The sequence below is a fragment of the Mesoplodon mirus genome (assembly GCF_964341445.2).
Source record: "Mesoplodon mirus genome assembly, chromosome: 3".
NCBI classification, from domain to species: Eukaryota; Metazoa; Chordata; class Mammalia; order Artiodactyla; family Ziphiidae; genus Mesoplodon; species Mesoplodon mirus.
This window is the reverse complement of record NC_138978.1, coordinates 29,445,043-29,516,287: the sequence shown is the minus strand read 5'-3', so window position 1 is coordinate 29,516,287 and position 71,245 is coordinate 29,445,043. Positions and strand designations below refer to the sequence as shown.

Genomic DNA, 71,245 nt, shown 5'->3' with positions numbered 1-71,245 from the left:
ACAGATGATATTTATTATAAGGGATTTATTTATTTATTTATTTATTTATTTATTTATTTATTTATTATGGGATTATGGAGGCTGAGAAATTCCCCAGTAGGCTGAAGACCCAGGAAAGCTGATGGTGCATTTCCAGTCCAACCCCAAAGGCCCAAGATCCAGGAGAGCCAATCACATCAGTCCTAGCCTGAGTGCAGGAGAAGACCACAGTTCCAGCTCAAGCATTCAGGCTGAGAGCAAATTTGCTTCTTCCTCTGCCTTTTTTGTGTTTTTTTATCAGGTCCTCCTCAGATTGGGTGATGTCCACCCACATTGGGGAGGGTAATCTGCTTTACTCAGTCTACTGATTCAAATGTTAATCTCTTCTGGAAACACCCTCACAGGCACACTCAGAAATATTGTCTAAATATATACCTGGGCACCTCTAGTCAAGCTGACACAAAACACCATCACAACTGCTCCATTCATTCATTTAACAAATACCTGATGAATATCTGGTAGGTGCCAAGTGCTTTGAGTACAGAGGTAATGAAAATAGACAAGATTTATTGGGAACTTGCTATGTGCCCGGCACTGTTCTAAGTATTTTACGTGAATGAACTCATTGAATCCTCACAATTGTGCAAGGTAGAATCTATTAAATATCCCCATCTTATGGGGAATGAAATTAAGGCATAGAGAGATGAAGGGATGTACCAGAGTCCCATAACTAGGAAGTGATGGAGCTGGCAGTCATACTCAGGTGCCAAAGTCAGTGCTCATGACAATTGCACAGCACTGCCCTGTTAAGCCTCTAGAAGCTCACAGTCTCATGGGAAGACAAACATGACTCCAGGCCATTCTATAAAGTGTGAGGAGAGGGCAGAGAAAGGGCAGGCCAAAGCCAGTTCAGGGGGTCAAGAAGGGCTTCTGACAGCAAAACTAATGCCCAAAGAGTAAAGAATCATGCAGAAAGGAAATAGATTATCCTGGGCAGATGGAGCAACATGGGCAAAGGGCACACCAGCGAAACTGAAGGATGTTCGGCTTGCTAGAGTTTGGAGTGAGGTGGGGAGTGCAGAATAGTGAGACTTGAAGCTGATGAGGGTGGAGGGACCAAGGATCCTGACGGGCACTGAATGCCAGGGTAAGAAGTTTGTGTTTTATCCCATGGGCAGTAGGGAGCCTGGCTGTGTGGTCCTGGACAAGTCATTTTACCAGACAGCAGTTCAGTTTCCTTGTCAGTAAGTTAGAAGTAAAAGAATCTACTTTGCAATGGAATAAATGAGACAATGCATTTGTCGTAGGAACCTCAAAAATGTTAGTTTCCACCCCCTAAATGAGGACTCAATGTGCAGACATGCAGCTGAACAACTAGGCAAATGCCACAGGAGCCAGAGGCTCCCTGAGTGCCAATCAGGAGACTTTGAACAGCAAGGAACAGAATCTCCAACTAAATATGATTTAAGCCATAGGAGTTCATTTTCTTACATAAAAAGGGAGAGATATTCTAGAGTTTGGAAATTCAGTGGCTCAGTGATGCCTTCAAAGGTGCATCAGCCTCCTTCCCCTGTTGGCAATGGCTTGCCTCATGGTTGCAAAATGGATACAGAAGTGCCTGTCATCATCTGCAGACATGACAGTGTTAGATGAACAAGGTGTTTCCTCCTATGCATTTTTAAAAGAAGAAAACCTTTATTTGAAGCCCCCCATTAGACTTCCCCTCAGTTCCCATTGGCCAGGATTAGATCACATAATTTTCATTAAGCCAATACTGGCAAAGGGAATATAATCACCACGACTGGCTTAGGCCAATCATGATTCATGCCCCAGGGCTGAGGAGGGGCCTGTCTCCTGAGTGCTTGGCCTCAAGAGGGTGGCACCCAAACAAAACAGACCTTTCCAGCAAGAAAGAAGTAGGGATGGTTTTGGCTAGGCCATGAGCATTAACATGACTCCAAGGACCTGGGTCCAAGCTCTGGGCCAAAAAGTAATTCCAGGCCACACTTGCTGGTGGGCTCAGGTGCTGAGATCATTTTATGACTCCTGAAGTCAGGACAGGCTGAGCCCAATGCCCTGAGTCTTAGAAACAGCCTCAGTGGGTCTGTGTCCCCTGCATCCAGCTCAGTGCCTCTTCCAGAATCCATCACTTATTCATTCAATACACAAATATTAACTGGGCACCTGCTTTGTGGTGGGACAAATAATGAGCAAAACTCAATACAGACCCTCCCCTTGCAGAGCTTACCCTCTAGATGGGGAGACAATCATATAACCACACAGGTGTGTGTAAAATGACAACCACGATCCAGTTGTGAGCTGTTTCAGGCACATGATGCTAGAGAGGAAATAGCAGGAGGACCTGACCCAGGCAGGGAGGTCAAGGGCTTTGGATTCAGCGGGTGTCATTTTGAGCCCAGGCTCAGCCACTTACTGGCAGTGTGACTTTCAAAGGCAATTCGCTTGACATCCCTAGGCCTTGGTCTTCATTGGGAAACAGCAGAGATAATGGCCATCCCCTGGGATGGGTAGGAAAACTAAATGGGATGCTGTGGCCTCTTTCGACCATCAAGCAGTAATGCAGAAACCTCACGCTCTCAACTATCCGGCAGTACAGCAGCGGTTGAAGCTTCCAGCTCCATTCAGACCGCACGTGTTTGAAACCCGGCTCTGCCTCCGTCTTCTAGTCGTGTGACGTTGAGCAACTGCCACGTCTCTCTGTGCCTCAGTTTCCCCATCTGGAAAATAGCAATAACAAATAGAGTTGTTGTAAAGATTAAATAGATCATGTATATAAAGCTCGTAGCACAGGGCCTGGCACATAGTAAGCTCAAGAAGTGTTGATGGGGCTTCCCTGGTGGCGCAGTGGTTGAGAGTCCGCCTGCCGATGTAGGGGACACGGGTTCGTGCCCCGGTCCGGGAGGATCCCACATGCCGCGGAGCAGCTGGGCCCGTGAGCCATGGCCGCTGGGCCTGCGCGTCCGGAGCGTGTGCTCCGCAACGGGAGAGGCCACAACAGTGAGAGGCCCGCGTACTGCAAAAAAAAAAAAAAAAAAAAAAAATGTTGATGAAGGTTATTATTATCATTATTATTATTGTGTTGTTGTTTTGAAATTACTCATAAAAACGAATGTGAAAACATGGACAGATTAGAGATTTTCAGTCTAGCAATGCAAAGTCATTTTTCTTACTGATATTTTAATGATAAAGGTGTTTGTCCTAGCAGTATGTGTACGGCTGTGAATGTTAAACATCCCTGAGCATCTGTGGGTTTGATTACATCTCGATATTCCTCCTGAGCACTGGCCTTCCTATTTCTATCACCTCCAGCACCATCAGTAACATACCTTGAGAAGCAACCATTGTTAGGATAAACAAAGCAAGACCCAGCCAGCAGCCAGACGCAGCTGCAGCTTCCGGGCTGCTTCCAGCTTGCAGTGGTGTGCAACCAATCGCAAGCCGCGGGATGCAAATTGTGTTCCCTAATTGATCCACCAAGCTATGCGCAGCTCAGGTTATGAAAACCAGCGCTGTGGAGGGATGCTTGCTCATGCAAACACTTAGCACTGGGCCCAATGGACGTTAACTGTTCAGGGAACGCCAGCTATTGTTTTTGATATTACATACCCTCCAGACGGTGGGAGCATCAGACTTTCCTGTAAGCTGGAGAGAGCCCTCACCATCTTTGCTTTCCCTTCCCTTTGTGAAGCCACTGAAGCCTCTTTAGTTAATTGTGTTATGTTATAACCACACCTACTTCATAGGGTGAGAGTAAGGATTATATGAGTTTGTGCCTGCAGCATGTTTGGAAAGGTGCCTGGTCCAGCATAAGCACTCAGAAACAACAACAATAATAAGAGCTAATGCTTACTGAGCACTTGCCAGTTTCACTTTCCAGATTTAATCCTCACAACCCACCAAGAAGGTAGGTATTAACATCATTCCCATTTTACAGGTGAGGAAACTGAGGCACAGAAAGGTGAAATAACATGCTTAAAGTTACACAATAGGGCTTCCTTGGTGGCACAGTGGTTAGGAATCCACCTGCCAATGCAGGGGACATGGGTTCAATCACTGGTCCGGGAAGATCCCACATGCCGTGGAGCAACTAAGCCTGTGTGCCACAGCTACTGAGCCTGCACTCTAGAGCCGCAAGGCACAACTACTGAGCCCATATGCCACAACTACTGAAGTCCACGTGCCTAGAGCCCATGCTCCTCAACAAGAGAAGCCACCGCAATGAGAAGCCTGCACACCTCAACGAACAGTAGCCCCCCACTGGACGCAACTAGAGAAAGCCAGCGCAGAGCAACAAAGACCCAACACAGCCAAAAACAAATAAATAAATTAATTTTTTTTAAAAAAGTTACGCAATAAATTTAAATTAGCTGCCATGATGATAGGTTTTTTCAAAGTAGAGCATTCATCTGAAGAATCAGCAGAAGCACAGCTATATGTCCAAAATGTAATCGCTTGTGCACACCAAAAAAGACTGGCAGGAAAACACTTCAAAATGTAAATAGTGCTTATCTCTAAATGGTAGGGATATGGGTGGGGTTTTTTCCCCTCTTTTTTCATTGATCTGGGTTTTCTAAGTTTTCCATTGGCAACATGTATTATTTTTATACTGGGGGAAAATAATCAAAATTAATGTTTTAAGCGGCTGCAGCAAGAGCCTAAATGGATGGGGAGCAGAGGGAGGGACACTGGTTAATAGACAGTTGCAATTGTTGACGGGGGAGAACCAGGGCATTGACTCGGGGGTGTGAAGGAAACGGTGGGTCCAGGAGAATAGAAACGACTTTGTGGCTGACTGGATATGGGTGACGGAGCTGGTGGGATCATTCCTTCATCCCACAGATGACTATTAAGGCGCCTACTAGTGATCTAGGAGCTGTTCTAGGAACCAGCTTGCACAGGACAGATAAAACCCTAAGCTCATGGAGCTTCCGTTCAACTGTGAGAAGGAAGGTAATAAACAAGCAGGGCCTGAGAAGTCAGGTGTTAAGTGTTACAGAGAAAAGCAAAGCCAGGCAAGGGGGACAGAGAGTGCCAAGGTGGGGTGTGGGGCAGCTAGGGAAGGATTCTCTTTTAGAAACAGTTGAGCAGAAATGAAAGAAAAACGAGAGAAGAAGCCTTACACATATCTTGAGGAAACCCATTCTTTCACAGGGAGCAGCAGTCACAAAGACTTGGTGACAAGAGCGTCTTGGGTGTCGTGGAAAAGCAAGGAGGCCAGGGTGGCTGGAAAGAGGGAGGAAAACAGCAGTAGGCGATGGGAGGGAGAGATAAGGGGCCCAAATGATGTCAGCAATCGTCAGGACTTGGACTCTTATTCTGAGTGAGATGGGAAGCCAGTGGAGGTTTCCAGCAGAGGAGTGACAGGCTTGGCCTTCATCAGAAGGATGATGAGGCGGCTATGTGGGAAATGGATATCGGCAAAGTTGGAAACAGGGGACCTGTTAGGACACCTTTGCAATAATCCAGAGGAGAGATGACATTGGCTTCTAGGGTGGTAGAGTCACACTGAGCGGCGTTGGATTCTGAATATACTTTGATTAGAGCCAACAGCATTTCCTGACTTACTGGATGTGTGGTGCAGAAGAGGAGTCAAGGGTAAGTCCAAATTTGTGGCCCATGCAATTGGGAGAATAGAGTTGACATTACCAGAGAACCCGATGCGTGGAAGGCAAACCAGGAGCAGCTGTTGGACACATTAAGTTTGTGATACCTTTCAGACATCCATGTGGAGATGTCGAGGAGACAGGTGAACATGCTGGAAAGAAGTTCAGAGGAGAGGTCAGGGCTGGAAGCAAAAATTTAGGAGTTGTCAATGTGCAGGTGATGTTTAAAGCCCAAGTACTGGATGAGAAGGTCCAAGAGTGAGTATAGAGAAGATGATTACTGGGTTTCAGGCTTGGGTTGCTGGATGGATGGTTTTCCTTTTTCAGAGATGGAGAACACGGGAGGAGGAACAGATTTTGAAGGGAAGACGATGTGTTCTCTATGGACACACTGAGTCTGAGTGGCTCTAGGACATCACGAGGAATGGGGAGTGGCCTGGCAGGCAGTCGGGTCTTGAGGTCATGAGCTCAGGAGAGAGGTCTGGGCAAGAGACAGAGACAGAGGGTAACTGAAGCCCGGCAAATTTACATTAAAATAATGCAAATCTGGGCTTCCCTGGTGGCGCAGTGGTTGAGAGTCCACCTGCTGATGCAGGGGACACGGGTTCGTGCCCCGGTCTGGGAAGATTCCACATGCCACGGAGCGGATGGGCCTGTGACCCATGGCCGCTGAGCCTGCGTGTCCGGAGCCTGTGCTCCACAACGGGAGAGGCCGCAACAGTGAGAGGCCTGCATAACGCAAAAAAAAATAAAAATAAAAAAAATAATACAAATCTATACAAACCTGAGCCCTTTTCCCAATTCCCAGAGCCAGGGCAAACAGGTGTCAATGCAGGTGTTCCGGGGATTAAAACAGGAATTTGAACCCACAGGTGAAGCCGTCAACCATACATAATGTGAGGGAAATGCTCTCAGAAAAGAACTGGGTGCGGGGAAAAGAAGGACCCTTGCCCTCCCCAGTTCTGAGCACCATCTGCTTCTCCAGGACACCTGAATGAGGGACTCTTGAGGGACCTAGAAGGAATCAGATGGGACAGAGATGGGGCTTGTAGAGTTGGGAGGAGGAAGGTGGCTCTCTGGTTTTCTATTGCTGCATAATAAACCACCCCAACTTGGTAGGATAAAACCACATGTTTATTACACTAATGGATTCCAGGGGCAGGAATTTGGACAGAGCAAGTGGGAAGGGTTTGTCCCTGCTCCAGGATGTCTGAGGCCTCAGCTGGGGAGACTCAGTGGCTGGGGACTGGAATCATTTGGAGGCTCCTCCACTCACATGTCTGGCTCCTGGCCTTGGATGGCTGAAGGCTGGGCTTAACTGGGAATGCCACCTGGAGGGCTTATATGTGGCCTCTCAATGTGACTTGGGCTTCTCACAGCATGGCAGTTGGGTTCTGAGAGGGAACATCTCAAGAACCAGTGTCTAGAGAGAGCCAGGTGGAAACTGCTACAAGGTGGAGCCTCAGAAGTCACGTGTTGTCATTTCCCTCGTACTCTATTGGTCAAAGCAGTCACAAGGGTAGGTGACATAGACCTCACCTTTCCATAGGAGGATTTTTCAAACAATTTGCAGCCAATTTCTTTAGTAACAGTTTGAGATAAAATTCACGTGTCATACAATTCACTCATTTAAAGTATAAAATTCATTGGCTTTGAGTATATGTTCAACCCATCACCACAACCAATTTTAGAACATTTTCATCACTGCAAAAATAAACCCTATATCCTTCAGTTTTCACTTTACTCAATATTCCCACCCCTCTACCCAGCCCCTGGCAACCACTAATCTACTTCCTGTCTCAGTGGATTTGCTTTTTCTGGACATTTCACATAAGTGAAATCCATACGTTGTGTTTTGTGACTTACCTCTTTTACTTAGCATAACGTTTTCAAGGTTCATCTGTGTCGCAGCATGTATCAGAACTTCATTTCTTTTTATGACCAAATGATATTTCATTATATGTATATACCATATTTTGTTTATCCATTTATCAGCTGATGGACATTTAGGTCGTTTCTACCTTTGACTCTTATGCATAATACTGCCATGAACATTCACTTATGAGTTTTGTGGCCAATTTTTTAAACCATCACAGACCCACAGACAGGACATCCATCTGTGGACCCCAAACAGGATCTTGACATGTCTTAGCTTTATGACCTTCAGCAAGTCACCCAACATCTCTGACCTTCATCTGCAAAATACAATGATAAAATACCCCTGGACCGGTGAGGATGAGTGAGCACAAGGATGTAAAGTGACTATTAAAATGATAATCTGAAAGATGCTATGTAAGGAATCCTATGGGTTGCCCATCCAACTGCACTCCCTTTCTTGGTGACAGAACCTTGATTTTCATCAGGTATCAAAGCAGCGATCTGCCTCATGAGTCTGGACCCCTCCTCCCATAGCAGACAAATCATGATCAGTCTAAGCCAATCACAATAATTCATTGTCCTTCACTGTAAATGGTTTTGGAATGGCCTAGTGATGCAGTCCTGGTCAATGAAACAGGAAAGAGGCCTGCTGGGAGTCCTGCAGAAGATGAGTTTCTTAGCCCTTAAAAAGAGATGGAGAAGAAGAAACTATCCCTCTTTAGCAAGATATTTTCATGTCTTCTTGTGAAACTGTAGCAACCAGCCTGCTGAATGTGATCAAATGTGAAAATGGAAAGCAAATTGATGTCAGTCTTGAACTAACACAGGAGAAGGCTGGCCTCTGGATGACTTCTTGTGTAAGATAATAAATATCCTTTTTCTTTAAGGTCACTTTAGCTAGGTTTCCTGTAACATGCAACTGAAAAACTCCATACTTAAACACCTATCAGTTTCTATCCATCTGTCTATCTATCTCTCCCATCTACTTCCAGAGAGGATTAGTCTTATCTTACAATAAAAGACACATGGAAAAATCAGAACAAGGGTAAACAAGCAATGAAGGGAGACTTCTGTTTCTGACATCATGACATACTAAATATCCTTAATGACCCTCCTGATTTTAAAAAAGCTGAAGTTGGGCTTCCCTGGTGGCACAGTGGTTGAGAGTCCGCCTGCCGATGCAGGGGACATGGGTTCGTGCCCCGGTCCAGGAAGATCCCACATGCCACGGAGCGACTGGGCCCATGAGCCATGGCCGCTGAGTCTGTGCGTCCGGAGCCTGTGCTCCGCAACGGGAGAGGCCACAACAGTGAGAGGCCTGTGTACTGCAAAAAAAAAAAAAAAAAAAAAAAAGCTGCAGTTATTTTAAATATATTTTTAAACAAATCAATTACATTTGTCAGCTTATATTTAAGTCAAGGGAGACAAAAAATCATAAATAAAATATATAATCTGTCAGAAGGTAATAATATATAGAGAAAATAATTCAGGAAAGAAAGATCAGGAATAAGTGGATTACAGTTTTAAATAAGGTGTTCAAGGTAGGCCTCATTGAAATGGTGATATTTGAGAAAAGACTTGAAAGTGATAAGGGCAATAGCCATATGAATATCTAATGGAAGAATGACTCAAGTAGAGGAAACAGCCAATGCAAAGAACCTATGGTGTGGACATGTTTGGAATATACAAGGAATAACAAAGAAGCCAGTATGACTGGAACTAAATAAGTATAGGGGAGAGTAGAAGATGAGGTCATAGTAGTAATGGATATAGAATTCTAGATTGGCAGTTTTTTCCTTCAGCAATTTGAGATTCTCATTCATTTCACTGTCTTCCAGCTTCCATAGTTTCTGTGTAGAAGTCTGCTATAAGTCTTATTGCATATTCTTTGAAGATAAAATATTTTTTCCTCTGGCTGTTTTTAACATTCTCTCTTTGTCTTTAGTTTTCAGAAGTTTTGCTATTATGTGTCTGAATTCAGTTTTCTTTGTATTAATTCTGTCTAGAGTTCATAGTGCTTCATGCATCCTATGACTTGATGTCTTTCTTTGGTTTTGGAAATTCTCAACCATCATTTCTTTGAATATTGCATCTGACCTATTTTCTCTTTCTTTTCATGAGATTTTAATTACACATAACTTAGACATTTTCACTGTGTTTCATATGTCTCTTACATTCTTTTCTGTATTTTTTCATCCTTTAGTCTCTCCTTACTTTAGTCTGGATGTTTTCTTTTTGCCTATTTCTGGCCTACTAATTCTCACTTCAGTTGCATCTAATCTGCTGTCAAACCCATCTGTTGAGTTCTCAATTTCAATTTTTATATTTTTAAGTTATAGGATTTATTTTTAATAATTTTCCATTTGTCTGCTGAATATCTCTATCTTTTCATTTAATTTGTTGATCATATTAATCACTGTTATTGAAAAGTCTGATAATGCTAATAACTGGGTCTCCTGTGGGTCTCTTTCTAATATACATTTTTTCTCTTGATTTTGTTGGTCAATTCATATCTCTTTGTATGTTTGGAAACTTTTTATTAAAATTGGTATCATGTATAAAAAATGTAGAGATAATTTGAAGCTCTGGCTCATGTTGCCTTTCTCAAGAAAGAATATACTTTCAATTTTGACAAGTAGTAGAGGCAGATCACCTTAATGCAATCAGGGATTGAGCTTACCCAAAGATAGTCTACAGTGCTTATGATGGCTAGTCTATTTCTTTTTTTTTTTTTTTCTTTTTGCGGTATGCGGGCCTCTCACTGTTGTGGCCTCTCCCGTTGCGGAGCACAGGCTCCGGATGCGCAGGCCCAGCGGCCATGGCTCACGGGCCCAGCCACTCCGCGGCATATGGGATCCTCCCAGACCGGGGCACGAACCCGTATCCCCTGCATCGGCAGGCGGACTCTCAACCACTGCGCCACCAGGGAGGCCCGGCTAGTCTATTTCTGATTCACTCAAAATTACATGAAAAATGCCATGAAGGAGGTAAACTGAATGATAGCAATTTGGGATTGGAGTGAGAGGTAGATGTTTCCTTAGCTAGGGTGCTCAAGGAAGGCCTCTGTGAAAGGTGATATTGGGGCCCAACCTGAATGATGAGAAGGAAACAGCCATGTGAAGACGTAGGTCCTTCCAGACGGAGTGAGAAGCAAATGCAAGTTCCCTGAGATAGAAATGAATTTGGCAGCTTTGTGAAATAGAAAGAAGACAGGATGACATTACAAGGTAGATAAGTGTCAGATATTAGCAGCCCTGGCAAAGAGCGTGGATTTCATTCCAAGTGCAATGGGAAATTATTGAAGAGTTTTACACAAGGGAGTGACATGATCATTCATATTTTTGAAAGATTACCCTGGCTGCTATATATGAGGGAACAAGAACTGAAGCAAAGAGACCACTGATAAGACTATTTGCAGTGATCCAAGTGACAGATGATGGTGGCCCGGACTAGGGTGTCAGTGCAAATAGAGAGAAATAGATGGACTTGAGATATATGTTGGAGGTAGGATTGACAGGGTTTGTTGCTGGGTTAGGTATGGGGTGGGAGGACAAGGGCTTGGGTGGATGGTGGTGCCATATACCAAGATGGGGAAGTACAGGTAAGGCATAGGTTTGTGGGATAAAAGTCGAGTTCCATTTTGAAGCCATTTACATGCTATACAACTGGCATTAAGTTGATGTCTTTTGGTTGCAAGTATCAAACTGGCTTAAGCAAAAATAGGAAATCGTTGTCTGACCCTCTTGGGGAAATATACCCTCATGAACAGTTGGATCCAGACACTCTGTCATCAACACACACACACACTTTCCATCTTTCTATTCCCTCCTCCTCCTCCTTCTCCTCTCCCTCTTCCTCCCCCTCCTTTTGAGGGATGATTTAAGCTTTGAGTGACTGCAGCCATGCCCCTCTCACTGAGGAAACTGTCTACAGCGGGAGAAAATGAAGCCATCACACTGCCTGTGCTCCTATCACTGTATTCTACTGCCCAATCGCTCACACTGTGTGAGATTACTTACCTATCTGTTTATCCCTCTAGGAACAAACTAGACAGCCCTCAAGGGTAAGGACCACATCTTATTCCCTCTGAACCCCTAGCTTAGTAAAATGAAAAGTGAATCGGCTTTGGAGTCAGACACCTGGACGCCACAAGGCTCTGACATTTAGTAGCTGTATGGCCTTGGACAAGTCACTTAACCTCTCTGAGGCTTATTTTTCCTCATCTAATAATTAAAAATGTATAAATAAGATCTTGAAGAGAAATGCCTGGTATAGTTCAAGTACTCTGTGGTTTGATAAATGAGGACATAACAAAGGCTGTAGCACCCACCCTGGGTTTGATTTTAGAGAAATGGGTGGGGAGATGTGAGGCTGGAGTGGAGCCTGGGAGCAGGGGAGGGAAGCCAGTTAGGGGCAGCAGGCAGGGATGCCTGATGCTCACTGCACAGCTTCCTTGGTCAGCCCCACCCCAAACCTGGCCTCAGGCCAAGCCTGCCTGGTGGGGACACTCTCCAGGGTCCCCACCCTAAGCCGGGACAGGCCCAGGCTTGTACCCTACTCCTCTGCCTGCGGCTGGGGTTTGTTAAAGCCACATGCATTCCTGAGGCATTGATAGGATTCTGGAAGCCACGCCCACCACCCACTGCCTACCTCAGGCTGGATAGGAGAGGAGCACAGGCCTTCCCCCTCCACATAGCAGGGGCTGCCGGCCAGGACGCCCCTCCACATGCACATGCCCCTGCCCCTTCCTCCCAGAACCACAGACAGTGCAGCTTTAAGGAGCCCCAAAGAGCCCCCAGCACCCTTCTTCAGATGACCCTGGCCCTGCCAATCTGGTGGTGGGGGGGGCCTCACCACATTCCCCAGGTAGCACCAACCAGCTTCATCCTTTCCTCCGCGCCAAGTCCACATATTTTAAAAACATGCTCAGAATCCTTTGGCTTTAGGGAAACCGTGCCTAGTGTGACCTAATGGTGGACAAATGTACCCATCACCCTCTGGGCGTCTTCACCTTGATGATAGTTCCGAGGACTCTGCGTGCCCGGGACCCAGGTGGGAACCCACGGATCTTATGGGTGCAGGACACAGTCCAACCATGACTGTGGAGGGCGGTGGGGAAAGAGGAGAGGAGTTCTTTGCCTCTGGGGTCAAACAGAGGGCTGTGCCCTAACTCCCTGACTCTGCACTTGTGACCTGGGGCAAATGGTTTAACCTCTCTGAGCTCTGGTGACCTCATCTGTAAAATGGAGATTGACAATAAGGTAAGCAAGGATTAAATAAAATAACGTTTGTAAAGAGTTTAAGGAGGCTGGGCACATCGTAAGCAATCTATAAATGATGTTATTGCCATCATCATTAATAGAAACAAAGGAATAAGGGTCTGTAATTCCTGTCTCAGCCGTGGGACCAGGCTGGAGATTGAAGAGACCCCCTCCAACCCTGCCGCCGTTGTAGAGTCCCAGGACCTCATTGCCTCTTACCTGCCCACCTCTCCTCCCCCAGAAGCTGCTTAGGGGCCTGGGTCCAGCCCTCTCCAGCTCACTGCCTTCTCTGCCGAATGACTCTGATGATTCATCCCAGCTCCAGGCCATAGTTGTTCCCATCAGAAACCCATTTTTCCGGTTTCCCCTCCCGAGTTGGGGGCCCCTTGTGCCCTGCCTTGCTCCTAGCATAAGGGAGTGGTACGGGACCCTGAGTCAAATAAAGGTCTCCCTCTCATCCCTCTCCCCAGACCTGGGACCTAGAGGAAGTTGGGAGAGCAAGGGGAGGGGAGAGACGGGAAAGGAAGCAAGGAAGGAGATGATTCCCTCCCTTGGCCTGAATTAGATCTAGAACAGGGATGAACCCAGATTTTTCAGGCCTGATGGGTCGGGAGGTAAGGCAGGGAGGAGGGGAGAGGCTAGAGCCATGATTTCCCACTGCTTGGGGGGGTGGTCCTGGAAGTCTCTCTAGCACCTCAAACTCAGCACAATGCAAGCAGGACTCTTCTCCTCTATGACCAAACCGCACCCCCCCCAGCCGTCACTGCAGTCCTTCAGGTAGAACACCTGGGAGCCGCCACCCCACCCCTCCTCTGGCCAGCGCATCTCACGGGTTGCCAGGCGCTGAGGTTTTCTGCCTCTCTCTCACTGGTCCCTCCTGCCCACAAGTCTTTCCCCACTGGCCTGGGGTGGGTCCTCATTAGCTCTCCCCCTCCTCACTGGTCTCCTCTCCTGCAGTCTCTCTCCACACAGCCAGCCCACGGGGGATCTTCCTTAGACAGAGAACTGATCAAACATGGGGCAGGCTTGGGAAGAAGCAAACCCAGCCGTGACAGCAGGAGGCAGTGATTCCCTTTGTTCAGCCAGAGAGCGAATGGGCCCGGCGTGGGGGTGGGGGTGGGGGTGGGGGGATTGGGGGGAGTGGGCTGGGTGGGCTGGGCTGTAATCTCCCAGCACCTACACCAGACTACAACATTCCTCTGTTCACTGTTCCTTCACCACACCCTGGGAAGGTGGGTATCACTGGACCCATTTTACAGATGAGGAAACCGAGGTAGGGAGGTCACAAAGGTTGCACCCAACCTACAGCTGGGAGGTGACAGAGATGGATTTGGAACTCCAGTCTTTAGAGACTGATTCTCTTCAGTGTTCACAGCTGTCTCCAGAGACTGAGGGGAAATAATCTGTGTTGGGGGACCCCTAAGAGTCAGTGGACCAAGAAGTTCTCTGGAAGGGTCTTCCTGGTGTGTGAGAGCGTGTGTGTGTGTGTGTGTGTGTGTGTGTGTGTGTGTCCAGACTGGAAGTGAATCTTGCCCACTGCTGCCCTCCACTGACTAGAGGCAGAATTGCTCCAGTCTCTTGGGAATCTGACTGCAGAGGACCATGTTGCCCACCTCTAGGGACCCTGAAAAACCAGGTGGTCTGAGGTTAAATCCCTAATATATAAAGAGCTCTTAAAAAACAATAAAAGACAAACCCAACAGAAAAATGGATAAAGGACATAAACAGGCCATTTCACAAAAGAAACCATCCAAATAGTTAATAAGCAGATGATCAACTTCACTAATAACCCAAGGCATGAAAATAAAAACAATGAAGTGACATGTTCACCTATTAGATTAGAAATGGATAATGCCTTCTGTTAAAAAAGGGTTTTGACCAAGGCAAGACTCGTATGTAAGTTCCATTGCTTACGAAAACTGCCACCTACCCAAAAAAATGGGTGTTGAGAAATGGGCACTCATATTGTTGGTAGAAGTAAGAACTGGTACTAATTTTTGGAGGATAGATGAGCAATATACGTAAAAAACTTTAATGTTCACATATTGGACCCAACAATTCCACATCTGAATATTTCTCCTAAAAATGCAAAAGGACATATGTTTAAAGATGTTTATTGTAGTAGTGTTCATGGTCCATTCGTTGACAGAGAAAAATAGGGAGCCACGAAAAATAAAGAGGTGACTAGGGTTTGCCCATGTTCGGGCTGATCCCATTTATGCATTTGCATAAATATAATGGTATATATGTATGTGAGTATGTAATCAACATTTTTTAAAACTTTAATAACAAAATATTTTTACATAGATTCCATGACATTATTAAATGAAAAAAATTAGATTTTTTAGATTAGATTGCAACATAGTTAAAATATCAATACTATGATCTCACTTACACATAGTTATGTGTGTGGGTGTTTAAAGGGTGTGTGTGTGTGTGTGTGTGTGTGTGTGTGTGTGTGTGAACAGAGGGAATTGTCTGGAAGATTGCTGTCAAAATCTTAAAGGTAACTACTTTGTGTAATAGAATTGCACTTGAATTTTACTTTCTCCTTTATACTTCTCTTATGGCTTAAATTCTTAACAATGAACCCATGTCATTGTTATCATGAAAAGAGTAATGCTATTTTCATTTTAGGAAAGGAAGAAATCAGAGGGTCTTGCTACTAGGAGGGCATGCTACTGGGTTGGGACATTAAGGAGAGACAGAACCGGGGCCAGATTGGCTGGCCCATTGTGGAGGTCAAAGGAGGGCCTGCTGGTCTAACACCCTCGCTTTGAGGCAGGAGTTGATCGATTAGGTGGTGTTCAGAGAGGGCAAGGGACTTGGCCAAGGTTAGACAGTGAGCCAGTGCTGACTCAGACACCAGAATGCAGGCCTTCAGACTCAAGGCCAGGGCTCTTTGCTGGCTGTGCTCACTTCATAAGGCATATCTGGAGGTCAGAAGCTAGGTCACCTTTTTTTTTCTGGCTACACCACGTGGCTTGTGAGATCTTAGTTCCCTGACGAGGGATTGAACCCAGGCCACAGCAGTGATAGCGCTGAGTCCTAACCACTGGACCGCCAGGGAATTCCCAGAAGTTAGGTCACTTTTAAACAACATGTTTCCACAGATATGGTGCTGCCACTGATTTGCTGGGAGAACAATCCTCTTTAACTTAGTCTCATCTGTGAGTCTGGAAGTCACAGCTCCCTGGGGACATCTTTGTACCAAAAGGCCTGTTATTGATGGTGACCAGGAAGCTCAGTTGTAGGGGAATGAGAAATGGCCTCTTCCCTCTGTCCCCATGGCCTCCCCTCAACTGTCCTCACCGCCCTCCCTGCCTCCAGTACTGCCGCGATAGTTCATTTTCTATACCGCCCTCAAGGGATGCATCAAAAACACCCCTTCAAACAGAGTCACTTCTGATTGGAAAATCTTTCTGTGGTCCCCTACTGCCCTCATTCAAGGCCTTCAGTGAGTGGCCCCAAACCATGTTTGCAGCCTCCTGCCCATCCCCTCCAGCCCTCCCCCGGGGTCACAGCCTATGTGCTGACTCTAGAATTTTTTTTTTTTTTAGTTCCTCTAGCATGTCTTTTTACCTCCCCGTGCATTTGCTATGCAACCCCCTCTATGTATTATAATATTTCTGCTCATTCTTTAAAACATCATCTTAAATAAATGTCCCCCTTTCCAGGAAGCCTTCCTGGACTCCCACAAGAATTTTTAAGGAAGTGCATTAAACTATTCCTACCTCTTTTCCTGTGACTTCAGTTACTTCCTGCTTTTTCTATACTTCATTTTTCTTATTTCACATCTTCTTTTGAATTGATTTTTCAAAAATCCCCTTTCTTTGTTCTCTCAGCTAGCATGGAAGTGAAGCATACATAATGCGCACTTAAAATTGAGAGTTGAGTAAAAATCCCTTGCCTTACTTCTACCAACCAATACAAAATCAGATGTTTTCAATCCATTTTATAATTATTATCATTATTGCTTATTTAGATTCACTATCACGTTTGCCAGTTTCTTTGTTCATCATTACCTCTTGCTTCCCACACTTTCCTTCTGGGATTTTTTTTTAACAGCTTTATCAAAATATAATTGGCATGTGATAAACTGCTCATATTTAAAGTGAGCAATTTTGGGCTTCCCTGGTGACTCAGTGGTTAAGAATCCGCCTGCTGATGCAGGGGACATGGGTTCGAGCCCTGGTCCGGGAAGATCCTACGTGCTGTGGAGCAACTAAGCCCGTGCGCCACAACTACTGAGCCTGCGCTCTAGAGCCCATGTGCCACAACTACTGAAGTCTGCTTGCCTAGAGCCCGAGCTCCGCAACAAGAGAAGCCACCACAATGAGAAGCCCACGCACCACAATGAAGAGTAGCCCCTGCTCGTCGCAACTAGAGAAAGCCCGCGAGCAGCAACGAAGACCCAATACAGCCAAAAATAAATAAATTTATATAAAAAAACATTAAAGTGAGCAACTTTGATAAGTTTTGACATATATATACACCTGTGAAATCATCACCACTGTCAAGATAATGAACATCACCCCAAAAGTTTCCCTGTGCCTCTTTGTAATTTCTCCCTCCTTCCCTCCACTCCCTGCCCCACCCCATCCTCAGGAAAGCACTGATCTGCTTTCTGTCACTATAGATTAGTTTCATTTTCTAGAATTTTATTTGAGTGGAATCATAACAGTAAGTACTCTTTCTTTGTCTATCTTCTTTCACTCAGCATAATTATTTTGATATTCAGCTGTGTTGCTGCATATATAAATAGCTTATTCTTTTTATTGCTGAGTAGTATTCCATTGTAGAGATATACTACATTTTGTTTATCCATCTACCTGTTGATTTGGGACTTTTGAGTTATTTCCAATTTGGGATATTATAAATAAAGCAGCAATGAACATGTGTGGTCAAATCTTTATGCAACGATGGTTTTATTTCTCTTAAGTACCTTGGAGTGGAATGGCTGAGTTATGTGGTAGGTGTATGTTTAACTTTTTAAGAAACTGCTAAACTGTTTTCCAAAATAGTTGTATATGTGACAATTTCCCCAGCAACATAAGAAAGGTTTACTTGCTCCACATCCTCACCAGCACTTTGAATGGCCTTAGATGTTACAATAGGTGCACTCTAGTATCTTACTGTGGTTTTAATTTGCATTTTAATGACGACTAACGATGTCGAACATCTTTTTACATGCTTTTTGGCCATCCACATGTATTCTTTGGTGAAGTGTCTGTGCAAATCTTTTACCCATTTGGTGGGGAGCTATTTTTTTTTTTATTATTGAGTTTTCAGAGTTCTTTCTTTTCTGGATAAAAGTCCTTTATTAGATATGTGATCTGCAGACACTTTCTCCCAGTCTGTGGCTTGTCTTTTCATTATTGTAACAGTGTCTTTCAAAGAATCAATTTTTCTTAACTTTGATGAAATCCAATTTATCAATTTTTTCTTGTGTGTTATATCCAATTTTTTTAAATTTCAGTATTGTATGCAGGAAATCATTGCCTAATCCAAGACACACAAAATATTTCTTCTATGTTTTCTTCTAGAAGTTTTATAGTTTTATGTCTTACATTTAAGTCTGTGATTCATGTTCTTGTTTTTTGCCTATGGACATCCAGTTGTTCTAGTACTATTTCTTGAACAGATAATCCCTTCTCAACTGAATTGCCTTCATATCTTTTCAAAAACCAATTGTCTAAGTGTGGCTCTATTTCTGGAATATCTCTCCTGTCCCACTGATCTATTTGTCTCTCTTGAAACCAATACCACACTCTCTAGCTTACTGTAGCTTTATAGTAAGTCCTCCAACATTCCTCTTCTTTTTCAAACTTGTTTTTGCTATTTTATGTCCTCTGTATTTTTATATAAACTTCAGAATTAGCTTGTCAATTTCTACACACACACACACACACACACACACACAACCTGCTAGGGTTTTCATTAGGATTGTGTTGAGTCTACAGATGAATTTTGGGTGAATTGACATTTAACAATATTGAGTCCTGTAATCTAAGACCATGGCATAGCTTCCCATTTATTTAGCTCTTCTTTAATTCCTCTTAGCAATGCATTGCAGCATTCAGTGTATAGGTCTTATGGATCTTTTGTCAGATTCACCTCCAAGTATTTCATATATTTTATTATATTGTAAATAATGTTTTAAGTTTTAATTTCTGGTTATTTGTTGCTAATAAACAGAAATAAAATGGATTATTTCATATTAACCTTGTGTCAAACCCTACTAAACTCAGTTGTTTTTTCCAGTGGCACTAACAGGAATCTCTAGTATAATGTTCAATAAAGGTGATGCGTGCTAACGTCTCTACTTTGATTCTGATCTTAGGGGAAAGCATTCAATCTTTTACCATGAAGTATGATAGAAATGATAGGTTTTTCATAAATGCCCTTTATCAAGTTGAGGAACTACTATTTCTAGAGCACTGAGAGTTTTAATCAAGAATGGATGTTGGCTTTTGTAAAATGTTTTTTTTTCTGCATATTAAGATGATCACACGGCTTTTCTTTCTCATTCTGTTAATATGATGAATTATATTGATTACATTCCTGGGATGTATTATTCTTTTGACCATGATGTAGCATCCTGTTTATATATTGTTGAATTCAATTTGCTGGCCTCATAAATTGAATCGGGAAGTATTCCCTCTTCTTCAATATTATGGAAGATTTTGTGTAGAATTTGTATTATTTCTTCTTTATGTGTTTGGAAGAATCCCTCAATGAAGCCATTTGGGTCTGGAGTTTTCTTTGTGGAAAGGTTTTTAACTACAAATTCCATTTATTTAAAACTTGTAGAGTTGTTTGTGTTATCTGTTACTTCTTGAGTGGACTTTGGTAGTTATATCGTTCAAGGAATTTGTCCATTTTATCTAAGTTATCAAACTTAGATTGGCAGAGTTTTCTTTCAGTACCTTAAATGTCTTTGAAGATCCATTGTCTTTTAGCTTGCATTGTTTCCAAATACAAAACTGGCTGTCAGTATTCGTTTTCCTCTGCATGCAGTGCGTCTTCTTACTCTGGCTGCTATTAAGATTTTCTCTTTATCGCTTGTCTTAAGCAATTTGATATGATGTGTCTTGGTGTATTTTTCTTCATGTTTCTTATGTTTGTGTTTTATTGAGTTTCTTGGATATGTGAGTGTATAGTTTTCATCAGATTTGGAAAATTTTCAGACATTTCTTCAAATTGTTTTCTGTCCCTCCTCCTCTCTTTTCCCTCCTAATATACATACCTTAGGCTGCTTTAAAGTTATCCCACAGCTTATTTATGCTCATTTCATTTGTTACAGTCCTTTTTTTTTCTTTCTATGTTTTATTTTGGTTAGTTTCTATAGCTATGTCTTTAAGTTCACAAATCTTTTCTTCTGCAACATCAGAACTGTCATTAATCCTGTTCAGTGTATTTTTCATCTCAAACATTGTCATTTTCATCTCTAGAAACTTTTTTTTTCCAGTTTTATCTAGATATAATTGACATATAGTACTCATCTCTAGAAATTTGATTTGGGTCTTTTTTATATCTTCCATGACTCTACTTAACATGCTTAATCTTTCTTCTAGATTCTTGAACATAGGGGATTCAGTTATAGTAGGTGTTTTAATGTCTTTGTCTCTTATTTCTATCATGTGTCGTTTCTGGGTGGTTTTGTTTTTGGTTTTTTTGGCCTCACCGCATGGCTTGTGGGATCTTAGTTCCCCAGCCAGAGATCAAACCTGCAACCCCTGCATTGAAAGTGTGGAGTCTTAACCACTGGACCGCCAGGGAAGTCCTTCTGGGTGGTTTTGATTGATTTTTCTCTTCCTTATAAGTAGCATTTTCCTGCTTATTTACATGCCTGATACTTTCTTACTGGATGTCAGACGTTGTGAATTTTACCTTGTTGGATGCTGAAAAGGTTTTGTATTCCTATAAATATTCTTTAGCTTTGTTCTGGATATGGTTAAGTTACTTGGGACTAATATGACTCTTTCAAAAGTCTTGCTTTTAAACTTTTTTGGCAGGACCAGAGTAGCATTTAGTCTAGAGATAATTTTCCCCACTACTGAGGCAAAACCCTTTTGACTACTCTACTCAGTGATATTTTCCACTCTAGCTGGTGGGAATGGCACAGTTCCTGGCTATATGTGAACGCTGAGAATTTTTTCCTCTAATCCTTCTGGGAGGTTCTTCCCCAGCCTTGGGTCATTTCCTCATACGCAGTACTGTGCACCTCGTCCCCACCTGGTAATTTGTCCTGCAAACTCTAACTTCTTTGGCCTCCTTGGACTCCCAGCTCTGTCTCCTTATCTCAGGAAGACCTCCAGGGTCTGTCTGAGTTCCCTCTCCCTGCACTGTGACCAGGAAACTTTCTCTAGGCAGTAAGCTAGGGCAATTGTAGGGCTCACTTTGTTTGTTTCCCATCTCTCAGAGGTCACTGCCCTTTGTTGTCTGATGTCCAATGCCTTGAGAACCACTGTTTCATATATTTTGTCCTTTTTCTTTTCTTTTCTTTTTTAAGTTGTTCCAGGTAGGAACGTAAGTCTGGTTCCTGTTATTCCATCTTGACTGGTAGAGGAGTCTTTTCCTCTGAGTTTAATTTTCTTCTTGCTGAAGTTCATCCTTCATACATTTTTGGAGCAAAAGTCTGAGATAAGATTCCCTTATCTCTCAGTCTGTGTATATCTGAATATTTCTTTATTTTACACTCATGCCTACATGCTGGTTAGCTGAATGTAGATTCTAATTGTTTTTCTGATCACTCTGAGGCTATTATTCCATTGGCATCTATTGTTGCTGATGAGAAATTGGCTTCAGGCAAATGTCATTCATTTGTGCATAGTCTGTTTCATCTATAGCAGCTTTTCAGATTTATTTCTTTATCTTTATGATTTTTTAATTTCTCTACAACATCTCTAGGGATGACATTTTTAAAACCTACTCAGAACTTAGTGTTTTTCATTTTAGGGGCTCATTTTTCTTCATGTATAGAAAATTCTCCACCATCATTTGTTCAAATGCTCCTTCTTCCCTAGTGTCTCCTCCTGGGACTGATTAGATAAGTGTTGGAACTTCTCGTTTTCTCCACCATGACTTTTAATTTATCTTTCAAATTTTCCATTCCTCTATAATGTTAGATAATGTTTACTGAGTACTTCCTATGTGCTATAAGAACTATAACGTGTTGATCGGAGCCATAAACTCATTTAAACCTAATGGCAATACCATGAGGTAGGTACTAGTATATCTTCATTTTACCTTTGGAAAAACTGAGACCCAAAAAGGTTTAAAAACACACCCAAGGCCTTATAACTAGTAAGTAATAGAGTTGAAATTTAATCCTAGGTGTGTGGCTTCGGGGCTCATGCACTAGCTATTAGTATAGCTAATATTCTATACTAGCTGTCATAATTTCACCTTTTTGTGCTGCTTTATGTGCTGCAATCTGGGTGATGTCTTCAGACCAATTTGAGTTTATTAATTCTCACTCCAGCCTATGTCTAGTCTACTTTTCAAAACATCAAATGAGGGCTTCCCTGGTGGCGCAGTGGTTGAGAGTCTGCCTTCCGATGCAGGGGACACAGGTTCGTGCCCCGGTCCGGGAAGATCCCACATGCCGCGGAGCGGCTGGGCCCGTGAGCCATGGCCGCTGAGCCTGCGCGTCGCATACCAAAAAAAAAAAAAAAAAAAAAAAAAAAGCAGTCTAAAAAAAACAACATCAAATGAGTTTTTTTTTTTTTTTTTTGCTGTACGCGGGCCTCTCACTGCTGTGGCCTCTCCCGTTGCGGAGCACAGGCTCCGGACGCACAGGCCCAGCAGCCATGGCTCACGGGCCCAGCCGCTCCGCGGCATATGGGATCCTCCCAGACCGGGGCACGAACCCGTATCCCCTGCATCGGCAGGCGGACTCTCAACCACTGCGCCACCAGGGAGGCCCTCAAATGAGTTTTTGATAGTTTATTTCTACTATGTCTATTTGGTTCTTTTTTTCATAAGCAATATGCCTTCTATTCCTAATTTTATCTCTTTAAACATACTTCTATTAAAGTCTTTAAGATTCTTCTGTTACCCTAATTTTTGGCTTGTGCACCATTCAGATCTCCCTTCATTAAAAAACTTGCCATTCAGCCACAAGGGTGCAGTTAGCTGACAACCTAGGGATGTTAGTACCTTCAGGATCTGCCTTGGCTTTTTCGTTGAGGCCAAGCTCTTCCTTGACAGTCTCCAAGCAATGACTGGTTACGAACAGGGTACTAGAGTCTCGCCATTTTTGCTCAACATGGGACTTCTCTAATGAGCAATATTTGCTCTGTAATTCCCCTTTGGGTTAGCTAAGACTTTGTCAGATCTGCATCACGTCCAAGGCTCTCACTGCCCAGTCTTGCTTCCTCCTCTCTTATCCTTCACAAGCATTAACCCTCAATAAACCCCTTGCACTCCTAACTCCATCCCTGCATTTATTTTCTGGAGGACCCAACTAACACAGCATGTGAATTATCCAAGTTGTTTCATCTTCTGACTTTATCTCCTAGAAGTGTTTCTCTTCTCATACTTTGTAATATTTTACTAGTGGGAGTTGTTTCTAAAGAAGTCCCATGTGCCCTAAATTGCAGAGGAGTGCCATGGGTAGTTTCACAAGAAGCTCCATTTGCTTAACCTGTTACATGACAAATTTTCTTTCAATTTCTTGGCTAAGGTTTCCCCCAAACACCACCACCACCACCATTGTATTTTTATTACCAACTTGACCCTCATACCCACACTATTACAAACTGTGATTACAATTATTCTCAGGTGACTCTTTTCTACCTACAGCTTTTGATCTCAGCTATATATTTAAAAAGACATCTGTTATATTTTATCCACCATATCTATTTATCTACAGTAGGATATGAAAGGGGCTTCTTCTTCACCATAGTATCTCATACTTACTGAAAGGAAACCCCAAAACACACATTAAGTATATGTAGTCTGTTAATTGCATATAACTGGTTTTCCATATAACTGGTTTCTCTGGTCATCCTATCTATCTTTTTAACTTTTAATTTTGAAATAATTATAGATCCTCAGGAAGTTGCAGAGAAGTCATGTATGCTCTTCATAGTTTCCCCTAATCAGGAATCTGCATTTTAACCAAGTAATCAGATGGCTCAGATGTAGGTGCTGTCAGTTCCACACCTAACCAATGATGCTCAGAGTTGGTATATAAACACCCCAGTTCCCTCACCCCTCACATGGGTTATTTCTGAAACATGTGTTTGGTACCATTTCCTAGAGATTCCCTGATGGATGAAGCTTTGATTACCAACTGAGGTAGCTGGCTTTTTTTTTTTTTTTTGGCTGCATTGGGTCTTTGTTGCTGCGCGCAGACTTTCTCTAGTTGCGGCTAGCAGGGGCTACTCTTCGTTGCAGCAAGAGCTCCTCATTGCAGTGGCTTCTCTTGTTGCGGAACACAGGCTCTAGGCGCGTGGGCTTCAGTAGTTGCAGCGCGTGGGCTCAGTAGTTGTGGTGCACGGGCTTAGTTGCTCCATGGCATGTGGATCTTCCCGGACCAGGGCTCGAACACATGTCCCCTGCATTGGCAGGCTGATTCTTAACCACTGCGACACCAGGGAAGTCCCGGTAGCTGGCTTAATAGTACACTCTCCTTGGTTGTCTTCCTTTCCTTCGTCACCTCCCACTTCTCTCCCAAAGTAACTGACACTTCTCAAATAAACGAAGTGAACTCAAATCCTTGTCAAATCTGGACAACTGGTACCAAAAGTGGTGTTAGGAAGCAGGTCCTTACGATGGAATTCTAGATTTGGGTCACTTGCCAGTCAATGGCAGCAAGACCCTGTTGTTGACAGTCCTTGACATGTCATAGAAGCTCTGTTATAAGGACACTTGTGGTGAATGGGGATTAGGAGACAAGTGTAAGGGGATGTGATGGTTTATATAGCCTCTCTAACATCTGAGAGATATGGAGGCAATGGTACTTAAAAGAACTTGTGGAGTTTGTTGGTTGTTGTTAAGTACCATTAATGTGGTAAATGAAGAAAATGATACACTGTAACTAGCCAACTACCAATCTAGGTCATGGCATGAAAACCAGAAGACTTCTATGACAACATTTAAAAAATCTCCTAATCTCCTGCAGCTGGAGGGAAGAAAGGGCTGAAAACCAGGTCCAGGACCCAAAGATTAGAGTGGCAGAAGTGTCCCACTCCCCTTTGTTGGAGGGTAAGAGGCTCCCCCTCCTTGCCTGGAGAACAGGCCGAGGCCTCACCTAAGGCAGATACCTTGTGAGAGGATACTTGCTCTCTTCAAGGCCTGCTACTACGTTCTCCTGTGACTCCTAGACTAATCACTAGGGTCAAGTCCCAGCATGGCACCACTGAGGAGGTACTATCTCTGCTTAGAGAAATTGGATTTTTACAAAAAGAACCGTAGGATCTGACTAATAAGTAGCAAGAGAAAGCTGGAAAGCATACCTGGGAATGGATATTGAGGGTGTTGAGTGAGGAGAGGAATGGAACATGGGGCTGGATTAGAGAAGTTTGTTGAGATGGAGGTACTTTCCTGGGTCTCTCGATTTATCATCCTGGCAAGGGCACCTGGAGATGGGATGACCCCTTTAAACTTGGAGAAAAAAAAAAAAAAAAACAAGATCAGGGTTCAATCAGGAGACAGAAACCGCAATACTAATTTAAATAGAATCTAATGTAAAGTATTAAGTAGGTATAACGATATTAACTAGGTAACTGAAAAGGTAAAAAGAGTGATCGCTAAGTTATCACAAAGGCAGCAATTACAGGAGCAGATGCCATACCCAGGGCTGGTGAAATAAGGTAAGAGGGTGGAATTACCAAAATTGAAAAGCTTAGAGGAGGGATTCCAAGAAACTAAAACTCCAATCTCTGAGGAGGGGCACCAAAGTGTTGGAAACTGGTGCTGCTGAGTACTGGGAAAACTGCAAAATGGATTCAGCTGCCATGAAGGGAAGTCACTGCTGTGCCAGGGTGAAGAAGCTTCACTGGGGTGATGCTCATGGGAACAGAAAGCCGACAGGAAGCCAATAGGAAGAAGCAAGTCCCTCCTTTGTGCTTTAGCCTTATCAACTCCCTTCTGCACTCCTTATTGGCAGGACATAACAGGGAGCAACTGGAGATGCTGAAATATGATTTTTGAGTCCTGGCTCCAGTACTAAACAACAGGGTATAGCACTTAGGCAATAGCTTAACAACTGACAGAAAGAATAGCTACCATCAATGATGTAGCAACACATGAACTGCCAGGACTGGAGGAAACATTCAAAAGGTTCAGAGAAGTTGACTCTCTAGAAGAAAAGTATTACCTAAAACCAGAGGACCCTCCAACTGAGATGTTCTCAGCAAGCTCCTTTCACTGGAGCAATAAGAAATGAGCGTGTGAAGGCATCATGGAGCAGCCCAGTGGTGGCTACCCTTTCTAAGCTAAGAGGATAGTAGGGGAGGCTGCTATGCGCATGGACCCCCGCATGTCTGTTAATGGTGTGACAGTGGGATTCCAGAACTGCAGAGGCCAGGCGGCAGCACTTAACCATCAGAGGCAAGGTGGATGGAAAGTCTACCAAAGAGCCTTTACCCAGGGATCTGAAGCTTCGCTAATAAACCTTGGAGTTCTGATCTTGGTTCAAAAGGAGAAGTGGCCCGAGTAAAGGACACTTCTGGGCAGTGGTGGTGGTTTGGTTGATTAATCAGGAACCTGCAGAGGGCAAGACTGAAAACTTGGAGTTAAGGAAATCTGGAGAAGAAGCTTGTGGGTTGACCTCTGAGGGTAGGTACAAAGTGTGTGGATCTCGGTCTCATTTCAATGTCTACCAGACAGTGCCCACTGCAGAGGAGGCGCCGAACAGCCAGTTAAATAGCATGGTTCATCCCACGGAAATGAGCCATCCTCTCATCTCAGAGCACGCACAGTGGGCTGGTGGACCAAGTAGCCATGGCGGCAAGGATGGAAACCATGCATGGCCCAACTGCATAGGCTCCCCTCACTAAAGCTGATCTAGGTATTACTACTACTCAGTGTCCAGACTGTAAGAGCAAAGACTGGTGCCAAGCTCTTGATATGGTACCACCCCTGAAGGAGAGCACCCAACCACAGGGTGACAGGTTCATTACAAAGAACCCAACCATTCCAGAGGGGCCATGATTCTTCTATGACTTCATGGGATTGATACAGGTTTGTCGTCTCAATTCATAATGTCTTGGCTAGCACTACTATCTGAAGGCTTCCAGAGTGTCTAATTTTTCATCATGGGATTCCCCCAATGATACGACCATGGAGGAAGTGGGCATGACCAAATTATCCACCGGTCCTCCTATATGCCATATCAACCAGAAGCTGCCATCCTGAGAAAATCTTGGAATAATCACTTGAAGGTATAACTAAGGCATCAGCTAGAAGGTAAGGTCGAGGTGTTGTCCTTAAGATATATTTATATACCTTCAGCCAATAGCCATTATATATATACATGCTGTATTCCTGATCAGTAGACTATACAGCTCTGGGAACCATGGAAGTGGCCCTTCTCACCATTAATCCCAGTGTCCCACTTGGTAAATGTATGTTTCCTCTCCCCAAATCCTTAGTCTCTGTTAGACTAGAGATCCTAGTTCCCAGAGGGTAAGGGGAGAACACTGCTTCCAGAGGACACAGTAATGGTTTTACTAAATCTAAAATTATATGTGCCTCCTGGCAACTTTGAGCTTCTCATGCCAGGAGACCAGCAGGCAAAGAAAGGGGTTACAGAACTGGCAGGGGTAAGTGATCCCGGCTGGCCCAGGTGAGGGGCAACTAGAATGGGTGGTAGAGAAGGAAGATGGTGAACATCACTTAGTCTCAGGACCAACTATAGCAGTGGCACTTTGGCTTGTTCCACTAACCCTACTATTGTCTTTCTTTTTAAAAAATAGTGACTGGCCACCACCTTGAAGAAGCAGTGGAAGGACATGAAACTCAATGTGGGGTGCAAGTTGATCAGAGCAGGTACAAGGGAGGACTGAAACAAATACTGTCATTGCCTTCCCCTTATCCTTCAAACCCATCAGTGTGCCCCCAAGACTTCCAGCTGCCAGCATCTGCATCATGGCTGAGGGATCTTTTCCCCAGAACTGCAGGAAGCTGACTGCATACATCACAGGTCACAAGTGCTGGGGAGCAGCCTCAACGCTCAGAGGTGATGTATAAATGCCCAGCTCCCTTGTCCTTTGGCTGGGATCCTTCTGAGGCATGTGTTTTATCCCACTTCCTAGGGCTTCCCTGTGGGAGAAATCTTCACTTGCCCTCTGTGCTAGCTGGCTTAATAGTGCAGCCTTAGGCGGCTGGCTCCCCCTTCCCTGTATCACTTTCCCACTTCTCTGCAGTGTTACTTACACCTCCCAAATACACTATTTTCTCCAGGTCAGCTCCTGGAAGGACCTATGCTAAAGACACATGTGGTTCAAAAGGAGCAATGATTTAGAGAGTGAACTCATTTCTATTTTTAAAAAATCTCTCTCCCTCTCCCTCTGTGTGTTCCTCTCCTCCCCCTCCCCTCCCCTCCCCTCCCCCTTCTCTCCCTCCCCTCCCCCTTCTCTCCCTCCCCTCCCCCTCCCTCCTCCCCCTCCCTTCTCCCCTCCTCCCCTGTGTGTGTGACACGCGCGCACAAGCATGGATAATACATGAAAAGGGCCTATAAGGATATAAACCAAGTATTAACACTAGTTCTTTCTGGGTGGTGTAATCATGAATATTTCAAAGTTCCTTTTAATTTGTCTCTGTGTTTCGTTTTTCTGCAGCGACCACTATGTATTAGCTGCTATATTTAATTGGCAATTAGGAGATTACTAATGAGTTCAGTGGAGTGGTGGGGAGCAGGGCCAGGCTTCTGCGGTTGATGAATGGCAGGGGAGGGTGTGTAGACGATTCTTTCAAGAGGCTGGGCTAGAGAAAGGCAATGAGGTGGTCGCTGAAGCAGGAGGAAGTGGAGGGAGGGCTGTTTTAGGAGAAACTCGAGCCTGTTTATAGGCTGAGGGCAAGTAGCCAATGCCAAGGAAGGAAACAAAAATATAGAGTGGAGAGGGGGAGAACTGAAGAAGTCAGGTCCCAGAGGAGGCCTGAGAGGATTAGACCCAGACCCAGGTGGAGGAATTCGTTTTGAACAGAAGTCAACTTCATCCTCAAACCAGAGGAAGGGAGGTGAGGAGGAATAAAGTTATAAATGCACTGACTTCATCCATTTGTTTATTTTACACTCAGCGTCATTTCACAAAGGATTGACAGGTTGAAGGGGAGTGGCCATTGAGAAGTCCCCTTGGAGGGACTTTCTTCCTGGTGTGGGACACAAGGTCCCCCACTGAGAAAGAAGCAGGGGTGTATCTATGGGGCTTGAGGGGACAGGCGAAGGTTTGGCATGATGGGGAAGGGAAAGAGGAAGGGGGGCGAGCTGGATGGCTTATAAAGACCATTGGATGGAGCCAAGGGCCCAGATTTGGCCCAGCTCCAAGGTCCACAACTGTGGAATCTTCTCCAGCAGCTGGGGGTGGAGAAGCCCGTGCCTCTTACTTGCTTTGGCTTTAGGCAAGTCACGTCACTCCTCTGAGCTGCAGTTTCCTCATCTGCAAAGGGGGAGAAAAATGACAAGTCTGGAGGGCTGCTGTGAGGATTAAATAAAGCCACGGACACCAAGCACCTAGTGCAGTATCTGGCGCACAGGAGTGGCTCAATCCATGTTCATCCTCTTGCCCCTCCCCCTTGGACGGGACTGAATCAATGTTACCTGGACAGAAGGAGGCATGGGGGTTGGTACCTCCTATTGATGGCTGCTGTTAGACACAACTTTAAATACAGGTGACTCTCGACATTCGTGTAGTTATATTCTACTAAGTTGCTGCAGAGACTGAAATAGGGAATATTGAATCATTGCCCTTTGAGGAAATACAGCGTTAGGTTCCTGCGAGCCTCTGGCCACATATTCGTCAACCGATCAATACATAACCTTGTTTTATGTGTGTTTCTGTTTAAAGACGCCTTATTTAATATATGTTGTTCATTCATTAACGTTGAACTCACGGCCAACAGCACTATAACTCATGCCTGAATGAAGCTTATCAAACACACATATTTTCTCCCTTATGCCCATCACAGCCTTCGTGCACTTGGGAACATTAGACAGCACTTCAGTGCCACGCTTGGGACTTTTTTTTTTTTTTTTTTTTTTTGAAGTACGTGGGCCTCTCACTGCTGTGGCCTCCCCCGTTGCGGAGCACAGGCTCTGGACGCGCAGGCTCAGCAGCCATGGCTCACGGGCCCAGCCGCTCCGCGGCACGTGGGATCTTCCCAGACCGGGGCACGAACCCGTGTCCCCTGCATCGGCAGGCAGACTCTCAACCACTAGCGCCACCAGGGAAGCCCGTTAATTAATTTATTCATTTATTTTTGGCTGCATTGGGTCTTCATTGCTAGGCTCATGCAGACTTTCTCTAGTTGCGGCCAGCGGGAGCTACTCTTCGTTGGGGTGCACGGGCTTCTCATTGCGGTGCCTTCTCGTTGCAGAGCACGGGCTCTAAGCACGTGGGCTTCAGTAGTTGTGGCACACAGGCTTAGTTGCTCCACGGCATGGGGTATCTCCTGGACCAGGGCTCGAACCCATGTCCCCTGCATTGGCAGGCAGATTCTTAACCGCTGTGCCACCAGAGAAGTCCCGGGACTTATTTTAAAACAGCAAAATCACCAACAAAAAGCCCCAAAGTGAGAAAAACGTGGCAGGGAATAGGCCACAAAAAGTTGACAATGTGAGAGCTGAAAGAAGGCAGAACATCCCCTGGTTCCACCTCTCCTGGGAACATGCGTGGTGGGCAATCTAAATTTTTGCCACCCTGGGCCTGTGTATGTCCACAGATGACAGTGAAAACACCTCAGGTATTGATTGGGGGTTCCAAGTAAATTTGAGGAGTAAGCAAACTTGCAAATACAGAGTCCATGAATAATGAGAATCAACTGTGTCTTTCTTTTTTCTTTTTTTTTAGTTGAAGTATAGTTGATTTAACATTGATTTACAATGTTGTGCCAGTCTCTGCTATACAGCAAATATTTCTTCTGATTATAAAATTAAATAATAAACAGAGCTATACAGTGTCAAAATTAAAGTCTTCCCCCTACCCTAGCCCACAGATAAACACGGTTAGGATTGCTGTAGTGTTCTACAGATTTTTGTTATACACGATAATGCCTGTGAGCATGGGTAGGACTGCGTGTGTCCATGTCTGTGTATCTGTGTGTATTTGGGTCTCCCTTTCTCTTTTCACTCAACAACATATCTTGGATAGCTGTGAAAAAAACTTTTTAAACTCCTGATGTTGTTTTTTAGAGATGAATAGAAGTGGGTGGCATACACTGCGGTCAGGATCAGGAAGTCTTGGTTCAGACCCCTCAACCACATCAGGTTGGGGAAACAGATCCAGGAAGGGCAATGACTTGCCAAACTTAAGTATAACCAATAGTCTGCGGGAGTGTACTGTTCAGCATCTTAATGGAGATGGGGTAAGTTTAGAAGAACAACAGATAGAAGGGTGAAAAGACTAAAAGCTGGAAGGTATTGTGAAGGGCCCAAGAGACTGTGATTTTCAGCCAGAGAAAACCGTGCTCTTTACACTTCAGAAGATATTGGTACTGGATATTAAGAGGAACTTAGCTACCGAAAGGATTTAGACAATAGCATAAAATAGTACCAAAGCCTCTTCTAAAAACAGCTGTAGAGTAGCATGGGGTAGACTAAGCTGCTGCAACAGAGCCCCAAAATACAATGGCTTCTAGAAAATGGAAGTTTATTTCTCATTCTCTAGTCCACGTTGGTGGGTGGCTCCACTCCATGCAGTCATTCAGGAACCCAGGTTCCTTCCTTATCTTTGCTCTGTCAGCCTCTTTGAAGCATTACGGAAGCTGAGTTCCTTACGCATCTGTGTTTCAACTCGAGGCAAGAGGAAATGGAGCACGGAGGAGCAAAAGCCTTAAGCACTATTTCTATTTACTTTTTATTGGAAAGGATTTAGTCACAAAGCCACACTGAACTGCAAGAGCAGCTGGAAAATGCAGTGTCTAGTGGATTAGCCAGTTCTCCAGGTACTATATTGCTATAGAAGAGGAGGATGGATTACATGTTGAATTAAATGAAACCCACTGTTTCATCCATCATCAAGCCTTTTTTCGTTTCATTTCAAATGCTTCAATAATTTAGACCCTGCCTTCTTTACAAAAAAAAAAATTGGACATGCATATCAGTGCATCATTTAGGATTCTTATGTTTGCCAAGAGACAGCACACTGATATATTAAACCTGCTTAAGCAATAAGATGGACCATCTTATATATCCAAAAGTCTAGGCTCTGCATCAGTGCACTAGCTCCTCTTTCCCAGGATTCTCCCCACCTCTGTCACGTGTTGGCTGCATCCTCAGACTGGGAGCAATTCCAAGTATCACCACCAAACACATCCACATCCAGCCAAGGGGGCAGACTGTTTTTGAAAGGGGAAAGACCCTTTGCAAAAGCCACATCCCTGCCACAGGCTTACCCTCTGGTTTTTCAGGCCAGACTTGCATCACAGGTCTAAATGCAAACCATCACTGGTAAGAGGAATGCAACCACCATGATGGACTTGGACCAAACGGGATTTACCGCTAGAGCTGGGCTGAGGTCAGCCATTTCTTGGTCACGTGGAGAAGGGGGCCACCTGAACAAAATCAAGGCTCTGACTGCAAGGAAAAGTCAATGAATGGTTGCTGCATGAGCTACCAACTTGTTTCTGGCAATGATGGAGACATGGAACCAGATAATGATGTGATGGAGGACACATAAATAGCAGAGGCATAAACCTCAAGGTTTTTCTTAAATTGTGCCTTGATAAAGTTTAACTCCAGTGAATATTGCTGGAGGAGCCAGAAACTTGGGGGAGCCACCCTCATGCCTCCTTCTTTCTCACCCCGGATTCAATCCATTACAAAATTTTGTGGTGTCTATATTTTCAGTGCCCTGGTTTTCGCTCCTTATGCACTCTCATGGCCCCAGTTCAGGTCTCATCTCCTGCAGGCACTATGACAATGGTAATCTACTGGTGCCCAGTCTCTCTTCCTGAAATCCACATCTTTGCTACTGTTATTCAGGGACACACCTTCACTGTTCAAAGAGAGCTGCACATATGCAGACACATCAGAAAGCATCCCTGCCTTCATCTTGCTGATGGGATAATGAGCATCTCCTTGCTTCCTGAAACCCACATCAGACCAGGTCATTCCCCTGCTTGAAAGCTCAATGTTTTCAGGAAATCCATCACCATGACCCTCAATGTCCTCCACCTCACCCTAGCCCCTTTCCCACCCCACCCCCAACAGTAGAGAACCACTTGCACGTCCCCAAATGTGCCTCCGCTTTCACGCCGCCATGCTCTTGCACATGCTGCCTCCTCTGCCTAGAAACCCCTTATCCCCTCTCCATCTGGCATACAAGTCAAGGTCTCCTATGACTCTTCCTCCCTCTCTCCTGCTCCCTCCTCCCCCTTCTACCTCCACCGCCAGGCACACAATATAGCACTCCAGAAATGTCTGCTGAGCGGACACAACTCCTTGGGTCAGACATTAGTCAGGGCCAGGGCTCTCCAACTTCTCCAGCTAGCACTCCTTAAGAAAGTGAAGAGGAAATGGGACCCCAGGGCTTCGGAGTGTGAGGGACTTGAAATTGCTCTAAGCAAGCAGGGTATTTCTCGAGTTTTACCTTTATATTTTATGCAAAAGTTGTATTCTATGCAGATTAAACAACATATCCGTGTTTGTTTTAATACAAAATATTTTTTCCCAAATCTTCACATGGATGATCCAACAAGATATGCCTCCTTTATTCGTTATCCTCTCAAATTAGCTGTTCCCCAGCCCCCATGCGCCGCAGGGACCCCAAGCGAGACCTGGATGTTGTTCCAAGTGCACACCCTGAAGGAACAGCTGGGTTTCGCACCCCCGGGAGCTGGAGAATGGTGGGGGCGGGGAGGGGGGGTCAGCTGGCTGCAGGCCGGACCACGCCCCTCCTCTCCCCCGCCCGCCGCGGGGGCGGAGTCACTGAGGCCCCGCCCTCGGGGGCGGGGAGGGAGCCACCTCCGCCGGCTACTCAGGCTCGGCTGGTTCCGGGTTGAGAGGCTGCGCTCGGACCGGAGCAGTGGCCGCTGAGCCGGTAGGGGTAAGGGGCCGCGCGGGGCCGGGTCTTGGGGCCGGGATCGGGCAGCTGAGCGTGCTCACAGCCCTCCTCTCCTCTGCCAGGCACAGCCGAGGTGAGGCTCTGCCTGGCTTCCCCTCCCCCTGAACTCCCCATCCCCAGCTTCTCCCCCTCCCCCCACCGCACCCATACCGGTATTACAGCCCCCCAAGGCCTCCGCCCCCCTCCTAGATCCCCTTCTCCCAGCACACATCCCTTCTGACTGCCCCTTTCCCTAGAAGCTTCTTGCTAGGAGCACCTTCCCTCAGACACCCACGGCTCCCTCCCTCCAGCACCCATCGCTCCGGGTCACCCTCTGCCTCGAGACCACCTTCCTGGGCTCGCTTCCCGGGTAGTCTCTACCCCACACCTCTTACTCGCGTTACCCGACTCCCAGACAGCACCCATTCCTTCTCCTGTAGGTCCTGCTTCTCCGGGCCTGCTCCCCGCACCCATCCCTAGGTGCTGCCCCCGACAGCGTCGCGCTCTCCAGCCGGCCCCCTGCATCTCTGGGGACCCTCTCCGCCGTCCCCGGCGCCATGGCGTGCAGCCTCAAGGACGAGCTGCTCTGCTCTATCTGTCTGAGCATCTACCAGGACCCGGTGAGTCTGGGCTGCGAGCACTACTTCTGCCGCCGCTGCATCACCGAGCACTGGGTGAGGCAGGAGGCTCAGGGCGCCCGCGACTGCCCCGAGTGCCGGCGCACGTTTGCCGAGCCCGCGCTCGCGCCCAGCCTCAAGCTGGCCAACATCGTGGAGCGCTACAGCGCCTTCCCGCTGGACGCCATCCTCAGTGCACGCCGTGCCGCGCGACCCTGCCAGGCACACGACAAGGTCAAGCTCTTCTGCCTCACGGACCGCGCGCTGCTCTGCTTTTTCTGCGATGAACCCGCGCTGCACGAGCAGCACCAGGTCACGGGCATCGATGACGCCTTCGAAGAGTTGCAGGTGAGCCGCTTGGCGGGCCTGGGGCGGGGGCGGGGCCGGCCCGGGGGCGGGGTCAGGGTTGGACCGCAGGCAGGGCCCAGTCAGAATTGCCATGGGGCGGGGCCGCCGGCAGGGTCAGGGCCCTATCAGAATTAGGACGGGGCGGGGCCGAGGCGAGGAGGCGGTGTTGAGGGTGGGGCCTTGGTCCGTGCTCACCAGGCGGGGTCTCAGAGAGACCTGAAGTGGGGGGTGGGTGGGTCCATAGTTGGGGAGAGATCACCAATGGAGTGGAACTGCAGGGACAGATGAGATCAGAGCTGAACCAGGTACCGCCTGGACAAGGTTAGGGACGGAGCTGAATCAGAGCTGGGCAAGGGCAGGGCCACTGTAAGGGTCATGGGGCTAGACCTGGAGACAGGACCCACGTAAGAAGGGTTCAGGACTGAGTTGGAGACAAAGACATAGATGGGGAATGCGACAAAGTCGGGGCTAGACAGGAGGTGGGGCCGCCATCCGAGGATGAGTCTGGACTACACGGAGTAGCTGAGCTACAGGCTTTGGGGCATGCTGACCTGGGGTTCAATCAGGTATGCAGCAGGGCCTGGGGAGCAGTACCTGGGCTAGATCGCTCTGGGCAGGTCAGGGTTAAATCTAAGAGAGGGTCTAAATGAGTGTCAGCAAACTACTGAGAGAGCAGGTTTGGGGGCCAAGGGCTAGGCCAAGGTGTATGAGGGGCTAAGGCTGGGATCAAGTTCAGATACTGTAAAGACCATCCTGGGTTTAAATCACAGTAGAGGCCAGGTTGAGAGTGAGGACAGGACTTAAAGACTCCAGATTTGGAGAATAAGGCCCGAAGGTGAGGTGATTCAAGAAAAGCGAGGGGGCTTCCCTGGTGGCGCAGTGGTTGAGAGTCCGCCTGCCGATGCAGGGGACACGGGTTCGTGCCCCCGTCCGGGAAGATCCCGCATGCCGCGGAGTGGCTGGGCCCGTGAGCCATGGCTGCTGAGCCTGCGCGTCCGGAGCCTGTGCTCCGCAGCGGGAGAGGCCACGACAGGGAGAGGCCACGACAGTGAGAGGCCCGCTTACCGCAAAAAAAAAAAAGAAAAGAAAAGCGAGGGAGGTGGACCTCTAGAAGTCTCCAGGGACTTTTGGTGACCTCCTTAGCTCTGTCACCCGCATCAGGACCTTGAGGACTAAATGAAACAGTACATGCAGGGTAACCTGAACATAGTCAGCCTAGGACTGTAATTGGTCTCCCTTAAGCCTTCCGGTCCTCACGGACTAACTCCTACTCAACTCTCAAAGCCCTGCTCAAATGCCTTCTCTGTGTAAGCCTTCTCTAAGCTCCACTGGCCAAAACAATAGCATTAGAGCTGCATCTTCCCAATCTCTATTAATAAGTATAATGTTTTTTAAAAAAAACAGTGTTCCAAGATTAGCTATATTTGGGAAATATAGTATATTCTCTATACCCTCCTTGGAGGATTCTCAATGTACATTTGTATATTAAAGGCTTGGAGAAATCTTGTAGCAAAGAAACCCATTTTGCTGTGTTTAATAAAATGATTCCCAAGGTTATTTGAGCCTGGAATCTTTTTCTCAAGCTAAACCATTTAAATCTAGCAGCCCCGTGTATTTGGCCTTGGGATACCAGGCTAGCACACAGTCCCCAAGAGAAGTCTCTTAGTCATCATATCTATGGCCCCAAAGCCTGCCACAAGGCCTGGCCCACAGTGAACATCAGTAAAGGCTGAATGAATGACTAGTCCTGACCTGAGCTGGCCCAGGCTGTGGAGCCTTCGGAAGAAGAAGGTTTTTTGACTCCTTAAGCAGGAGCTAAATAACTATTTTCCCTGTTGTAGGGGGTCACCCCCCCCTTATACATGAGTCTCTGTGAGCCAGCCTGCACCAGCAGATGCCCTGGCCCTAGGAGAAATGACTCCATGTTCACCTTACCCACTCCTTGCCCCTTTAATCCCCAACCACCACTGACTCCCTTCCAGTTTGGCTGTTTGAGGATGGAGAGCAAGAGTTGGGGGCTCTGGGAGCTTGTACAAGGTTGGCATTGACCGTCCACCCCCAGAGCCCCTTGTGCCAGGCACTGGTATCCCCATCTCCCCGTCTATGAAATCACATAAACAGGGAAGAGGAGAGAAGCTTGGACAGGACTAGGTGCAGGTCGTGAGTTTGAAGGGACTCTGTCTGAAACCATCTGCCCAATGTCTTCATTATGTAGATGTGGAGACTGAGGTCCAGAGAGATGATGTGACTTACCCAGAGCCACACTGCCAGACCGGCCAAGAAAGCTCAGCCTGACCCCGGCTGCATCCCACCCCTCCTGCTCACCCCCTCCTCTCCCTGTCTGACTTGCTAGCTGGAGAGAGCTCTGTGTTCCAAGGCTTGGTTCCCCTGTCTGCAAACCAGGAAATCCAAATTATTGTGTTGTGGTTTTTTTCAGTCCATTCCATGACCTGGGGCAGGCAGGAGAAATTGGACATATATTTTCCCCAAACGTTATTGAAACGCTGTCATTCTTGGGTGAAAAGAAAAAGAGGACTGCCACTCACTTACCCTCTAGTGTACTGTCCTGGGGTCAGTCACACTTGGGTTCCAAACCTTTCTTTAGCACTGTCTATGTAATCAGCACATGTCTTCATGGAAGCCTTGATGCTCTCGCCTGTAAACCAGGGTCAGGATGATTCTTTCCTACCAGGATTTTCATGAGGCTGACCTGAGATGAACCTGCTATTGAGATGCCTGGCACTTGGTAGGGGCTGGATCAGCAAGTGCTCCCATTCTTTCTCCTTCTACCTCTGAGAACTCATGTGCCCAGCTGGGCAAATGCCCAGACCTGCCTCTCACCTGAGCAGGAGGCCTTGCTTTGGTGCCTCCTTTGGGCTTGGCAAGAAAGTAGCAGAGAAACATGCCTCCCACTGGAGAAGTAAGCTCCTGGGTGAGGTTCAAGCCACTCCCCACCCTCACCATCCCACCCCCTCTCTTCATGGGGAAGTGGGGCTCATTAGCTAGTTATGCACTGGAAATGAGGCTGAGCCTGCCCATCACACCCCTTCCTCTCCCAGCAGCTGGTGGTTTGTCCCCAGGGCTCCTGGAGCCTGGGCTTGGACCCCTCTCCTGGAGAATAACAGACTCAGAGCCGGCAGGGCCTTGGAGATAGCCTGATGCAAACTTCATTTGACAGATGGGGAAATGCCCTGGGGTGGGGGGGACCTTTCCCAAGGCCTTGAGGCCAGAGGAGTCTCCTCACACCCTGCTGCTTAGCAGTTGGCCTGGAGCTTTTTTCATTTATTATAAATCCTGGAGGCAGCAGAGTGGAAAGGTTAAAGGCTCTGGCTTTGTATTCAGGCAGCTCGAATCTTGCACTCCTGTTTCTGGCTGTGTGACCTTTGGGAAGTTCCTTATCATCTCTGAGCCTCAGGTCCCTCGTTCACAGCATGGGAATAATGGGGTTGAATTAAGTAAGATGACATTTGCAAGAACTTGGTACAGAACTTGACACATAGTAAGCACTCGATAAATGACAGCTCTAGTATGTTACATCATATTTGGCACTATTGACATTTGGGGCCAGATAAGTCTTTGTTATGCAAGGCAATCCTATGCATCGTAGGATGTTTAGCAGCATCCCTGGCCTCCACCCACTGGATGCCAGTAGCACCACCCACCCCAAGCTCTGACAACCAAGAATGTCTCCAGGCTTCATCAAATGTCCTCTAGGGTCAAAATCACCCCTGGCTGAGAACCCAGGCCTACAGAAGTCCTACTCAGCTTTCCAGGCTCAGCGCAGATATCACTTCCTTCATGAAGCTTTCCCTGACCTGCCAGGCAGAATCGCTTTGTACCCCAGATTCCAATACTGGGGTCAGATCCTGGCATCGTCACTGATAATCTGTGTGTCCTTGGTCAGATCACTTCACTTCTCTAAGCCTCCACCTGCTCGTCTAGAACATGGGGATAACATGACCTTCCTGGGACAGATGTTGTAGGGGTTAGGAAGGCTGTATCAAAAGTGCCTGATGCTGTGCCTGGCACACAGTAGCACACGACAATTTTTAAATATCTTTATTTTTTCTGATTATAAAATTAACATAATAAACAGAGCTATATAATGTAAAAGTTAAAATCCCCCCATAATTCTACCCCTTGGAAAAACATGGTCTTTTTCTTAAAGATTTGCTTTCTAGTTCTACAGAATTTTTGTTGTGTAAATGGCCTGTGAGCATGTCTTGTGTGTGTGTGTGAGTGTGTATGTGTGTGTGTGTGCATGTACCTTCCCTTTTTTTTCACTGCTGAGCACTGGACCATAGAGCAAAGAGGATGGAAGGAGCCCCATCTCAGAAGGGTTTGGGGGCTTCTCGGCCAATGCTTACTGAGCCCACTGCCTGGGACTATACTAAGCGCCTTTCTGGTATTGCCTCATTTAATCTTCATAACACCCTGTCGAGTGGGTACTGTAATTTATTCTTTTTACAGGTAAGAAAACAGAGGCTCAGAGGAATTCAGTGACTTGTTTGGTCACCCAGCTGGTAAATGGCAGGGCCAGGATTTGAAGCTTAGCTAACAGGCCACACATGGCCTCCGAGCTGCCTCTGAGGGCTGGGTGGTTGTCTCCCCCGCACGCTGCCTGTCTTTGTATTGTAAGTGTACTCAGCACAGGGTCAGGCTAAGGACACAGTCTGCCTGTGCCAGCTGATGCACCGAGGGCAGGTGCTGGATGGCATCTTGCTCAGGCATGGCATCCGGCTCTCTGGCCATCTCAGCTTCCTAACCTCCAGAGGAGGGATTGGATGCAGTCCCAGCCACCCTCTCCAGGTCTCATGTGACCACTGGAGCCCTTCCCAAGGCCTCCTTCACGCCAAGGGAGACAGCAGTGGATCAGCCTGGGATGGGAGCCCTGAGGAGTTGGGCAGGGGGATCCAGAGGCGCCGAGGCAGCCACACGGGGAAAGAACAGAGCTGGGGGACTGGATTCAAATCCTGGCGCTGGCTTCTCGCAGCTGAGTGGAAGGTGCTGCCTTCTCTGCACCCTTTCCCAACCTGGGAAGTGGAAATAAGAACAGAACTGTCCACTTAATGTATAAAGAGGGAGAGAGAGTTGCTGCCTATCCAGAGACAACTGATGCGAAGGCGCTTTATTTTGTACTGTGGACAGGGAGGCAGCCAGGTTGTCTGTGTCCTGGGGAAGTGGCCTCTGATGTTACTTTTCCCAAGAGAGGGCAGGATTTGTGTGCAAAGAACAGCCTCCATGGGGGCGAGGCTGGCAATGAGTCAGACCCTGGGCTGCTGTTAGCATCTCTACTTCCCTCTTCACAGGTGTCTGTCAGTCAGCAGCCAGGAAAGCCTGTTCATCCAGGACACCTTGGCTAAGCACAGGCCACGGTGTCAAAACTCAGAATTGAAGTTGGGGACCCAGGATGTTTATTTTCTAGAGAGAAAAGGATCTGGTAGGAAGTGACAACAGAAACAGTAACAACCCTAAAGAAAACAGTAGTCAGAGGGTATTGGACACTTGTTATGTGCCAGGTGCTGTTACGGGCATTGAATCCTCACAGCAGCCGTTTTCCCTTTCCCTACTGCCCCAGTGGGACTAGGATCAGCCCCATTTCACAGAAGAAGACGTTGAGGCTCAGTAACTTGCCGAAGGTCACACTGCAAGCAGGAGGCAGAGCTGGGATTCAGACTCGGGTCTGTCTGGCTCAGAACTCAACCTCCTCACCAAAACCCTAACTGCCTCAGGGAGCATCCAAATGGGGAGGGACCTCAGAAACCATCCACTTCCATCCTCTCCCCACTTTACAGATGGGGAAACTGACTTGCCCAAGGTTGGTCCAGAGCCCAGCTCCCTGGAATCTCAGTCCAGTGCTATTTTCACAGCATCATTTACCTTCCGGACCTTGAATTCTGCTTGAACACTGGGGCAGGTGTGGAGGATTTGGAGATGGTTCTATCTTGGATTCAGGGATTCATTCAATAATTTCTTCAGTCGACACTCCTGCTGTAGCTAACTGAGGGCCAGGTCCTGGGCCCAGGAGAGAGCAGGACAAGCTTGACCCTGCAGTGGTTCTTGGGGGATAGGCCCAGAAGCTGCAAGGTCATGTCCTAGGCTCCTTTGGCCATAAGTCAGCGTTGCCCAGGTCCCCCTGGAACTGACAACTGAGCTGAATCCTGAGAGCAGAGAAAGGAGACGTTACAGACAGAGGGAATAACAACATCCACAGCCCCACTGCCTGGGTGCAGAGAGTGCCAGGGGCAGGCACCCTTTCTCGTTTAATCCTCACAGCAGCCCTAGGAGGTGGGTCTCATTGCCCCCTTTTATACATAAGGAAACTGAGGCTCAGAAACTGTGCCTAAGATCACACACCCAATAAGTGTCGCTGAAGCTAGAACTCAGACTCAGATGATCTGAGTCAGCCAGGGGCAGGCATGGAGAGGAGCCAGTGGTTCCTTGTAGCTGCAGGGGAAGGGGTGGGAAAGGGAGGCTTGACCAGCTCATAAAGCGCCTTGAATGTGCCACCCCTGCCCAAGGAGCTTGGACTTGATCCTGGAGATTCGGGGGAGCCAGGAACAGGTTGGAGCAGGCGAGGCTGGCCTGGTCGGTGTGCATTGAGGGGCAGCGTGCAGGTGGGACAGGTGGGGGCTAGCCTGGAGGAGGGGGAGCAGCCATGAGGTGCTGCCTGCCAGAGACCGCGAGGCTCAGTGTGGACAGGGTTGGGGCTCAGAGGCAGAGAAGATGGATGAGAGTTCAGGTCTGTTGGAGGACCAGGACATCAGAGGGCTGCGAGTAGAAGAGAGATTGGGGGAAAGGAGAAAAGAGGCAAATTCAGTTTGCCGTATGAAGAGTTGGCGTCCCCTTGGGGCAGAGAGGGGAAGGGAAGGCGGTAACTGGGCACGGAGAACGGGAGGGGCCTTGAGCACCTACTGTGTGCCACGCCGTGCTGGGCCCTTCAAGGGTGTCCTCTCATTTAATCCTGATCGCACCCTCGCCAGTGGCTCCGGTCCTCATTTTATAGGTAAGGCTCTGAGAGGTGGACACTGAGAGGGGAGGAAATGATCTACCCAAGGGCACGCAGGCAGGATTCAAACCCAGGTTTTTCTGACGCCCAAGTTTATGCTATTTCCACTGGGCAGCACTGCTTAGTGACTGGGGGTCGGGGGGAGGGGGTGTTGGTCCCTGAAGCCAGGGGAGATGGCTTCCGGCAACAGCTTTTTCCTCTGGGCCGGGAGAGGGATGGCTTTGTAGGAGGGGAGGTCTGGCCTTTGGGACATGTGGGCCCTGGGTCTCTGTTCTCCCCCTCAGTGACTGCCCGAGTCCTGGCCTGTCCATGCCTGTGGGAGCCCCAGAGCCTCTCAGCTGACATATTTGCATAATTGTGTGCTTAGGTCTGCACCAGCCCTGACTCTGCCCTCTCTCCAGAGGGAGGGGTACAGAGCTATGAGTCTGCCCTCAGAAGGGCCCTCCTCCCATCCCTCATTCCTGCCCTGCCCCAGAGTTGATGGGGCCTGCTGAGTCCAGCTTCCCCAGGCTGACTTCCAACGCATCCTCCATCCCACCCACACTGCCCTCACCCCTGCTAGCCCCACTGGCCTCTCCAACTTGTGACTCCACCCACATACCTGGCTCCCGCCACCCCCAACTGCCCCCCACTTCCTGCACGCACCAGGTGTGCCCCTGTTGCTCCACCTGGAATGCTCTGGCCCCGCCCTGGAGACTTGAAGGGACCCTGCCCATCCATCCATCCATCCATCCATCTTCCCTGATCCTCTCATCAGAAATAAACTCTCTCCAAGAAACTCCCAGTTCTTAGTCCCTATTGCACATACAATTATTTATTTATTTTTTTAAAATTTTTTATTTTTGACTGCGTTGTGTCTTTGTTGCTGCCCGCAGGGTTTCTCTAGTTGTGGCGAGCAGGGGCTACTCTTCGTTGAGGTGCAGGGGCTTCTCACTGCGGTGGCTTCCCTTGTTGCGGAGCACATTGCGCGCCTAAGGCTCTAGGCGTGCGGGCTTCAGTAGTTGTGGCGCGCAGGCTTCAGTAGCTGTGGTGCTCAGGCTTCAGTAGTTGTGGCTCGCGGGCTCTAGAGTTCAGGCTCAGCAGTTGTGGTGCACAGGCTTAGTGGCTCCACGGCATGCGGGATCTTCCCGGACCAGGGCTCGATCCTGTGTCCCCTGCATTGGCAGGCAGGTCCTTAACCACTGCGCCACCAGGGAAGCCCTCACATACAATTATAATTATCGTGATGCTAATGACAATAACTACGAGTGACTGAGCATTTCCTGTGCCTCACTTCAGGTCAGGTATTAAGTCACCTAATCCTCACAGCAACCACAGAGCCAGCACTGTCATTAGCTGCACTTCACAGGTTTGGAAGCTGAGGTGGGAGGGAGGGTGTCACACACACAGCCGGCTTCCTGGTGTTCCCTCCACATTGTCCTGCTCTCCCTTATAGTCTACCTGTCTGCATTTCTGCCTCCCCTAGAACCTGCAGACTCGGAGCGGCTGGCACTCCGCCTGACCGTGGATGCCCAGACGTGATGGCTGTATTGAACTGAGCGGGAGGCAGAGAGGCCGAGCGGTTTCCAGCATGGATTTTGGAGTCACTCAGATCCCCACTTCTGACTCTTATGAGCTGTGTGATCTTAGGCAACCTGCCTGACCTCTCTGAGCCTCCATTTCCCTCTCTGTAAGACTGAGGTGATAAAGGCACTAACCTCATGAGAATTAGTGAGAATTAAGTAACATGAGAATTAAGTGACATGTGAGAATTAAGAGAATTAAGTGATGTTGTGAGAATTGTGAGAATTGTGAGAATTAAGTGACATGATGCCTGTGAAGTTCAAACCCAAACCATACCACCTCCAGACATGGTTCTGAGCCTCCGGCATGGCCAGTGTCCTTCCTCACAGTTAGCTCTATTGCTTAGGAGTTTATCAACAGCTTCCTGTTTCCTGTCGGTCTTTGCTGGGAGGAAATTTTCCAGTTGGTTCTCTGTAAAGCTGTGTGGCCATGGGCCACTCAGTCACTTTTCTTGGACCTCAGTTTCTTGTTCTAGAAATCCAGATTGTTGGACCAGATGGTCCCTGGGGCTCCTTCCTGCTCTGGCCATCTGAGGAGGAAAGGAGGGGCCAGGACATAGTGAACGGTGGGGACGTGGAGAAGTGACCCAGGAGCCTCATGGGGGACATGGTGACCTCTCTGTCTCCCGAGCAGCCAGTGTGGCCAGGCTCTCCACTGTGGTTGAACACTTCTTACTGTTATCTCATTTCACCCTCCCAACCCTAGGAGGTATTGTTATCCCCATTTCGCAGACGAGGGACTGGGGCACAGAGAGGTTAGGGTACCTGCCCAACGTCACAAAGCTAGGGGGTGGCAAAGCCAGTCTCCTAACCCAGGAAATCAGGTCTGGTCCCAGGCCTGGAAGGAGGGAAGGCAGAGGGGGTGACAAAGGGCAGGCTGCCTCCTAGTCTTGCTCTGTGGGTTCTAGGTTTTGTTTTTCCTAAGTTAGCTGTTCCCTCAGGCTCAGTAGCCCACCTGAGGAGAGCTGCCTCCCTGGGATCTCCTCCTACCCTTTTGGAGGTGAGCTCTGACCCAGCCCAGCCTCTTCTGTGGGCAGATTCATTCCTCAAACTCTGTGCCTGGCCCTGTCCTAGGTACTGATAGTGTGAAAATCTATCTGACATAGTCCCTGACCTAAGAGCCCATATCTCATGGAGAGGACTGACAGGTCACCTTGCTGTTAAAATACAGTGTGTGCCAGATAGTGTGAGGGAAGGCTCTGTACACAGAGGATTGTCTGAGGACAGAATGGAGTTTGGGGTATGGCTTCACAGTGGAGGTGATGTCTGATCTAGACCTTACGAGATGAGCATGAGCCTAACAAGTGGAGAAAACCATGTGGGTGAGCATTCCAGACAGAGGGAACAGCATGTGCAAAGGCCTGGCGGAGAGCACTGCAAGTTGTTTAGTGCATCTGGAGCAGCGCTGTCCAGTAGAATTTTCTGGGATAATGCAAGTGTTCTGCATCTGTGCTGATGCCGTAGCCACTGGTCACCTGGAGCTATTGAGCACTTGAAATGTGCAACCTGGTGCAACGGGTACAACCGAGGAACTGAATTTCAATTGTATTTCATTTAAATTCATTTGAATTTCAATAGCCGCATATGGCTAGTGACTACTGTATTGAATGGTACAGGTCTGGATGAAAAGAAAAGGCTGGAGACGCAAGAGGGAAGGGATATGGGAACAGATGTATATATGTATAACTGATTCACGTTGTTATAAAGCAGAAACTAATTTAAAAAAATGTTAAAAGGAAAAAAAAAAAAAGAAAGAAAAGGCTGGAGAAGAAATTTGGGGCCAGTAGTGAAGGGCCTTGAATGCCACACTCAGGCTTCCTGCCCTTCCTCCCAGACAATGTAGAAATCCTGCAGAGCGGCCCAGGGCGGAGAGGCAGGGACACATCTGTCCTGTCAAACGATTACCCCAGCTGCTCTGTGGGGCAGGGAGGAGCCTGGGGCCACAGTCCAGAAAAGAAGTGAGGAAAACTGAACCGGGGTGGTGGGTATAGAGAGGAGAGAACAAATTCCAGGGCAAGCTTGATGACTGATTGGATTGGGGGCGTGGGCCATGTCAAGGGTGACCCCCAGATTTCTGGCTTGGATGGCAGCGGGGGTGGGGGGGTGCCCTTCACTGTGATGGGGAATGTGGAGGAGGGGCAGTTTTGGGGTCCCGTACCACTATTCCAGCATCCACCGTGATGTGAGTGTCTATGTCCCTGTCTCCCCCCAGCCCATCTGCACACCTCCTGAGGCATCATGGGTTGGGACTCGTACCCCATCCCTCTCCCTGTCGCTGACACAGCAGCACGTGGGGCCCAAGGAGGCCTCATTCAGCACATGTTTGCGGAATGGACGAATGAGTGTTCCATTACTCCCGGGATCCCGTTGTTCCCTGGCCCTGAAAGCAGGGAGGAATTTGACCGTGTCCCTGGGGTGCCCTGAGTGATATGAGGAACATGGCCTCCAGGGCAGTTTTCTCGGAGACTCTGAAGAGCTGCCTGGGTGGCTGGGTCTATGAGGACTACCAAGGGGAAGGGTTGTAGCATTTGGTTCATCTCCTCAAAATCTGTGTCTCGAGCAGACTATGTCCCAAGCTGGACAGACCCCAGGCAGTCAGAGAGGAGTGGTCTTAGGTGAACACGATACGTCTGTTCCAGTGGCTCTGATGCACATGAATCTATTAGGAATGAGTTCCAGCTGTTAGTAATAGAGAGCTGCGCAGAGTAGCTGAAATTAAATAGGGGTGTATTTCTCTCCCATGTAACACAGGTCTATAGGACAGGACCCCAGGCAGTGGTGTGCCAGAGCCACACCTGAGTTCCTGAGAACTAGTTGTGCAAATCTCTTCCCAGCTCTGCATCTGGTGACCTCACATGGAGAGCTTCAAATTGGCTTTGGGGGGAACCTTTACACCAAGGAAATTGGCCAACACTATAAATTGGGGCTGTTTTTCTTTTTTCCAGAGGGCAAGCTTCCTAGCATATCACTGAGTGCAGTGATGGTGTGGCTACCCCATCAGGGACCCAGGCTGCATCTTCCTTCTATTTCTCTGGTTTCAGCCTGTCACATCCATCTTTCTGGCTGCCTTACAGCCTGAGATGGCTACCAGAGTTCCAGTCATTATGTCTATGTAAGCTCTCTGCTCTCACAAAACCAGCTATTCCAATTTTTCTATCTGACTCATATTTTCAAGGCTGGCTCCTCTTCATCCTTCAGCTGTCATCTCAGGTGTGACCTCCACAGAGAAGCCTTCCCTGATACACTACCTAAATTCGCCACCCATCCCATTCGGCTTTATTTTCTCTAGAGCATAGACCATAATGGGTAGCCCTCTGATTCTTTTATTATTTTCCTTGTTATTATCTGTCTTCCCCACTAGACTGGAAGATCCCTTTTAGTAGGGACTGCATCTATCTGGTTCTCTGCTGTGTCCCGAGTGCCTCAACAGTGCCTGGTACATCATAATTGCTCAATAAATACTTGTTGAGTGAATAAGGGATAGTAAACACAGATCATTTTGTTTTCTACATGTTTCCCTTAGTGTGTCATCATGACCATTTTCTCATGTTGCTATTTAGTCTGTAAAATTAGTTGGACTAGATGTTTTCTGAGGGCCCTCCCTGCTCTGACGAGATGAGTGGGCAGGAGGTGAGTGTGAACAGGGAAGTCAACTCCCTGGCATCACTCACAGCCCAGGCTGACTAGGGAGCCCGGGCCCTGCTCAGAGGCTGTTTCCATGGAAATTCACGCCCAAAGCAAACTTCCTTGAGCCCCATCTCAGTGCCAGGCCATTGATGGGTATGGGGGATATAGAGAGAAAACAGTAGGGAGGGCCTGCCCTGCATGGGGATGGATAACGGACAGCCAGAAGAACAACGAGCTGTGATACAATGGGCTAAAAGTCCAGAACTACTGGGGGCCACCAGCCTCCCTACCCCATTCATTCATTTGGCAAATACTTACTGAGGCCCTACTGTGTGCTGGACACTATTCTAAGCATTGGGGATGGAACAGTGGACAAGCCAGACAAGATTCTTGCCCTCATAAAACTCACACGCCAATGGAGGAGATGAACAGTAAACACAATGTCTAATAAATAAGCAAGATCATGGACAGCAGGAGGTGCTATGGAGACCACTAAACAGGAGGGTGGAAGGGATGCTGCTGTGCATGCGCTGGTCAGGCAAGACCTCTCCGAGGAGGCAGCATCTGAGTTGATACGTTAATGCTACAAAGGAATCACAGGGAGAAAATCTGAGAGTGAAGTGCACCAGGCAGAGGAAGCAGCAAGTGCAAAGTCATAAGACTGAAACAAGCCCAGCGTGAGGCACAGGAAGAAGACCGCTTTGGCTGGATGGGAGTGATGGGGGAAGGATGGTGGAGACAGAGGTGGGACTAGGGACAGGGGACTGAGGCACTTGCTTCAGGTGCAAAATTGAAGCAGGCGCCCAAAAACTCAGTAATCGAGATAATATCTAATGCAATTTTTTTTTTTTGCGGTACACGGGCCTCTCACTGTTGTGGCCTCTCCCGCCGCGGAGCACAGGCTCCAGATGCGCAGGCTCAGCGGCCATGGCTCACGGGCCCAGCCGCTCCGCAGCATGTGGGATCCTCCTGGACCGGGGCACGAACCCGTGTCCCCTGCATCGGCAGGCGGACTGTCAACCACTGCGCCACCAGGGAAGCCCTAATGCAATTTTTAAAAATCAAAATTAATGCCAAAACCCCCATGATGAACAAAATATCAAATTTTTAAATAAAGACAAGATGACTAGCAGTGTCATGCTGAGCCGTATAGGAACCAGATGCAAAGGAAAAACGAGTAATACCGGTCCTGTCCTTATTTAAAAATTTGACCTGTTGTCTATCATGGATTTTTGTTGTTGTTCATCATGGGTGTCATCACTATAGAAAACATGTCACCTGGTGTCATGATTATGGTTTCCAGAACCAGACTTCCTGAGTTCCATTTCTGGCACTACCCCTGCATGCTTAGCTGTATGCCTCGGGGCCAGTGTCTTGACCTCTCTGTACCAGTGTCTCCATCGGAAAAGGGGGCTGATAATAGTGCCTACCTCAGGGTTATTGAGAGGATTAAATGACAAGCCAAGGTCTAAGAACAGTGCCTAGCCCACCGGAAGCGCTCAGAGGATGTTGGCAGTCAGTCGTAGCCCTGGACAGCAGTACACCCTTGGTTCCTGCCAGAAGATTCTAAGCAAGGAGTCTTGGCCAGCAAATCAGGGTGGGTCAGAAAGTGTGTGGAGGTAGATTGGAAACAGGGAGACCAGAGCCCCTAGGATGGCCAGAGAGGAGGCTGTTGCAAGACTCCAGATGGAAGATGGGAACAGACTCTGGAGATACTTAGGAGACAGACTCTGTGGAACGTGGTGGTTGTTAAACTGTGAAGGGAGGCGGGTGCTGGGGCAGGAGACAGACGGGGCCAGGATAGCTTCCAGTGCCCGCAGTGGACGGGCCTGGGCTCTGCATCACCACGGAATACCCGGGCCGGATCTGGCCCGCGCCCCCATCCCGATCTTGTCTGTGTTCCAGAGGGAGCTGAAGGAGCAGCTTCAGGCCCTTCAGGACAGTGAGCGGGAGCACACGGAGGCGCTGCAGCTGCTCAAGAGACAGCTGGCAGAGACCAAGGTGAGCCCGGCCTGGACGTGGGGGCGGGGCTTCGTGGGGGCAGGACCAGTTGGGAAGTTGAGGGGCGTGGCCTTGGGCCTGCTGTGGGGGCGGGGCTTCGAGGGTCCAAACTCCAGGTGTTAGGCCGGGGCTTGGGGGTGGGGCGGAGGCTGGGGCTTCCCTGAAGGTAAATGGGGCGGGGACCCACTCCAAGATGACTGAGGGCAAGTGGGATCCTTTCTCTCTTCCTGCTTTGGGTGAAAGCTGAGGTGGGACCAGGGACCCTTTGGAAAACCCTGGCGTCCTGCGGGGCTGGAAGAATGTACCTAGTCTTTTTTTTTCTCCCGTTGCTAAACACACCCATTGCCCAAGGAGCCAATCCTGAGAATGTTCCTTCGAAGCCCTCCTGATGATTTGTGGCTCAGCCCTGGTATCAGCTCCCCTCTTCAACTCGGACTGTGGAGATATAGACTCTGAAAAGTAGCGTCAAACCCTGCAGGCTCTGGCCACAGTGGTTTGAAAAGAAAAGCCTTTTTTCTTGACCTGAGAGGAAAGCCCTGGGTTCTGATCCAGCCACTACCGTGCTGTGTGACTTTGGGTAAACTGCACACTTATCTGGGCCCCTAGTCTTCCCATCTGTGCTGTAGGGACTCTGCCAGGCTCCTTCCAGCCGTGATGTTCTAGATCCTAGCACACTTCCAAGGGGCTCCCTCCAAGTCCCCCACAGATACCTCTAACTGGGCAAGGCTTGCTCTGATTTCTGCTGTCCTTCTGGAACCAAGCACTGGGGACCCAGGCCTGGCTGCTAAGCTCTTGGGTGATTTCAGTGTGGCTCCACTCCATTTGCAGGAGTGCCACTGCCAGCAGCAGCTGGAGCAGAGCCTTAGGAATGCTCTGGGCCTCCAGAGGTCCCCCTGGGGCCTGGAGAGGCCATTGGAGATCCAGACCTGTGACCCAGCTTGGCCACCAACACACTGTGGGGTCTTAGGGAGGTCATGACGAACATTTCTTCAGAGAACACTCTGGAGTGCGTCCGGGCAGGACCCTCAGTGGGCATCAGATGGGAAGCAGTCACAGGACTCTGGCCTCTTTGCTTCTCCCAGCCTCATTTTCCCCACCTGCCTGGTGATCCCACACCTCTCAGGTGAAGAGAAGCAAATGGAAGCCTCTGTCTGTATGAGAGGGGAATATTATGGTCTGTTTCTTCTCCCCAGCATTCTGTTCTTCTCTCCACTCCCCACCCGCATTGTTTTTCTCCACTGACCTTTTCCTCCCCTGCCTTCCTGTCCATCTGTCTACCTCTCGGTTGTCCTCTGGGGCCACCTTCCCCTCCAGTTCCCCCAGCCCTGCTTCCTGTCTGGACTGGGATGTTTATACAAGAAATGCCTATGGATGCTTTGGAGGTCATATTTCACCTGGTGCCTGACTCGGCTTTCCTGTGGCGCCTGCCCCTCCAATGGCCCGGCCTGAGGGCCCGTCTGATCTCCCTCCCCCAGCCCAATGTTTTCCTTGGTCGGCCCTGACCGAGTGACGCATTCTTGGCAGGGTGTTGTTCTGAAATGGCCCCAGCTCTTCCAACCCCAGTGTGTTCCCAGGGATGTGGTGGGTCAGGATGGGAGCTGCTCTCCCAGTCGTGACTGAAGGGATTGGGAGTGGGGCGGGGCTGGCTCTGCCCTAGAAAAAACTAGAGTAAATGAGACACACCAGTTTAGCTGAAGCTTTTTCTGTGCTGGGAACTGTGTTTCCCATTCATTGTCTCGCCGAACTGCACAGAATGTCACCTCTATGACTGCAGGATTCCCCAGAACCTACACGGTGTCTAGCACACAGTAAATAGTTGTGGAACAAATGAGTGGGGAAAAAAGATACACCTTTTGAGGTAGGAATAGTTGTTGTCTCCATTTTATTGGCAAGGAAACTGAGGCCCAGAGAGGTTGAGGGACAGGCCTAAGGCCCCACAGCTAATAAGTAGCTAATTGAGACCTTACTGTCCAGTTCTGTCTGAGCCTAGTGCATATTCCAGCCTCACGCTGGAATGTCCTCAGCGAGATCTCTGGCTTTGTGGGCTGCAAGCCGGGTAGGCCTGGAGAACCCATCAGGGACATATTTCGGGCTCCTGGGGTGGCTGATGTTCCACTTCTGAGCTGCCCTCTCCCAGCCTCTTTCTCTCCTCTTGTCCTGGGGACACTGGGCCCCTACCTGAGAGAGAAGATGGAGTCTGCACCCACCTCTACAGAGCAATCTGGGGCAAGACCCCTCCCTCCTTTACCTCTCAAGCAGGTCCTGACCATCAGCCTTGTGCCAGGCTCTGGGATGCAGGGCTAAGGAAGATGGCATTCCTACCGGGAGGACCAGTAGTTCATCCACTACCGGTCCGTTAGTTCATCCACTAACTGGGAAGCCACATAAAATGTGGGGCAGTATATTCAGAATATTTACAAAATGCTCTGGGAACATTTAACTATTTAACTGCCTGGAAAAGTTAAGGAAGGTATCACAGAGAAGGTGGCTTTTGATCTGGGTCTTGCAGGATGAGTAGGAGTTTGTCAGTTGAATAAAGCATTTGCTGGGGGAGGGGTCCACTCTAGGCAGGTGGAATTACGATGCAGCAGCACTAGAGAGGTAAGCAGGGATCAGATTAAGGACTTTGGATTCCAGGCTAAGAAATTTAGCCTGTACTAGTCATCAAGGAGCCAAGAAGGGTCCCTAAAGACGAGATCGGCTGTGACCCAGTTTGCACGTTAGAAGGATCACTCTGGCAGCAAGTTTGTTGGCAAAGATGTGGAGTTGACACGTGGAACCAGTGAGTTGGTGGGACCCAGGGGCATGTGTGGAGGAGGCAGGTGGAGAGATGAATGTGGCGCTCAGGAGACATGTAAGACCTTCGAAATGGGCTTGGAAGCCATCCTCAAAGCGGTGGGAGTTGCAGGGTGTGAACAAAAGGAGCCAGCCTGGCCGAGTCCTCAGGAACAGGGGTGGCAGGGAGGGAGCAGCCACAGAGGTGTGAGGCAAACCAGAAATTTCTATGAGTAGAGGGTGGCCCTTGGGCCAAATGCTGCTGCAGATTCACCAAAGAGCAGCCGGAAGGGGTGGCCATGAGATCTGGGGCTCTTTGGAGGGCAGTGGCGGACGGTGCAGGGAGGGCAGGCCCCAGCTTCCCCACTGTGACCTGCCGATGCCACAGCCTTGGCCCTCCCTGGGTGAGGGCGCTCCGGGAGGCCACAGGCAGCCTGGCCCTTCATCCCCAGCCTCTCCGCCACCCCCTTTGTCTGCCCTGCGTGCTGGGTGGGCATGCGCAGGGAGGCTGGCCCACTGCCAGCAGCTCTTCCTGCCGCAGGCAGCCGGCAGCCACGACGACTGGGAGGGAACAGGCCCTAATTGAGCCTTTGTGGAGCCTCCCACAGAGCCCTGGGCACTGAACACAGCAGGGTCTCTGACTCCGTGAACTCCCAGCCAGGATCCTACAAAGTCAAATTGCAGAGGCAGGTCCCACACGCTGCTGCTGCAGCCGAGCCTCACTTGTGTACCCTGTGTCATCCTGCCTTGTGCTGTCCCCTCGGCCCGCTGCCCACACCCCCCACCTGACATCCTGCCCGTCCTTCAGGCCCCAGCTCAGAAGTCATCTCTCCACGAAGACTTCTAGGATGTGCCTGTTCCAGTGTTTTAATAACCAGGCTCTGGGTCTGCACCTCAAACAATACCATGCACTTTGTGAATGTTCCCTCACTTACCATAGCCCTGCAATGTCGTTGTATACCCTTTTCCCAGATAAGAAAACTAAGGTTCAGAGATATCAGGCAACTAAGGTTGCCACAGCTGGAGACCCAGAGCCACTGGGCACCAAAGCTGTGCCCTTTACCACTCAACCCCTCCTGGGCCTGGCAGTGCCCTTCGGGGCAGAGAGAAACACGGAAGTCCATGCTTATCTCCTGTGACGATGGCTTTAACCCCCCAGCTCTTGTTCCCTGGCCAGAGGGTCTCGGGGTGGCGGGACAGGGCAAGTGACCACCAAGCTTTGCCCAGCACGTTGCCATTTATAAAGCTCTTTAACATCTGTGATCTCGTCATCTTTGCTTGGGCCCCATGAGTGACTTTTTTAAAAATAAAAATTTAAGGGAATTCCCTGGCAGTCCAGTGGTTAGGACTCGACGCTTTCACTGCCGTGGGCCCAAGTTCGATCCCTGGTTGGGGAACTAAGATCCCACAAGCCATGTGGCGCAGCCAAATAAATAAATAAATAAAATTTTCACTCTCTCCCAGACTGAACTCAGCATCCTCTCCCTGCCCCCCATGTCTCCTGCCAGCTTCCCCATCCCTCCCACCCCCAAGCCAGAAATCTGGACATCATCCTTACACCTGTCTCTCCTGTACCCCTACAGCCAGCCAGTTGGTCACCAGGGTCAAAGAGGCTCTCCTATAAATGTCTTTCAAGCCGTGTCCATCTGCTGCTCCCCTAGTTCAAGCCTCATTGTCTCACCTGGACCATTTCATTGGTTTCCTAATGGAGAACAATTATCTGCTGTCCCTGCTATGCCAGTTCTCTCCTGCCACCATGCTTTTGCATGTGCCATCCCCTCACCGACATGCCTTTCCCACCCTTTCCTCTGTGCATGCCAAGATGCTCGGTTTCCTCCTCTCACCCAGGGATCACCCCATCCACTCTCCCTGACTGACCCCTGATGACTGTCTCCACAGTCTTCCACCAAAAGCCTGCGGACCACCATTGGGGAGGTCTTTGAGCGGCTGCACCGGCTGCTGCGGGAACGGCAGAAGGCCATGCTGGAGGAGCTAGAGGTAGACACGGCCCGCACACTGACTGACATCGAGCAGAAAGTCCAGCGCTACAGCCAGCAGCTGCGCAAGGTGCAGGAGGGGGCCCAGATCCTGCAGGAGCGGCTGGCTGAAACTGACCGGCACACCTTCCTGGCCGGGGTGGCCTCGCTGTCTGAGCGGTAAGTACCCGCCTGCTGTGGGTCTTCTCCAGGGTGTGTCCCCTCCCTGGCCCTTGTGGGATGCTGGGATTGGAGGCAGATAGGGTGGTTAGCAGAGAATTCATTCATTCAAATCTCCATCAAATACACAGGACATCTGCTATGTGCCAGAGCCTAGGGTAAAAGCTTTATGTATTCATATTATTTTATATATAATACTTATAATCATATAGGATATTACTTGTTTTATGTGCTTTATATTATATTACAAATATGTGTTTTATATTATCTATTATATTATTTATAATAACGTTGATATTATATATAATAAATAATAATATGTAAATTATTATAATCCTAATAGCCCCTTGGAGGTAGTTACCACTGCCAGCCCCATTTCACACATGTAGAAAATGAGACACAAAGAAGCTATAGCAATTGGCCAAGGCCCTTCGTCTAGTATGTGGGGGAGCCAGGATTCAAGCCCAGGTCTCTCTCGTTCCATACCTGCCTTTAATAATAATAACACTTAATTATTGGTTCGTTAATGACCAATACTGATAGCTAACATCATGTATTCAGTGTTGACCTTGAGCCAAGTACCATGCTAAGCATTTTACATACATTATGCCATGTAATCCTCACAAGCCTAGGAAGAAGGTGTTATCATAGTACCCATTTTAAAGATGAGGAAACTGAGGGCAATAGCTAGAGAATTAGGAAGTGGCACAAGCAGGCACTTGAGTCGGCACTTGGGTCCAGCAGACTTCCCACACATGACCTCGCCCTATGCCAGCTGCCCTGAGGTGCTGGGACAGGAATCCAGCCCCCAATGTGGCCTGCTCTCTTGCTCTCCTTCCAGGCTCAAAGGGAAAATCCATGAGACCAATCTGACCTACGAAGACTTCCCAACCTCCAAGTACACAGGCCCCCTGCAGTACACCATCTGGAAGTCCCTGTTCCAGGACATCCACCCAGGTAAGGCCCTTCCTGCCACTCTCCAGTAGGGCTCAGGAAGAGGCAAGGATTATCATGGGTTGGAGCTAGATGGGGCTAGAAGGGGCCCACCCCTTGCTCTACACATGACATGGGTGCAGGGCAGAGGGATGAGAAGAGTGCCTTGCTGAGCACCTACTATGTTCCAGGGCCTGTGCTGGGCACCAGCACAAGAGGAGGTAGGTTCTACTAGTGTACCCATTCTCTAGATGAAGAGACTGAGGCCCTGGGTGGTTCACTCATTCACTCCATGAGTACAGGATATATCAAGCACCTACCTCACACCAGGCACTATTCTAGGTACTAGAGATATAGCAGTGAGCAAAACAGGCAAAAATCCCTACCCTCGTGCATCTTACTTACATCCTAGGGTGTGAGAGAGAAAGAAAACAAAATTAACTAAGTAAAATACATAGTTTTTTAGATAATGATAAAAGATAAGGAAAGGGGCTAAGGGATGTTGAGGTAGGATTGAACGTTTAGTAGGGGATCTAGTTAGAAGACCTCCTTGAGAAGGAAGCAGTAAAGACCTGAGGGAGGAAAGAGAAGAATGAGCCATGTAGGTATCTGAGGAAAGAGTGTTCCTGGCAGTGGGAATAGGAAGTGCAAAGGCCCTGAGGCAGGAGCAAGCCTGGCATGTTCAAGGGACAGTAAGGAGACTCGCGTGGCTGGAGTGGAATGAGTGAGAGGGAGGGTGGAGGTGAGGAGGTCAGGTCAGTAGCAGTAGCCAGACCATGAGAGCCTGGAGGCCCATATGAAAACCTTAAATTTTATGCTGAGTGAGATGGGAAGGTTTGGGGCAGTGAAGTGACATAAGCCGGCTTAAGTTTTTAAAGTATCCCTCTGGGTGCTGGGTTGAGAATAGACTGCAGGGGGTAAAGGGTGGAGGTTAGGAGACTACTGCAACAATGCAAGTGAGAGATGATGGTGGCCTGGAGCAGGGTGGTGGCAGTGGAGGTGGTGAGAAGTGATCAGATTTAGGATCTATTTTGAACAGAGAGCCAACAGGGTTTGCTAATGGATTGGATCTCAGGTGTGAGAAAAAAAATGACAAGGAAGACTACAACGATTTTGGCTGAGGTGACTGGGAAGATGAAGTTGTAATCATGTGAGGTTCGCGATGCCAGTTAGAAATCTCAGTGCAGACATGGAGAAGGTAGTGGGAATGACACGTCTGCAGTACGGGAGGAGGGTCAAGGCTGGCGTTGTCTACATGTGGACGGTATTGAATGAGCCGGGATGAGGTCACCTAGGAAGTGGGGGTAGAGAGAAAAGAGAGAGGGCCACTCTAACACATGGAGCCCTAGGCCACTCCTAGAAGTCAAGGACAGGAGGGGGACCCAGCCAAGGAGACCGAGAAGGAACAGCCAGAGAATAGGAGGAAGACCTGCATCTGTCGTGGAAGCCAAGTGGAGAAAGTGTTTCGAGGAGGAGAAAGTGGATAGTGGTGGCAAAGCTGCGACCCCAAGTGTGGGAGGATCAGAACTGACTGTTCTCCGGGTCTTGGTGACCTTGACAAGAGCTGCTTTGGTGGAGCAATAGAGGCAAAAGCCTGACTGGAGACCGTCCAAGAGAAAATGAGACAGGAAGTGGAGACAGTGCTTTCAAAGAGTTTTATATAAGGGAAGGAGAGAGAATGTGGCAGTGGCTATTTGTTTAAGATAGAAGAAATGGCAGCATATATGGGAGGGGTGGGGGGCATGGAAAAGATCCAGTAGAGAAGGCAGAATTGAGGGTGAAGGAGGGAGAGTTGCCGGGGTGACCGCCAGGAGTGGGACCTGCCTCTGCCTTTGCTGGGAGCCAGGAGAAGGTAGAATAAATGGCCCCCCCGAAGCCGAGGGGGCAGTGGTGGGGGCTCCTGGGAATTCTCTTCACCTCTCGCAGTAAGGCAGGAAGCAAAGGTCATCCGCTGAGATGAGGATGGGCTAGAGGAGGTCATGGGAAATCTGCCGAGAGAGGAGAAAGTCTGAAATGGGTTTCTAGTAGTTAGTAGACCCTGGGACTGGGAGGTCAACGCCTTCCTGAGATCACACAACCCACAAGGGCATCAGAGTGGAACGTATTGGCAGCAGGGAAACTTCTGTGTTCCTGAGTCAGGTGCAATGTCCTTTAGAGGTGAGACAAGGATATAGAGGAGACTTCTCCCTAAGAGGTAGACACTGTTATTATCATTTTTTAGATGAGGAAACTGAGGCACAGGGCTGTTAGGAACTTGTCGTGGTCACAACCTGTAAATGGTACAGCCAGGATTTAAACCCAGACATGTCAGACCCCAGAGCCTGTGCCCTTACCTACTAAACTAACCAGGCATTCTCTGGCCTCATACTACCAACCCAGGAAGACTGCTGGGGAGACTGAGGCTCAGAGAGGCTCACTGATTTCCCAAGATCACACAGCAATCAGTGCTCTTTCCACCTATCTGGATTCATTCTTCTGATCTACAAATACTGAAAGTCCTTCGAGGCACTTTCAGGATCAGGGGAGACAGATGGGACAACAGACCCTGAAAGTCCAGTGGGACCAGGGCCATGATGAGGGACTTACATGGGGTCATGGGAGCCCAGAGGGACAACAGGAGGCTCTGGATGGGGCGAGGGAGGAGCCAGGGGAACACTGAGTAGACGATGTTTGAACTGAGCGCTGAAAACTGAGGGTTTTCCCACTCAGGAAAGGGTGGGGCCTGGAGGTGCCTCGGACAATCCTCGGCATTGGGAACTGTGTAGGCAAAGGAGGCGGTGGGGAGGGCAGGGGCATGAATGATCCCAGGATGTTCACGATTGGCCTTCAGGTACAGATGGAGAAGGACTGAGGACAATCACTGAGGGTGTGAATGCTGAACAGGGATGGGGCTCCCCTCCAGGTGACTGAAGACCTCATTGGATGGATGCATCATGACCAGTTGCACAAAAGTGAAGGGACATCTCCTAGAACCCTTAAATCTGGATCTGTGCCCTCACTGACAAAGGGGGCGGTAGTTGGGCGAAGGGCCCACTTTCCAGCCGACTGGGCGGGGCTCTTGGCTCTCCTCCTGGGGTTGTGGGTCTCTGTGTGCTCCCAGCCTTGGAGAGACCTGCACACTGGGACCCAGCAGGGTGAGGGCCACACATGGGTGAAGCAGCATAACTGAAGGAGGCAAGAAGCCCCTCCAAGGGTCCTGTCCCCTCCTGTGACCCAGGGAAGCCCCTCAGGCAGATGGTCTCAGGAGCTCTATTTACCTCAGCTGCCACAGCTCACAGAGGCAACCCAGGCACCTCAGCCTGACAGTCAAGGCCCTATGAGATCTGGGCCCAGCCATTCTCTCTTTCTCCCCTCTGTATCACACTCAGCCACACTGAACCATCTTGTTTTTACATGAGCCATATTCCCTCTCCTCCACACTTTTGCACATGCTATTCCCTTTGCCAAGAACACTCGACACAAACCTTAATCTTTGATGACTAACTGCTACTCTCCTTCACATCTTAGTTTATAAACACCTCCTCTGGGAAGCCTTCCTGGATTTTTCCAGGTAGCCCTGGGCTTTCCTGGTCTCACTGTTTTGTTAATGTCTGCATGGCTGTCTCTCTTACTAGACCGTGAGCTCTGAAGGGTCAGGGGCTGAGTCTGATTCATCACTATGCATCCCCAGCAGCCAGCACAGTAAATGTCTGTGGATGAATGAATAAAGAAATGAATGAGTCCTGCTCTCAATTCTGTTACTATTGGGTTGGCCAAAAAGTTCGTTCAGGCTTTTCCGTTACATGTGGAAAAACCCGAATGAACTTTTTGGCCAACCCAATAGAATAGGGCCTGGCATTAAGTATGTGCTCAATAATTATTTGTTGAAGGAAGGAACTTGCTGCACATTCTTGGACAAGTCACTTCCTCCCTCTGAAGCTCAGTTTTCTCCTCTGTATTATAAGGGTGCTAGTGTTCCCTTCTTGACTCCCTCACAAGTGAACAAATGGATGTGGGAATTTGCTGATTGCCCCAGGGCAGGGTTTCTCAGCCTCAGCACTATTGACATTTGGAGCTGGATAATTCCTTGTCTAAGGGGGCTGTCCCGTGCATTGTAGGACGTTTAACAGCATCCCTGGTCTCTACCCAACTAGACGCCACACACACCCCCTCCCACTGTGACACCCAAATTCGTCTCCAGGCATTGCCCAATGTCCCCTATGGGGCAAATCAGCCCCAGTCAAGAACCGCTGCCCCAGGGAAAGCTGCCTGTAGGAGAGGGGCTGAGGGAGCAGTAGGGTGTGCCCTGAACATCCTGCCAAGGACAGCGGCCCCTGGGGGTTCAGAGAACAGTGACCTGGTTAGCTGGGCCCCTTCCTTTGTCTGTAGGGCCTGTGAAGTCACTCTGGCTCCTCTACCAAAACCAAGGCTCTTTTGTCCAGTTGGGAGGGGCAGGTGCCCCCAGGGACCTAGCCCTGGATTCTAGCAGCTTCCTGCCTGCCCCCCTTCCAGTTCAGCCTTCCTATTGGGTCACCTGAGAACTCCATGTAGCACCTGTCACTCCCGTGATCTGGAACCTCCACTCTCCACCACCACACACACCCCTGCCCCACCTCTCAGCTGACATTGGAAACTCTCCTCCAACTGCCTGGCCTGATTGCCCCAGCTCCCAGGCACAAACTTCCTCCCAACCCAGGCCAGGTGGCCATTGTCCAGAGGACACCAGACACTACTTCCTTTGCTCCGGCCACCTCCCTCTCCTGGGCTGCTCTCTCCTCCTCCTGCTTATCTGAATCCAATCATTCTGGGTTCCAGCATGTTCACTGCCTAGCTGTGTGACGCAGGGCAAATGTCTGCCTTCTCTCAGCCTGTTTCCTCATCTGTAAAACAGGGATGAGGAAGGTGTGATTTGTCTCCCAGGGTAGGTAGGACAATTAAATAAGATTATTTATTTGTGATAATAATCCTGGAACTTAGTAAATGCTTGATACCTGTTTCTTATGATTATCATGAATCATCAGATGGTTCCTCAGTCTTGCTGAACAGGCTTTCTAGGGCCACATAAAGGAAAGGACATGGTGTGAAAGATCTTAGCTCAAGTGCCAGCTCTGCTTCCACCCAAAGTGGCAACTTGAGCAAGCCACTTAACTCAGAGAAATCTCCCTGGAGCCTCAGTTTCCTCTTCTGAAAAATGGGTAGAGTAATTTGTGCTCCTGGAGCTGCTGTACTGGTCCCATGAGCTAGAGGGTGTGAAAATGTTTTTCGAATGCCCATACTGTGCAGCTGAGGGCCTGAGTAGGCAGGAGGACTGAGGGGCCAGACTTCTTAAAGGCCTGGCCAGAGGAAAGAGCTGATTGTCCTTGAGAACAAAGAGGCACAAGCCACTTGCTGCCAAGTGATGGTGCTGGACTTTGGGGTTTCTCTGCCACTTGGGCCACTGCAGTATGTGGCTGATGGTGGCCAGGAGACAGTTCCTGGCCCCCCCGCAGTCCACGCTCCTTGCCTTTTGACCTTGAGGTCTCAGAGAGGCTTAAATGGTTGGAGAGCACACCTGGAGACCAGATGGACTGCCTCAGTGCCTGCTTTCTGTTTTTATAAAAGTGTCCCAGGACCTAGAAAAGAGCTCTGACCTGTAAAATTGTGAACCCCAGGGGACGGGATTTGTTTTGCGTCTGTCTGACGAGTCTGTCACCTCTCCTGAGAATAAAGGATGGATGGAGGGATTGCCAGTCCCCGCACAGGGACTGACTTCTCAGAGGGGGAAAAGGTATTGCCATGTCCCCAGCTGGGTACCTCTCTGGTCTAAAGGCTGTTACTCCTGTCAGCCCTAGCCCCTGGGAGGACTTGAGAGAGGCCCGAAGACAGGACCTCTGTTTATGAGGAGGTGGACCTCAGCCCACCCTTTGGGGTGTAAAAGCCTCCTAAGAATCAAGCCACACCCTTTGCCTCAGAAGAATGCCAGGCCCTGCCTCTAGCCTCACCCTATGGGCTGTTGGGCCCTGCCCACTGTGGATCAGGTCCCACCCACCCCCAGCCCCGCCTCTATTGCCAGAACTGACCAATGAATGGCAGACCCCGCCCCTAAGCACACCCAATGAGTGGCAGGTCCTCTCTCTGGCAAGTCCCTTGGGCTTCAAGCCTGTGGGTCCACGCCAAGGAGTTAGCCCTCAGTGCAGTGAGGATTTCCTCCGTCCTACAGGCGCAATCTCAGAACCACTGAAAGCCCACTTGCCTGGCTCCTAGGGTGTCCTCCCCACTCATCAGTGGCACTGGAAGGGCCCACGTTGCCCTACTTAGGCTTAAGAGTATGGGGCTGAGCCCTCCTGCCTGCGTGCTAGTCTCCCCACTGGTCCTTCTAACCTCGGTTTCTGCCTGTCGCTGGTCTCCTCAAATCATCCTGGGCACCTCAGACATAAGGCCCAGTTTCCCATGGGGCACTCAACCACAGCTGCCCACACCTTGGCAATGTGCCCGCTTTGTCCCTCTTGCTCCTCTGCCATAGACACCTGAGTATGACCCACATTCCACAGCCAGTAGGAGTGGCCCCATGTGTGTCTGATTAGATGATTCTTCTCTCCCGGGCTCCCCCTAACACATACTTCCTACATCCCTTCCACCTCCTACCTCTGGATCCCACTGTGGGAATACCCACATTCCACATGGCAGGAGCCTTCTGGTCTGATAGGCTGCGCTGTGACCAGATGACAGGGCGAAACGTTCATACACTGATTCAGTGTCCTCCTTCGCATGCCTCCCCTCTTCCATGTCCCTGGATAGAAAATTGTGTTTCCATTGACCCCTCTAGTCACAGGGCTAATTGTTTCCATACAGCCCTCTGACTTCTAAGAACAGGAAAGAAGAGTGTAAAACTCAAGACTAAATTTATTCCTGACAGAGTTCATAGAAGGAGCTTGCTGTAAGTCAATGGCCAGTTTTGTCAGTGGACTGTGAACAGGAGCACAGTTCAGGGACTGGCTGTCACCCCCTGTTATTGATGATTGCCATCGTTGAGGCATTTTACTTCTCTGTGTATATGCAGCCAGCAGACGTGGCTCAAATAGGAGGTGATGATGCTCCTGCCATGTATAATCATGCCTCCGCTCCGCCAGATAAGGAAAGCACCAGAGAGCCAGCTGGAGGAGTCCTTTCTTTGCTCCAAGGAACTAGTGACAGGATTCCTTCTCCTTTTCTCCCCTCTGCCTTACTCTGCCCTGGAAGTGCTCATCCAGGCTAATGAGAGCCAATTCTAGGTTCCTCCTTCTGGCTGAGCATCAACTCCCTCAGGGAGGCAGGAGTAAACAGAGTCCTTGACAAGAGTTCATGAGACTTTGAGAGCCAGACCTGCTAAGCCAGTGTGGCCGGGTGCCCCAGCCTGTGCTGCCTGCCCAAAGACCAACACAAGTGGGGTCAGTTTAATTTGGTGAGCCTTTCTGGAAACATTTCGCATGCCAGGCCGTGTGCTGGGCACTGGGCCCACCAGGGAGAGTACACAGTCCTTGCCCTCCTGGTGTACATGGGGGTAAGATATGGGCACAGAAGACTACCCCACGTATCAGGAGAGGGGCACAAACAAGGTTAAGGAATTTCAGAGTAAGGAGTGAGCATACCTGCTGGGCAACCAGGAAGGCTTCCCTGAGGATAGGACCTGGAACTGAGCCTCACGGGGTGTGATTACAACAAGCAGAGATGAGGCAGTGGAGGGAACAGTCTGGGCGAAGGCTCTGGGCCTGAGTGGGGTCGCGGGTGTTGAGTGAGAGGTAGGCAGGAAGAGAGGGCTAGAGCTGGGTTGCACATGGTCTTGATTAGACCTGGCTCTGCCAGTGTTTGCCTGGTGGTCTGAGACTAGTCACATCTCCTCTCTGGGTCTCAGTTTCCCCATCTGTCAAATGGGAGAGTTGGCCTAGAATCAGTGGTTTTCAACTTTTTCAGACCCATCATCTACTTTTTATAACAAATAATTTGTAATGTCTCAAAGATAGTATGGCCTTTTCACAATTTCAAGTATATATACACATATACATATATATGTATATGTGTGTATATACTCTATGATATAAAGGAAAAATAGAAGGAAATTATTTATAATAAAATATTGTATATGTCAATATGTAGATGCTCACTCACAACCACCCTAGAAAACATAATGAACGAGTCAGGTGCTCACACCATAGCTAAAACATCATTCTGCCTCAAATGCAGTCTTAAATAGGTAGGTTTTATGGGTCAATGGTGTTCTTCTTAGAGATGTATTTCCAAAAAAGTGAACAATTCTCAGTGACATTCCAGACAAAACAAATTCAGTCTTCCCCCAGTTTATATGGTAATTGCATTTCAAAACATTCAGTATATATTAAAACTGTACAAAAATTATTTCATGGGCTTCCCTGGTGGCGCAGCGGTTGAGAGTCTGCCTGCCGATGCAGGGGACACGGGTTCATGCCCCGGTCCAGGAGGATCCCACATGCCACGGAGCGGCTGGGCCCATGAGCCATGGCCGCTGAGCCTGCGCGTCCGGAGCCTGTGCTCCGCAACGGGAGAAGCCACAACAGTGAGAGGCCCGCGTACCGAAAAAAAAAAAAAAAATTTCATGTTTATATGTAAACTGGAGTTAAGCTGTAGCTTCAGGTCATTGTGAAGATTTTTCATCCACATGAATATCTGGTGGAGCGTCTGAAACTCATCGGTGGGCACATGGGACTGCCCTGTGCATTTCATACAGGGCATTTAGCATCCCTGGATCCCACCTACTGAGACAACACAAACACCCCAACAAATTTCCAAAGCACCCCATAGGGTGATTATCCAACCCCCGAATAATCTTTAAGCTCCCTCCCAGCTCTGAAATTACCCAATTCTGGGTGTGGGACATGGGACTGTAGGCAAGTCATGTCCTCTCTATGAGGACATAGAGATTTATTTATTCAGATTTATTCAACAAATTTTGTGGAGTGCCCACTGTGTGCCTTGCCCCAGGACACCATCAGTGAACAAGCAGCCATAGCTTCTGTCCCCTGCAGCCAGGTTAAAATCTGAAAGGACCTTAGCTGTCACCCTTCCATTTTACAGAGGAGGAAGCTGAGTCCCAGAGAGGGCAGGCTTGTATTCAGCATCACACAGCCTCCTGGGGGCCAACCAGAACCCGTCCTCAGGGAGGCACCATAGAGTGGGTCCACCGCCTTCTCTCCACTTATCTCCTCTTCCTCCTCCATCCCCGGCAGTGCCAGCCGCCCTGACCCTGGACCCGGGCACCGCCCACCAGCGCCTCATCCTGTCCGACGACTGCACCATCGTGGCCTACGGCAACCTGCACCCACAGCCGCTGCAGGACTCACCGAAGCGCTTCGATGTGGAGGTGTCGGTGCTGGGCTCTGAGGCCTTCAGTGGCGGCGTCCACTACTGGGAGGTGGTGGTGGCGGAGAAGACCCAGTGGGTGATCGGGCTGGCACACGAAGCCGCGAGCCGTAAGGGCAGCATCCAGATCCAGCCTAGCCGCGGCTTCTACTGCATCGTCATGCACGACGGCAACCAGTACAGCGCCTGCACCGAGCCCTGGACGCGGCTCAACGTCCGCGACAAGCTCGACAAGGTGGGCGTCTTCCTGGACTACGACCAAGGCCTGCTCATCTTCTATAACGCCGATGACATGTCTTGGCTGTACACCTTCCGCGAGAAGTTCCCCGGCAAGCTCTGTTCCTACTTCAGCCCCGGGCAGAGCCACGCCAATGGCAAGAACGTGCAGCCGCTGCGGATCAACACGGTCCGCATCTAGTGCTGCAGAGGGAGACCGCAGGCCTGAGCATGGCCACCAGCGAGAGCCCTGCCCCGGAGAGCGGAGGCCGGGACTCCAGCCCAGCCGGGCCAACCTGGGATCTCAGGCCAGTTGTTTACCCTCATTTCCCTGTCTGTAAAATGGAGGTTGTGCTCCACGATTCCGAAGCTCTTCCAGCACTGATGTTCTGTAGCTCTGACCTTACTGGGGATGCAGCTTCGGTCCAAGGGTGTGACATGGCTTCTCAGGGCAGCCCCTGCCCAACCCTCATCCCCCTCCTCTCAGGGGCAGGGGACTGCGTCCCTATGTCTCCCTCCTGCCCACATGCCCTAAGCTCAGGATGTGTCAGTTGTTGCCAGCAGTTGGCTGCCTGAAAGAGACACAGAACCCTCTTATGCTTCCAGGCCTAAGACTTGCCCCTGATCAAGCTAGTGATGGGCCGTTTTAGCCTCAATCCCAGCCCACAGTGGACACAGGCGGTAGCTAGTCCCAGGGTTGCCTGAGAACCACCTACTCCTTCCATCCCTGTACCAAGAGCTTCATGACTTTCCCACTTATCTGCAGGTAGAAATGAAGTTGTGGCCTGTGGAAGCCACAGGCACAGGCCGTGTGAGCCCAAGGCACTCACGTCAGAACTTACCAGCCAGGGAAGACTGTCAGTAGTTAAGCCCACATGTTACAGTCACTGTGCCACCACCTTCCTGCCCACAGGTCTTAAGGCCAGATAATGGCACACCCCGACGTAGGACAAGCATCACTGGATGGTGGAGGTCCCCAGCAGCTCCAAACAAGGGTCCAGCCAGGCCTCTGTGACCAGAGTGTAGCGAGGGTGTAGCGAGGCTGTGGGGAGCAGTATTTTAGTCAGGCTCTGAGCACTGGGGTGGGTGTCAGCTGGGCCCCCCTCATCAATCTTGGCATCTGTCTCAGTTGGGATCCTGTTGCAGAAAACAAGAGCTGCTTTAGCTTTAGACAAGGATTTATTACCAGGTCCCTAGTGGCTTTGTAAAATCATTGGAAGGGCTGGAGGAGCAGACTCTGCTGAATTTCCAGGAACAGCTCCCAGCCGCCAAATTCATCATGTCTGTTGTGACCAGGAACACTGCTCCCATCTGCAGGAAGCCCCTGCATCAAGAAGCCGCTGGCTGCAGAACTGCGCTGACTCTGCTACTGTCCGCACCAGTCAGTGGCTGTCCTGAGGGCGGCCGCCTCCCATTCAATTCAATTTCCAGATCCAAATGTCTACGAGGGGGGGGCCTCCCTGGTGGCGCAGTGGTTAAGAGTCCGCCTGCTGATGCAGGAGACACAGGTTCGTGCCCCAGTCCGGGAAGATCCCACATGCCGCGGAGTGGCTGGGCCTGTGAGCCATGGCCGCTGAGCCTGCGCGTCCGGAGCCTGTGCTCCGCGAAAAAAAACACAAAAAAACAAATGTCTACGAGGGATTCTGTGTGGGGAAACTTAAGTCAGATCCAGAACCTGGGCTGCAAGGGAGTCTGGGAAATGTACTTTTCTTCTTTCCAGCCTCATCCGTACAAAAAGGCACAATAGAAGAAAGTTAGAATGGATGTTGAACAAGCCCACCTTCAGTTTTTGCCATTGGAATCCACCTCTAGGCCTTGGCTTTGAAGCAGCAGAGCCTCTAGTTGTCCTGCTCCGTGGCTTTGTCCTTGTCCAGGACAGGAGCCCCAGGAGCGGGCCTGCAGGACCAAGCTGAAATGTCTCCGAGGCCTTAGCTTTTCTTTCTAGTCCTGGGGCCTAGATTCTGAACTTGGGGTCTCTGACCACACCCATCTCAAAGGAGCCAGACTAGCTGAACTTGGGGGGCTCCCACCTCACAACTGCTGCCCACTGGGGCCTCCCTTGGGCAGGAGGAATCCTCGGTCTCACCCCACCCATTCAGCTACCAGAATCTGGGCCACCCCCAGCAGTATTTTTATTTTAAATGTTGCCCATTTTGTGAGTTATGATAAATTTGTATTAAATTAAAGTTACAGGCTGTGAGCGGTCAGTTCCATTCATTTTGACACACACAGAGGCCCATCTATCCTGGCCCAGGCAGCATACATACATCAGCATAGCTAAACCACAAAGCAACCCTACCAGGTAGATAGTAAGTATTATGCCCATTTTACAGAGGGGGAAAAATGAGGTTCATAGAGAGGACATGACTTGCCTACAGTCCCATGTCCCACACCTGGTAAGTGAGTTTAGAACTGAGTGAGCCCAAGGCACTCACGTCAGAACTTACCAGCCAGGGAAGACTGTCAGTCTTTGCCTGGAGGAGGGCGTGGTGGTAGCCTTGGGAGCAGACAGAGGGGAGATTATGAGACAGTGGCAAGAGCCTAGTCACTGGAACCCCACAGACCTAGGCTTAAATCCAGGCTCCGTCACTGGGTGCCTTTAGAGAAATGACTTAACCTCTCTGGACCTCAGTTTTCTCACATGGAAAATGGGGATAATAATCACACCAATCTCACATAATTTTTGCTCAGTGGCTCTGTCCTCTGGAGGAGAAGCTGCAAAGTGCAGTGCACTTAGGGAGGACCTGCGTCTCACACCAGCTGCCACCCAGAATCAGTGCCTGGAACTGTGTGGGTTTTCTGAACCTCTGGGCTGGCTCTGCCCCTAAGCAGTCTATCTTCTTCCTTGTGCCTTGTGAGGGGTGTGGGACCACCTAGGCCAGGAAGGTCCCCAGGTCTGCTGTGTTGAAGGAGGTCCATCCCACCTCTGACTCACAGGGAAGCAGCCTGGCCAGGAGACAGGGCCCTGCATGTGGACACAAAGGCTGTTCACACAGCAAGTAGAAAGGCCACTGGGACCCCCTGCAGTTGTGCACTGCAGCAGCCTTGGAAACAGGACTCCTGGGCCTAGTCTTTGTTCTGTGCTGACTCATTTTGTACCGTGAGGGTCCCTTCCACAATCTCCTCACCTGCAGAATGAGGGAGGTTATACTGGATGCTCTCTGAGGTGGACCTTCACCTATACCAGGAGGCGGGGAAGGGAAGAGAGGGAACTACCCCAGTCATTGATTTGTTTGCAGTTCTAAGAAGAGGGACATGAACAAGGAGGAGGAGGGGCCATTGGCAAGGGCAGAGGGAGAGGTCTCTGATTGGCTGATGGAGAACACCCCAGTTCACAGAGAAGTTGTAGGGGTTGATACTGGAACTAGAGTATCTCCACCCGCCAGCTCCATGCTCTCAGATCCCTGTGACTCCCCCAAAGCCACATCTCTCTATTTTTGCTCAGTGGATCTGTCCTCTGAAGGAGAAGCACCCCATCCACGCTCCTTCCTTCGCCTTCCCCCACTCAGTCTCAGCACCAGGTCCAAGAAAGGCTGGTCGCTGCCCAGTCTTCACTCCCAGTTTCCAAGTGTCTGGGAGTAACTGTAGGGACCTAATCTGAACACACAACTGGGAACTCTGGGAAATCAGGGTACCTCTAAGAGGTATGAAGTGTCCAGAGAAATCCTGAATGAAAGAATCTGGGATTATCAGGCTAATACCAGGAACCTCACATTTAACAGGTAAGCAAAGAGGGGAGGTAAAGGCAGCACAGCCTTGGAGAGGAAGGAGGGATCAGGAGAGATCTTCCCCAGGGCAGGAAAGAATTGATAGAATGACAGAAACCCCCATTTGCATCCCTGTTTGTGGTCAGCAAGCAAAGCGCTGGCACTTCTTGCATCTTCTCTAACATCAAGACACGCCCATGAGGTTGATATCATTATCTCAGTGTTTGAGCTGGGAAATACTACTTGCCTGGGAACCCACAGCCAGTACTCAGCAGAACTGGAAATCAGACCCAGGGCTGTCCAAAGCTGAAACCCAGTTCTTCACTTACCTCCCTGGAAATGCTTTTCAACTTCGAAGACCGCTTCAGCGACAGGCAGCAGCCACCAGAACTGTGATCCCCCTGGGATTCAAGGTGGGAGCTTAACCCAGGCTCCACACCATTGAATTATGCAATTGTACCAGGCTCTGCTACCTTAACAAGCCCATATGGGGGCAGAGCTAGTGTTTGTTATTTCGATTAAGATTACTTCGTCTATTTAATGTAAAGAACTTTTGAAAGATTGGCCTTACTTCCGTTGTCCTTTTTTCATGATAGAAGCCTGTCGACAATGGTATGCCTGTTGGTGCTAGCCTTCCAATATTCAGCAAAGATTTAGTAAAAGGCAGAGCTTTAAATGGGCCTCCTAGTTTTTGAAGATCTTGCTCATCGTTTTAATTATGAATACTGGAGGCAGAGCCTGACTAATATAGCTTTAAAGATCACTCATGTACAGACATTTTAAAATGTTAGGTATAGTTGATTCATGCCAATAGTTAAGATTATTAAACCTAGTTGTCATGAGGTTGAGAAACCAATAATTTTTTCATTGATGTATAATTGACATAAAACATTATATTACTTTCAGCTGTACAACATAATGATTCAAAGTTTGTATATATTGCAAAATGATCACCAAAATAAATGTAGATGACATTCGTTGCCATAAAAAAAAAAAAAAGTACTACACAATTGTGAGTCAAGTCTCATCTGCAGGCTCCGCCTCATGTACCTGCCAGGTCAGAGGTGGACTCATGAAGGCACTATGTGACCCTGAGCGGGTCCCTCTCCCTTCCTGGACCTCTGTTTCTCCATCTCTATTAGGGAGGGGCTAGGGATCTAGTTAACTGATTGCCAAGGTACTAGCTCTGATGATCCAGGATTCTGTAAGTCTAATGTTGGTCCCGGGGCTTGGCCTGCTCAGCACCTAACAAGGCCATTAGCTCTGGGTCTTTCTCTCTGGGGTGGCAGCAGGCAGCAGGAACAAAAAACAGAGATAAGGTCTCTTTTGTGTGTTTTTTTTTCTTTTTTTTTAAAGTGCAAAGAAAGGATGAATAGTTGGACCTCGAGTCTCTCCTTTGTTCATCTCAGCTACTGGTGTGCAGGAGTTAAACTACAACAGACTCCTATAGAAGCACTGAAGTTAAACAGTCTCCCGTTAGCTCAGCTTTGAAAGGGAGAGGGGGAGAGGGCCCAACGTGGGGTGGGGGAAAAGAGACAGAGAGAGAAGGAGAAGAAGATGGAGAGAGGAGATAAGGTCTCTTGACAGCACAGTCTCAGCTCAGGGGCCCTAGGGATGGGCCTTCCCTCCTGCCAGAGAGGACATCCCGGGAGGCTGACTGCTCACACCTGGGCAGAATTCCTGGCTTCTTCCCCTCCTGCCTCAGTCTTGCCCTGTTCACTATCCTCAAATGCTCCACCAGAATGTCTGTCGCAGAGGACCATGTCACAGGCTTAAATGCAGGTGGCCAGGAGTGGTGAGGTTGGGGGAGGGGTGGTGTGCTGGCCAAGGTGCTGAATTGTCATTGGCCACAAGGGCATGATAATTTCTCCTTACTCTGGGACACCTACAATTCTAGCCAGTGTCTCTGGGGAACAAGGGGTGATGGAAAGCAGAGCAGAAATCAGAAGTAGAGGGAGTGAGAGGGGGGAGGGGGAGGGAGAGGGAGGGGCGAGGGAGAGGAAGGAGAGGGAAGTGGAGATGCATTCAGGAAGCACAGCCTCCAAAAAAATAGCGGGGGGGATACTTTTATTCTGAAATATGTTCATTTTCCTTTGTTTTTCTTTTCTATCTGGATTAAATTATGTGGATTTTTGTTTACCCTAGATAGAGAAAAGAACAGTCTTCCATCTTCTTTCAAAATTTTGACAGTTCTATCATATTTCTGACTATTACAAAATGCCCCCCATTCACCCTAGGAATTCAGTGAACTAGGGGAAGAGTGGACACTTTGGACCAGAGGACCAGGGGCTTCCTACTCTGATGTCATGACAAGGGAGGGACTTTCAAGAGGCTGGAGCCAGGGGCACAAAGCCCAGGCCCTGGTGAGCTCCCCAAAACTGTGGGCCATGATGTGATCCAGTCTGAAAGCTGGAGGAGTTGGGGCTCCTCCAGCCCAATCCGGAGGCCCAGAGAGAGTTGCTTTCTAGCTCAAGGTCATATAGCACATGGCAGAGCCAAGGTCAGAACCCAGGTGTCCTGGCTCCCAGTCACTGAGGAGGGAGAATGGCCAGCTGAGAGGGCCTCCCACCCAGGAAAGAAAAAGGAGCACAGTGGGCCAGCTGGGAGGGGGCAGGGGCAGAGCTGAGGTGGGTGGTGCTCAGAGGAGAAGGGTCCCCATAACTAAAAGGTCAGCGGGGTGTAAGGGTGCCCTCAGAGTGGTGGCTTCAGCTCCTCGGCGAGGAAGAGGGACAAAGCAGAGTCAGGAAGTCCTCTCTGGGGTGGAGTTAGCCCAGCTGAGCGTGCTAGCCAGCATCACAGATTCCACGATGGCCGCTAAGAGACCACTGGTCTCAACCCCATCATTTCACAGGTAAGAAAACCGAGGTCCAAAAGGAAAGTCACCAGCCCGTGAGGCAGAGCCAGGCCCAGACCCAGGTCTGCGGACTCACAGCCATCGGCTCTTTCCACACAACGTTTCATCTCCCCGCTGTGGATGCTGATGCCTCCTCCCACCCCCTGGGAACCT

General features: G+C 48.8%; 1 protein-coding gene across 2 annotated transcripts; it reads left to right on the top strand.

The window, feature by feature from the left end:
- Positions 1-33,657: 33,657 nt before the first annotated feature.
- Positions 33,658-69,459, top strand: TRIM62 (tripartite motif containing 62). Of its 2 annotated transcripts, none has more exons than XM_082614025.1 (6): positions 33,658-33,954; positions 34,398-34,922; positions 49,026-49,121; positions 53,796-54,052; positions 54,894-55,009; positions 64,183-69,459. In XM_082614025.1, the coding sequence occupies exons 2-6, from the start codon at positions 34,515-34,517 to the stop codon at positions 64,731-64,733; spliced, it is 1,428 nt and encodes a 475-aa protein (XP_082470151.1). In that variant the 5' UTR covers positions 33,658-33,954; positions 34,398-34,514; the 3' UTR covers positions 64,734-69,459. The 2 variants fall into 2 exon arrangements, with proteins under 2 accessions (XP_082470151.1, XP_082470152.1); XM_082614026.1 differs by having other exon boundaries at positions 33,658-33,960.
- The last annotated feature ends 1,786 nt before the right edge of the window (positions 69,460-71,245 follow it).

Coding starts and splice junctions, on each gene's coding strand:
- TRIM62 (XM_082614025.1), top strand. CDS start 34,515: ATGGCGTGCAGCCTCAAGGACGAGCTGCTCTGCTCTATCTGTCTGAGC. Junction 34,923..49,025: donor ACGCCTTCGAAGAGTTGCAG/GTGAGCCGCTTG, acceptor TCTGTGTTCCAG/AGGGAGCTGAAGGAGCAGCT. Junction 54,053..54,893: donor GTGGCCTCGCTGTCTGAGCG/GTAAGTACCCGC, acceptor CTCTCCTTCCAG/GCTCAAAGGGAAAATCCATG.